Source organism: Lolium rigidum, unplaced genomic scaffold, assembly GCF_022539505.1.
Source record: "Lolium rigidum isolate FL_2022 unplaced genomic scaffold, APGP_CSIRO_Lrig_0.1 contig_1705_1, whole genome shotgun sequence".
In the NCBI taxonomy this organism is placed as follows: domain Eukaryota; kingdom Viridiplantae; phylum Streptophyta; class Magnoliopsida; order Poales; family Poaceae; genus Lolium; species Lolium rigidum.
The window spans coordinates 324,841-391,509 of record NW_025899900.1 but is presented as its reverse complement, the minus strand read 5'-3'; the positions used below and the strand labels follow the sequence as shown (position 1 = coordinate 391,509).

Here is a 66,669-nt window from a genome sequence, read left to right as displayed (position 1 = left end):
ACTCGGCCCATGGTCCTGATGGGCTCCCGGTTGTCTTCTTCCAGAAATTCTGGGAGAAAATCCAGGGGACTATCATGCCCATGTTTCAAGAGTTCTACGTTGGGACTCTGGATATGGGGCGCCTGAACTACGGTGTTATTACCCTGATCCCCAAGATAGTGGGGGCCACGGATATACGCCAGTTTAGGCCAATTACCGTCATCAACGTGATCCAACGGTTGTTCTCCAAGGTGTGCGCGGTCCGGTTGGCTCCGGTTATGGAGCGGATTACGCACCAAAACCACTTTGCCTTCGTCAAGGGTCGTCACATCCACGATGGAATTCTAGCGCTTCATGAGATTGTAGATGAGGTTAGGAGTCGACACCAGAGGGGTGTCTTCTTAAAACTAGACTTTCAAAAGGCGTACGACCGCTTGGACTGGTCCTTCCTCCGACAGGTCCTTCAGAGGAGGGGCTTTGATGATCGGATGATTGGGTGGATTATGCAGACGGTGATGACTGGCAGCACGGCCATTAACATTAATGGGGTAGTGAGTCCCTATTTTAGGCCGGCGTGTGGAGTGCGACAGGGTGACACCCTGTCCCCTATCCTCTTCAACGTTGCGGTTGACTCCCTGGCCGAGATCCTGGAGAGGGCTAGGATCTCTGGCCATATTATTGGAGTGGTCAGACACCTGATCCCTGGTGGAGGGGTGACCCACCTACAGTATGCGGACGATACCATGATTATGTTCGAGGGTTCGGACCTAGATATCCAGAACACCAAGTTCCTACTCCTATGTTTTGAGGCCATGTCGGGCCTCAAAATTAACTTTGACAAAAGTGAGGTTGTGGTCTTGGGGTACCCTCCGGAAACCCAGCAGCGGATCGCTGACAACCTCAACTGCAGGTTGTCATCTTTCCTTGTGAACTACCTGGGAGTACATGTTAGGGATTCAAAGATCCTTATTAGAGACCTCGCCCCCTTGGGGGGGGGGCGAGTCAGAGCGAAGGCTGAACCATGGTGCGGGAGGTTCACCTCCAAGGGTAGCAAGACGGTTCTCATTGATTCGTGCCTGTCTAGTCTTCCCATGTACATCCTTCCTGAAGGGGTACATGCTGCCTTTGACAAAGAGCTCTCACGCTTCTTTTGGCAAGACAGGACAGGTCGTCAAAAATATCACATGGTCAAATGGGTCGATGTGTGCGCCCCAAGGATCTTGGGGGCATAGGGATTATCTCCTCTCTCCACATGAATGTGGCCCTCATGCTGAAATGGGTTTGGAGGATCTTATCTGACGATGGGGGACTGTTGCTTAAGCTGATTAAGGCCAAATACCTACGGGGCTGGCCACTCCTTGCTTGCGACCGCCGGGAGGGATCTCAGTTTTGGAGAGCCCTCCAGGACATTAAGCATGAGATCAGAGTGGGACTATCCCTCTCCATAGGCGATGGTAGAGGGACCATGTTCTGGCTCGACCCATGGCTTGGTGACCGCCCCATTTTTCATGACTTCCCGGACCTCTTCGCCATTTGCGCAGACCCCCCATTCTTGTTGCCGACGCTGCCAGGGGGGCTGCGATATCCGCTTCCATCGCGCTCTAACCCAGGGAGAGGCCCTGAGTCTGGCCTTGTTGTGGAACCTCCTCCCGGATGCTATGCCGGGAGGATTAGACTCGCCTTCGTGGAGCTTAACGCCCTCTGGCTCGTTCTCCGTATGGACAGCCTATCGGGCTATGTTTAGGGGACCCCCGCTCCCCTGGACGACCACTCTTTTCAAAGCGCCCATCCCGCTTAAGACAAAGATTTTCTTAGAGCATCTCCAACAGACGCGCTAAACGTCCCGCGCGGCAAAAAAACCATCGTTTTGGCGCGCGCGGACGCTGCCGCGCTGCTCCAGCAGACGCGGGAAAACGACGCGCGCGCTAAAAAATTTACCGCCCGCGCGCTTTCGCGCTATCCCGCGCGGGAAATCTGCCGCGTGTGTTGCCGCGCGCGCTATTTAGACGACACGCGCGAAGCGGCCAACCGCCACTCCTCCCACGCGTCTTCCTCCCGTGCCCTCTCTCCCCGCCGCTCTCCCTCCCGCGCCGCTCTCCCTCCCGCGCCGCTCCACCTCCGGCCGTTCCACCTCGACGCGAAGATGCCGCCGCGCCGCCGCTCGTCCTCCGGCTACCGCGGCGTCCGCGCGCGGCCGAGCGGCCGATTCGACGCGGAGATCCGCTCCGGCGAGGAGCGGATCCGCCTCGGCACCTTCGACACGGCGCACGAGGCGGCGCGTGCCTACGACGCCGTCGCGTGGCGGCTGGGCCGCAGCCGCCGCGCGATGAACTTCCACGACGTGTTCACGCGCGAGCAGGCGGAGATGCTCGCGCCGCCGCCGCCGATGATCACGCGCGAGCAGCAGCGCCGACAGCGGGAGCTGGAGCAGCGCCTGGTCATCGCCGAGCGCGACGAGGCGTTCCGCCTCGAATGGGCGCGCCGCTTCCCGGAGGACGTCGCCGCCACGGCGGCCTTCTACGCGGAGAAAGAGGAGAAGGAGGAGGAGAAGGCGGCGGCGAAGGCGGCGGAGAAGGCGGCAAAGAAAGCTTCCCGCGAGAAGCGCCGCGCCGAGATCGCGAAGAGGAGGGCGGCGAGGGCCGCGAAGGCGGCGAGGAAGGCGGAGGAGAAGAAGAACGGCGCAGGGCCGTCGACGGTCGTCGTCTCCTCCTCCTCCTCCTTCGAGTGGACGACAACGCCGGTGTCGTCCACTACTCCGAGCAGCTCGGACTTCAACCGGGACTCCTCCGAGTAGAAGTTTATTATGTGTCGCATTGTATCGTCGAACTTTTATAATATATTCGTATTTTCGATCAAATTTTCATAGTTTGTTCGATTTAAATTTTCAAAAAACGGTCGGATTTAGCACTTTATACCGCGCGCGCGCTGCAAAATAGCGCCTCTGCCGGAGGTGCGTTTTCGCGCAGCAACGCGCGCTGGAAAATAGCGCCTCTGCCGCGGGCAAATTCGCTAACACGCGCGCTAACAGTATACAGCGCGCCGAATCGCGCGTTTAGAGCGCCAGATTTTAGAGCGTCTGTTGGAGATGCTCTTATGGCAGTTGCTTCGAGATCGCCTCCCCTCTGGGTGGAGGTGGCGAAGAGGCACGGGCCGGGCAACGGGCTTTTTCCATTGTGTGCGATCCCGAAGACGACGACGCACATCATGTTCTCTTGCCCCGCGGCCCGTTTCCTTTGGAGCTTCCTCCAGGAGGCGCTGGGGCCTGAGTGGCAGGCCTCAGCCCTCGGAGAGTTCATTGAGGCTCATGCGAACAACACCGGTAGGAGGAGGCGCCTGTTCTGGTTATTGTTCGCAGCCTTGACCTGGACTCTGTGGACTGTGCGCAATAAGATGGTCATTGAGCGTATCTTACCTCGACGCGCTTCTGACTCTGTCTACTCTTTCTTGGATTTGTTGCAGCAGTGGTACCCGCTATGTAGGCAGCGGGACAGGGAGCGCCTGGACGGCATGTTGGAGGATCTTCTTGCGGCAACCCGTCACATTTCTACATCGTCCAGCCTCTGAGTGGCCCTCTTCTGTGGGGTGTTGTATCGTTTTTCTCGTTCGTGTGGGCATGTTGTGTTGTTGCCCCAACAGACTGCTAGTGTGTGGCGTGTGATCGTTGTGTTGCATCTGAATTCTGTATGGATGTGATTGCTTTATTTATAAAGCGGGGCGAAAGGAGGAAAACAGAGAAGGTGAAATGGGATCACAAAATGAGACTGCATTTTACCCGCACCAACTCGGTTTCTGATTGGTCAAGTAATGTTAGTAGGGTCCATTACTGAGATGGAATTTTGCCTATCGTTGGTTAAAAGTAGAGCAGAATACATGCGTGTGGGCCCCACTTTGTAGAGAGAATGATTAAAAATAGGGAGTGGGGCCCAGTTGCATGCAGAGCCGGTTCCCCGGATGGTCTGTCGCCGCTCGGCTCCATGGTCGAGCTCGCCGTCGACGCCCATGTCCCCGTCGCGGGACGAGGTGATGAAGGGGGCCTCGCTACAGGGACGCCACAACGGCTTGCTCCAGCATGGATCTCCACAGCGGCAGGGACACCGCAACGGCGTGCTCTAGCATATGTTGGCTTAGTGGGCGAGGTCGAGGTGCTGTTGTGCCGCACCGCAGAGCCCGACGGGCCGAGCTGGCAGGAGGCAAGGGCGAGGTCGAGGAAGCAGGGGAGCACAGCGCGGCTGTCGAGGACGACCAGCTCGCCGTCGCACATGTCCACGGAGTCGTAGTCCGAGGAGCCGCAGTGCCGGCCTGGCTGGTCCTGGCCGAGCGCTGGCCGGACGCGTCCAGTGATGACCCGGCACACCAGCATGGCCCTGCTGCACGCGCCGGGCGACGACGACGCGGCGCCTCTGTAGGCGAAGGTGCGCACCGCGGAGCCCGACGTACGGACCGAGCTGGCAGTTGGCAATGCTGGCGCCGTGCGCGCGAGCGGCCGCCCTGGCGTCCTCGAACCGCGCCACGGCGCGCTCCGCGCTGTGCACCCAGAACATCGCCTCCATCTCCGGCGGGAGAGGACGAGAAGATGAGCTCCACCACCTGCCGCGACGAGTGGCCCTCCGGCAGCTCCGCCATTGTGAGGAACGACGAGCTCACCGGGGCGGCCGACGCGGGGGACGGCATGAACGCCTACTTCGGCTTCTTCTTGGGACGCGGCCTCCCGTCCCGTCGCTGCCTCTCCCGCTCCTGCCCGCCCCTCCCGTTGCGGCGGCTTCTCATGCTTCCAGCTGGCGTGCCGCGCGGGAGGCGCCACCGAGTCCCTCACGTCCGCCGTGGCAGCGCACGAGACGGGGAAGGTCTGTGACTTTTTGGTCGGGGTCGGGGACGGCGCGACGACGGCGTCCGCCTTGCCGTACGATCTGCAGCTGAGGGAACGGCACGACGACGAGTGGCCCTCCGGCAGCTGAGGGAACGACGTGATGACGAGCGGCCCTCCGGCAGCTCCACCATTGTCAGGAACACCGAGCTCGCCGGGGCACCCACGCCGTCGCCATTGTGACGGACAACACGCGCTCATGGGAGGCGCTCACCTTGCACTGCATCAGCTCCTCGTTTGCCCTGCTGAAACTTCGTCGCCGCTTGGATCTCGCTGGGAAGAATCGCCGGGGAAGAACTCTGTTAGTAATAATCTTGCCTTCGTACAGGCAAGTTAGTAATAATCCTAGACCTACGGAATTTTGTTTACGGAGCAGTTCTACGGACTGAGGTGGATGCACAGGGTTGGTCCGGTTGGTTTTGCTTTCCACGATTTCAGGGCCATGACCTGCAGAACTTGAAGCCACGTCTGTCCGTAGCATTACTCTCAGGTTAATTAGGTAAGTTTTTGGATCGGTTTGGCTTTGCCTTCCACGTAGGTGAGTCCTAGTTGTAGTAATCTAGCTAGCTAGTCTAAGGTAGTAGTAGTACTGTAGTATTCCGGTTAGGATTAGTACATGGTCCGTGTGTGTGTCTACGTGTTAGAGTAGGTTTAGGACGTGGTCAGGTCGGCTGTTCGTGTATATATATATACACAGCAGTACGTGGGTTTCTGTAATCGAGTTGTAACGTTAGAAAATCAGAAAAAAATAAAGAGAGGAAATCCACGGCGATAAATATTGTCTCCGTGTTTGTTCATCTAGTTTGATGTGATTGATCCGTGGGAGAATTCCAACAAACTCGATCTACCACCGAGCGATGGAAGTCAATTGGAAAATAAATTTGCGTTCTCTCTTTGTTCCCACTCAGTAGTGGGTCCCATCCTAAGAATTTATACATTGTATTGTTGATTGCATCCAAAACAATTGCAGGGAGCTGGTGGACCACCTATCTTTTCTAGCCAATAGCATGACGAGTTCCTCCAGGATCATATGCCGGCCGGTTCAACAATGCATTATCCATCACAAAATGGGCCGCGCTAGGCATCGAGCGACGGATCCCGCGCAGCAGATCGGTTGCTTCGGCCGCCATCCGATCTCAATCCTACGATCAGGGATGCACATGTCCGTCCATCGGATGTTCTTGCATGCATGTCGCTGTCATTCGCGTTATCGCACTGTAGAGCCCGGGCATGTGCTTTGGAGCCTGCGGTGCATGTCACTCATGGTGCATGCAACAAAATAATTCCCAAAAGTAATCTAGCTGAGGTATTTACAACAAAAGTAATCCAACTGAGGTGTTTACAACAATAGTTAATAATAATTTTTATAAAATAATAATTATCAGTAATGATTTCCCTACCACAAATGTATTTACAACAAATCAGTAAAGTATTTACAACAATAATTATCAGCAAATTTAACATTTCTTTTGTGTATTTACAATAAAATCAGTAAAGTATTTGTAAGAAATAATTATATACTATTACAACAAAATCTTCACAACAATTTTGAAAAAGTAATATTATAAATTGTGGTTAAATAACAATTATTTTCCTATAGGTTGGTTTACAACAAAAATTGACAGCAATTACAATAAAAAATCAAAAGCTATCACAACAAAAAACATATGTTCGTGGCTGTGAAAATTTGGTTAAAAATAACACATTTTATATATATCAAATTACAACAAAAATCACCAGCTATTTTTACCAAAAATTACTGGCGATTACAACAAAATAATTTATGGCAAACGTCCAGGTAAATATTACAACATCTCTGACATGCTTCCTCTATAACTTATACGCATTTGTTACAAAACTAACGAACATATACAACATCTCTACGAAAAAAGTGTCCATGACTAAAACAATTACACCAAAAAATCACAAATAATTACAACAAAAAAGTCATGCGTTTACAACATATCAAGAAACACACATTTTCGTAACATATCACTTAGAAAAATCTTACAAATTATGGCGTGTGAGTTTACAACAAAATTTTATCTAATTGTTACAAATCTGAAAATAACACTGTAGATTTCTTTAATAAAAAAAGGCAACACACCAATTTTAGGCTAAAAAACCAGGTCCATATAAGACCGCGGGAGCGAGCGGAAGACGACCGATCGGTGACGAGCGATCGGTAGCCGGATCGGTGGGTACCACTACCTAAGATTAACCTTCGCGAAGTGAAACGTCCTCCCGCGAAACATACTAGAAGCCAACACGTGTCAAACTAAAAAGAACTCCCGCGAGCGGTCCCGCGCGTACGCTCCGCGCCCAACGCTCTCCTGTCCCGCCTACGCCCTCTTCGGCCGGACGTTCCAACCGCGCGAGCACGCGCGAGCCTGCAGGCAAGTACGGACTGCACGGACTGCACGTTGGAGTGCTGCGTGTGTAAATCCACCACCTAGCTAGCTAGCTTAGCTAACATACTTGATGATAATTAGCTAGCTACCACGTGCAAAGTGCATATCAGTTTGTATTTTTTCTTTCAAAACATAGGTACATGTATAGCACGAGTACAAGTACAATCATATATATGAGCGAGTACAGTTGCATACACGAGCAAATACAGCCACACACACGAGCGAGTACGAGTACAAACCACACACACGAGCGAGTACAGTCGCGCGGACGAGCGAGTACAGTCGCGCAGATGAGCGAATACAGTCACGCACACGGGCAATTTGGACTTACGGTTCTCAAGATTTTTTAAAAAACGAAACTAGAAGAAAAAAGAAAAAACTGACACATCCCAGTCTTCTCTCTCCTCCTCCATCCCCACCTTGCTTCCCCTTGCGACACGTGGCGAGCAGAGAGACCACTTCCTAGGGATTTTCGGGCACCACATCGCGCCACTTGTCGCGTGTGGAGCGATTTGTCTTCCCTACGCGAAGGTTGGCCTTTTTTCTAGAGTTTTCGCGGATCGGCAGCGTTTTCCCAAAATTAACTTCTCATTCCGTATGTCGTTCAACACACGCGAAGAGTATTTATCGTCTCACTTCCTGACTGGTGGACCACAGGCGGCAACACCTTACTCTCTATGACACGTCGGTCCCACTCACCCTCAAGTCCACTGTGCCGAAGCCGGCGACAGGCGGGACCTCAGGGTCTTCTCCATGGTCCATGGAGATGGAGCTTCAAGTGGGTTGCAACGGTGGGATCCAGGGATGTGGTTTCCCTCCATTTTTTCTCAGCTTTTTCCTCCGTTTTCTGCCAGCAGGAAAAGATCAGGAGCTCCCATTCTTAAAAAGAAAAAAGTAGTTGTCGTGCTGTGGGCTCTGCATTCTGCGTCCAGACCGGTAATGCCCCATGAAATGGAGCAAGTCTAATCTGCAAATGGCTACAAAAGCACGCTCACACAGTTTTCTTTCAAGACGAGATTCACAAAGATTTCCCCTACAAAAAGATGCACAAACATAGTGTACTGCAAAATATGGCCTATATATATCCTATTTAAATATAGCTTGCATGCAGCTCAAAAGGGAAAAACAGCATTACAATACAAAAAAAACATATATCCTGACATCCTGCTGCACCCCATTGAAAAGACATATAGCTTTCAGTTTATTGTTTATAGAACCTCCAGTGAAAGCAAACCACTGAACATTGTAACAACACCAACAGATCTGATTTTATTCAGTAGTACTACTTTTACATTCTATCCACTAACGTTTCTGCACGAAATATACTCGATAAAAACTCCAGTGCACCATACTAGTCTAGAACTGAACATTTATTTAAGTACAGTACTGCTGTGACAGTGAACATCCATGAAGTAAACCTCCTGCCTAAAACAGAGGCGATTTGCTGTCACCCATTGCGTAAGAGATGATGTTCTTCTTCAGAGGTGATATGAACTGGGCACCATGGAATGCGGCGGCTCTCAGGACGTTGAGGGGCCCGAAGTCGACGGAGTACATCTTCTGGAAGCCATCTAGCACTGCTGCCATCGCAACGTTCGCAGCCTTCCTGTCCTTCTCGTACCGACTTAGCAAAGATAGCTGACAGGTGGGGAAAAGTCATGTCAGTTTGCTGTGGATCAGAAGCATGGTGGTGTTTACACTAGACTAGCTACGTTATGCCATATGAGAAACAATGCGCCAAATAAAGAAAGCAGGAGCCACAAAAAAAAGATGATTATGCTGCTGAATGACCAGCTCTACATCTATTGCTTGCACTTAACTAGTACCTACGCAATAGTAGTAACAGTTGCTCATGGAAGCTAGGATGCAGTGGTATCTGAAGAAACGTAACCACAACACAGCATTCTTAGGTACTTGGTTGATTCAAAAGATAATTGGGTACTTACGTCTCCAATATCAGCACCAACAGAAACACCTTCAGAAATAACGTTTGCTAAGGCAGCTGCGTCTCCAAAACCCAAGTTGACACCTTGCCCAGCCAAGGGGTGGACTGTATGGGCAGCATCACCAACTAGCGCTAGCCCCTTTGAAACATAATCGTGGGAATGCATCAGTGACAGTGGAAACGCCATTCTATCGGAGATCAACCCAATTGCTTTTGGTGGCACTTCAAAGCATTCTTGTGTAGATGCTGCAGTATCTCCAATGCCAGAAAACAACCTTTCCATGTAACGGTCAAGGCTACTAGAGTTGGGATGAGGACCATGACCAAAATCCAATGCATGGTTCACCGATTTCAGAAATTCTTCAGGGCTGGTGGACTTATGGTGTGATGCCTCCTCTGGGCTCATTGTCCACACTATATTGCTGAAGTTGTCACCTACTGGAAGTAGGGCAATTGGACCAGAAGGGAGAAACCTCTGCCATGCAGTGTCATTCTCTGCAATATGCTCCACTGTACATATAATCGCACTCTGAGGATAACTCCACCCAGATGTTTTTATGCCCGCAGTCTGCCTTACATTGGACTTGGAGCCATCAGCTCCTATCTGTGACCATAAGTTTACATAAGCGGTTGAAGGCAATGAAGAGATGCAAAAGTTTAAATGGACGGAGAAGCAGATATAGGAACTTACCACCAACTTTGAATATAAGTCTGCCCATCGCTTAGGTCAAGTTTAACCAAATTACTACGACGTAATGCCTCTGAAGTATGACTGGTGGAATCTGCCTCAGTTGATGGTGACTTCAGCCCTGCTGTTCCTTGTCTGCTCTTTGACGGGAAAGCAAGAGATAGCAATCGGGTAGGGTAGATCATCTTTTGAATGTCTTCCTTTTGCTCCTGATAAGGCAAACATCTTAAGCATCAAAATAACGTGACTATTTCAATTAAAAAGAAGTCAGCTTACAAGATAAACACATCAGCTGGCTGCAAAACACCAAACGAGTTGTGTTCTTTGAGACTTCTACGATATGTGAGATCATGTAATTCCTTATGAATAAGACTATTAACCTAACACAAAGTAGTAGAGTGTGCTTCATGAACAACAGTTCTAACAAAACGTATTGTCAGTAACTAATTATTGCGCACAGCTAATAAAATCTATGCACAGGAATTAGGTGGCATAAAAGCAAGCACAGTGGTCTGTTCTACAAAAGCTTCTCATACAAGACTTACTTTGCTCTCTTGAACACATTGACTGTAAGGTTGTGTACTTTTTCAGCAAGTTTCTAAACTAGGAAACAAACCATTTGCATGGAGTGGGCTAGTATTGGACGAGTTCAAACATCAGAACTAACATCTAGATCCGAATCAAAATAATCCAGAGATTAAAGAAAAAGACTAACCTGTAAACGTAACAAAAGTGAGTTGCAAAGCACCTTGTTCTCCACCACACATCTAAACAATGTAAAAAACAAAGCAAAATGTTATCAATCAACCCGAGAAAAGGCTGGATCAGTCAATTACAGCAGCTTCCCTTAAAACATACCCAAGATATTCTTTGCACACATCTCTTGCATTGTACCTTGTGTATCCTAGTCCAGTGTAATCCCATACCTGCAAGTAAGTAATAATTCGTCCAAACTACAATCAGTACTTGCGCTGAACACACTCTACCTAAGCAAGAAACTGTCGCTCTCATTGTGTGCCAACGCGGCAAATAAGATGGAAAAAACTGTTGCTCTTGTAATCTTGTTGCGTGGAAGTGAACGAATAATAAAGAAGAAACTGATTCTGTTATGGTGCTGCTAGAGGGATGGCGCGAGAGGGCTGGCCGGGGGGGATTTCCTTCTTAATTCTTGCTTGATTAGATTGATACGTCTCCTCTCCTTATATAGAGAGGTTTACTTGACCCCTAAGCAAGCGACCCTTATCTCTAATTAACCCTAAGACTAATGGGCTATAGCCAGGCCCATGACGTACTCTAACAGATTCTCTGATTGTTTGGAAGTGCAACAAATAAAAGAGAACATGACCAAAGGTAAAGGAGCCAAGTGATAATGCCTGCGCATATGGTTGGACAGTTTCCATAGAAGGATCACACAACAATAGCCTAATATGCATAAATTAAAACATATAAAAAGTAGTACCATTTGGGCTAGATAAAGGATGAAACCATATTATAAGTACCAGTTATGCTAAGCTTCAAGTGATCTATTCTATGCAACTGATGAAATGGGTTAGATAAAACGCATGCAGAATAAGGTACAAACACGGTGTCACTATCTTTTACGTCCCATACTTCCATTTGGGAATTGAGTGGGAATGCTTTGAAAGTGTGAAGTATAAATTGCATGTTAAATTTGTACAGCGGTTGTATCAATAGTTTATTCAACTCGGTTCACTGAGATTAATGCATGAATGAAGAAACCTACTACAAGAAACATCGGTGACTTGTTCAGAATCTGATCAAGCACAAGCAGTTGTACAGAAAAAGGTAATCACCATACATATGCCACAAATTGCATGTCATCACCTGCATTTTGCCAAAGAAAGCGTGTCTTTGCTGTAGAATATGCTCCCACGCACCAATATCTGCCAAATGACACAGTACAATTGTGAAAAATATGTCCTGTTATGCAATATTATCTCTAGTATCTAAACTAGAAGTAGCTCCAAACACATGATAATAATTGTAAACTTCAAATTACATGTTGTTAAGTTTCCTATTTTTACTCCCAGTATGGAAATAGTGCAGCAGATTTAATCAAACGTGTGAAAAGGACCCCAACTGGTGGCAACAGAAAAAGATTGCTGGCCATACATACATCAGCAGGGCTAGCTGTACCCACGAGGTTGTGCTTATTTGACATGAAGTTTCAGGTTATCACTGCATGGTCTGCACTAAATTTGACAAGAAATGCTGCTCAGCTAAATATTGCGTTATGATAGCACATATCGATTAGCTAACACTGCAAAGCAGAAGGTTATGAGTGAGGTGGTTTAAGGTTGTAGGAACAAGCTAGTGTAAGCATAAATTGTTCTTCAGATAACCTTAGAAACAAATGTCAAACCTAACAAAAGGGGCCGACCTTTCTGTATTATCACCATGGCATACTAAGCACCTTTAATTCCAAATATTGATACATGGCAGACACATCCAGAATTTTGACTTGAAACAAGTAAATGCCGTATCCATTTTTAGATTTACAAATCTTACCTCTGAAGAAGGAAATGGTTGCAGGTGTAACAGTGCTGACCCTTGAATCAGGTACACCATCTTTCTTCAGATAACCTCTCGACTTCAGCGCAGGATTGCTATCGATGATGGCGACCCGCAGATGTTTGGTCAATGGCATATTGGCTGCATGTACGGCAATTTAGGCATATGAGAAGCTTGAACATGTAAGTAGAAGTCGGTGCTTCCAATCAACTCGCCTGCACTACAAATAGAACCTCACATGGAACTAGCAAAGGGGCAGGGAGGATTCGTGAGAACATTCTTCCAGTGGTTTTCAGTTTGCTTTTATTACTAGTAGCTAATGTTGTGGCCTGGGATAGCTAGGCAAATACACCTCATCTCCCCACAATTCATATAAGAGAAACAGAGGTACACCAGGACAGCAATACCTACAGAGTGCACATGCAACAGCCAAGCCCACCATGCCTCCGCCGACGATGGCCACGTCGAGCTCGTGATCCCCAGGTTTCACGCCAGGAACGTTCGCCGGGGCGCCCTACATGTTCATGTACAGCCACCAGCAATTAGGAACGAACCATTGATCATTTTATCTGAACCCTAGGGAGGGGGGACGGAGAGAAGTGGTACCTGCGGCTCGGCTGCCCCTGCGGGCGCGCTGGAGAAGTCCCTCTCCGTCGGCCGGATCCGACTTGCCGTCGCGTAGCATCTGGTTTTGGGGGTGGGAGGTCACGGAACAGTTTAGTCAGGCCGGGGCACACCAACGGACCGAACCGTGGAGCGAGAGGAGGGGGGTGGAGTGGGGCGCACCTTGTTCTCCGTAGCAGGGAGTGGGCGGCGGCGGCGGAGGCGCGCGCCGGCGGCGGCGCCATCAGCGAACGGCGGAGGGAGAAGAGGTGTGGCCCTCCGAGGGTGCGAGCTCGGCAGGGGTTGTTGTGGGATTGCTATCGATGATGGCGACTCGCAGATGCTTGGTCAATGGTATATTGGCTGCATGTAGGGCAATTTAGGCATATGAGAAGCTTGAAGATGTAAGTAGAAGTCGGTGCTTCTGATCAACCCGCCTGCACTACCAATAGAACTTCACATGGAACTAGCAAAGGGGCAGGGTCCAGCGACTTTCAGTTTACTTTTGTTACTAGTAGCTAATGTTGTGGCCTAACGGCCTAAGCAAAACGCGCGCCACGATCCACCACAATCGTGCCATCCCACAATCAAACTGTGAAGCGCGTGGACTACTTCTAACTTGCTGATGAGCTGACCGTTTTTGCCATTCCATCCCATAGTTAGTCAAGCCGAAACAAGCGCTAATCCTAACTGAAGAATGCTGCTAACTGAAACTAAGCTAGCTGTTGTCGACAATGGACGAGCAACAGGAAACTGAATCCTAGAAAAGAACAGAGAACTGCACAAGGCAACACCAATCAATATTATATGCTGTTTAGCACTATGAAAGTTAGCTACCATTCATCCTATCTCTTGCAACTGGTAGAAAAACTAGTCCTCTAATGGTTTTGGGGGCATTATGAAGCTAATCCTGCCAAACAAAGGAAGATAGCAGAACCACCATCTGCTCTATTGTAGCCTCCTTCAAAGCACCAGTGTCAATGTTAGTTCTGATCTTACATGCTAGGGTAACTAGGCAAATACACCTCATCTCGCCACAATTCATGCAAGAGAAACAGAGGTACACCAAGACAGCAATACCTACAGAGTGCACAAGCAACGGCCAAGCCCACCATGCCTCCGCCGACGATGGCCACGTCGAGCTCGTCATCCCCAGGTTTCACGCCAGCAACGTTCGCCGGGGCACCCTGCGTGTTCATGCACAATCACCAGCAATTAGGAACGAGCCCTTGATCAATCTCGCAATTCGCAGCGCCCTGAACGCCATTTTATCTGAACCCTAGGGGGGAAACGAAGAGAAGTGGTACCTGCGGCTCGGCTGCCCCCGCAGGCGCGCTGGAGAAGTCCCTCGCGGCCGGCCGGATCCGATTTGCCGCCGCCGAGCATCTGGTTTTGGGGGGAGAGTGCGAGGACGCGGTCAGGCCGGGGCAGACCAGCGGAGCGAAGCGTGGAGCGAAAGGAGGGGGTGGAGTGGGCCGCACCTTGTTCTCCGTAGCAGGGCGTGGGCGGCGGCGGTGGCGCGCGCCGGCGTCGGCGCCATCAGCGAACGGCGGAGGGAGAAGAGGCGTGGCCTGAACCGACCTGGTGCGGTGCGGCCGTGTGACGGGACGAGCAAGTGTGGTTTGTGCAGTTTAGCCGACTAGCGACTTCTGTGTACTTGCTGAATTAATTGCTAGTATACTAAAAAAATAAAGGATTAGAAAGGTTTCTTTAGGATTTTAAAAAAAGTCTAAAACCATTTTAATTAGAGTCTTTGATAACCTTTGCAGAGGTTTCTCGAAATTTGAAAATAAATCAAAGCAATTTGATCAAGAATTATTTTGGTGTTAAATTAAACAAGGGAAGAGAGGTTTTGTAAAACTCTAGAATAACTTAGCACGAAATAATTTTAGGTTTCTCGAGTTAATAAAAGATGTAATGTTTTTGCATGTTTGTCAAAGTTATGCAATGTTTATGATGTCATAAGTTCCAAAACAAGCATAAAACAAAATGGACATACTTGGGATGTTACATCCGTACCGAATGCCAAGTGTGTGTGTTGAAGGTCGGCGAGATCCGTGATAGCCATAGGAGAAATCGCCGGAGAGAGGCGGAGGAAAGGAGGAGGTAATTAAAGGCCTCGAGAGAAATAATGGAACGGAGAAACAATCTCTACTAATAAGTTACAAATCGGTGGTGTTGGTAGGTCAAAAAAACCGATCTGAATCTTAGAATAGGACGTACGTAAAAAAAAACGAGTCATCTTTACTACTTGGCTATAGGTGCAATAGGTGACTGCCTGGTGTTACACTTGGGCCAGTTTTAATTTGAGCCAACGTCTGAATTGTCTTAGATGCCAGCCCAGCTCAACCAAGGCCTTACCGCACGTGGTCAGCCCAATCCGTGGCACCCGTGTTGGAGAAACGTAACCTACTCCAACTGCAGATTTTGAATAGATACCTAATCGTGCAAACGAACTCTGCGAGTTTCGTAGAACAGATGTCAGTGCAAGAGTTTGTCTCGGTCACCTCCAGGAGGCCACGTCCATGAATCCAACAGGTGCAGCTAACCAACAATGTACTGTTAGGTAGGAATTGCCCATGAGGCCACGTCCAGGACCATCAATCCAACAGGTGCAGCTAGCCACCAATGTATTGTTAGGAATTGCCCAGAAGGACACGTCCATGACCATGAATCCAACAGGTGCAGCTAGCCACCAATGTATTGCTAGGAATTGCAGTTGTAATTGTAATCTAATTCCTCTAGGAAACCGATCGACTAATCTCTGAAGTATCTATTCTTATGGTTATCAAGAAGAAAAAGATGTGATAAATATTCGCGAGGAGATCTAGAGACGCAGGACAACTTCGAGATCATCTGCCGACGAATAAAACACGCTCTCCCGACCACCTCTATCCCATCCTTCTCGGCCTGTACCGCCTGCCCTTAATTCTCGCCCGACCACCTCGATCTATCCCGTCTTTCTCGGCATGTACCCGCGCGGAATTCTCGCCCCTGCCTCGCCGCACCAAAAGCTTCTACAAGACGCCCAAGTCGGCGGCAGACTGGAGTGGTTCCGCGTCCGGGACAACGAGTACTTGGCGGGCGAAGGATTATCAGGCTTCTCCCTCCTTTCTCTGTACCCGCGCGGCGGGGAACTTCGACGGCCGGCCTTCTCCATGCCTTGTCTCTCTGTATCGGAGCGGCAGGAAACTTGGACGGCGACATGCGTCGGTGGCTGGGACCGGTACCATCCGATGAGCACTGGATGTGCAACGCAGAGGTGGAGCACCGGACGGAGTTGCTGATATTCGACGCGCTCCAGCGGCCAGCTCCGTTCGCGACTCCACAATACTAACAGTTCGGTACACCAAGTTGGCCTACTGAGTGCTGATCCCCATTAGTCATGTGCCCGGCCTGATCTAGATGGAAGAAGTTGTGGTGGCACAAGGTGCAGAGAAGAGGCCCTGGTCATGTTCGACTTTTGCGACGTCGCGTCGACATGCTTGACCATAGGCATGCTTGTGGTCATTGTTTTTGTTTTTATTTTTATTTTGCATTATATTCTCAGATCTCATTAACCTGATCTCATTGTCTCCATGTTGGTGGTTCTTGCCGGGCGATCGGTGCACTCCAACTTCAGACTGGACTTCAACTACAGACTGGGATAGACTGGTTTTGTAATGGCCAGATCACTGGCATGACCGCGGTTCTGCGTCATAAGCTCGATGCCCACTGATTATCGCTGGTTGGTTTGAAGATCATGTGAGAGATTTGTATGTGCTGCCTGAGAGCCTGGTCATGGTTGGTTGCATGATTAATGGAGTGGATTGTTCCTTGTTGCATGGGGCAGAATTAGAGGAGCACAATTGCCATGAGAAGCCTGATCAAGAAACGCAGATCAGCATGCGTGACAATGATCCATAACGGCGCGCAAAGGTTTCTGGTGCCTGAGACACTAACCTGCTGCTGTGTCATGGCGCCGTCTTCGGCTTGGGCTGACCAATCCATCTACACAACCTGAACTATTTCGTCGTCAGCAAAAATAAAGTCGGTTTTAGTTCTTCAAATTAGCATCAACGATTTCCTGGTCTTATATATGGCGATGGAACTAGATGATGTTAAAAGATTTTTCTTGTTTATGATGGTGGTGTTGTATATATGCACATCCAAGATTAACAATTCGACATTCATTCATTTATAACTTACTTTGCGCTTATGATGCAAATATAATTTCTCCAGTTGCAATGCATGGATATATTTCGTCCGCAGCAATGCGCGGGTATTGTGCTAGTAATAATAACAATTGGGAAACATAAGCCAAAATCTAAATCGGGCAATTGGGAAACATAAGCCGAAATCAAAATTCTTCTCTATGGCACGATCGCCACCCTTGCCGTGGCTAGCCAGGTGTTATTCTTCGACAACAGAATATTTGTTGATACAGATAATTTTGAAAATAAATATGGGGACAATGTAAATTTATTAACAAATAGAACTAAATTTAGATTGGACAAAAACCTGACAAGCCGCACCAAAGCCGGAAACCCCAAACCCGGAAACACCCAAGCACCACCCTTAATTTGCTCGCCGCAGATCCACCCCAGTTGCGGCGGTCCAACCCCTTGCTTCGCCCAGCCAGTCCCGTCGGAGACATGGCGTCAGTAGCGCGCCCACACACCGCAAGGCCACCGCCGCCGCTCGTTCCAAAATTTCAAATGGAGGCAGTAACTTGCTTCTTCCTTCTCCTCTTGGCTCCCTCCTTTTCGCTGTCATCCTCCCTCTTTCGCCTCCCTTCCTGCGCAAGCGCAACCGCCTCGTCATGGACGACCAGCAGGTGTTCCTCCCTCTTCCACCCGCGCCCCATGTCCTCATCCTTGCAGAGCATCTACCCCGCACGCCCGCCGGCGACTCCCACCTGTCCCGCGCCTCTCGCCCGCTGAACCTTCTGCTTTGGGCTCTCACCACCAACTCCTTGGGACTCGCCGTGAGGAAATTCGCGCTGCAGTTCGTCATGGAGTTTTTCTCCGATCCACGTAGATTGAAGAAGTGGCTGGAGGCGTACTTTGCGCGCAAGAGAGCCTCGTTCCTATGGTGCTCCATGATCGTCGGTAAGAGGGATCAAGTGACCTTGAAGCAGCTGATCGAGGGCCTTCTGTGAAGAACGACTGCGAAGGGCGTGGTCATCATCCTCGGGACGTTGATGCTGATCCATGTTGGATAAGCGAGGCACCAGGAGGAGGCGGAGCAAGATCTCCTCGAGGGTAGACTAGAGTGCGCCATGGCCTTTGAAGCATGGTCACACCCGAACCTCCAGCTTTGGTGATTTCTTCCCCACCAACGTCGAGACATGTCTGCGTCGCCCTCCTCTCTTCTAAATTTCTATTGTCGAGTCGGATTTTCTCAATGCTTAACTAATTTGCGACTTTCTGTTGTTTCTTCTCTACAATCGAACAACGAGACGAAGGAATCCCTTCGTATCGAGCGCACCATCAAGGCCCTGGCGCAAAAGGATTGACGTAGACTGATAGAAGGACCAGTCAAAATGAATTTGAAACCTGCGGCGAGTTACATAAATATAATTTACACTAAATTGTATGGTCATGTGTAACTTATTTTATTATTATACACCTTCCACATTACACATTTAGCAAAATCAATCGAATATGAAATGTTATTAATATTAATTATATCATTATATTTATTGCAATTTATTTTAATTATTAGAAACATGTTATTTTGTAACAAAACCATGTTATTTTATGCTATAAAAACACAGTGAAAGAATTGTACGCATCCTTACTTTTTGCATTTGCATTAATGTTCAAATACCTTAATTAGTTTGGTAGATATATCGGTTGGGTATTTCCTAAGAAATGTCTTAATAGAAAGCTTTCTAGTGTACAATTATGTAAGAACTTTTCTAGAAACTTTTTGAGTATAAAACCTTATGCTTGACTCTCTACCTTTCTTTGTTAGATGTATCTTACAATTTATAATGTTCTGAACAATAATCTCACAATGCATGTATCATACATACTAGATATTCAAAATTATAAATAGCAAATTATCATACAAGTATTATGGAATTCTCCAAATTTTGATTACAGACAACTTGACTTGCGAGGCCCATCAAGATACCTTTGTGTATACACAACTTTTCATCTCATCTTTTCGATAAAAATGTGCATAATATTTAAAATGTAAGTTTAGTTAACTTTACTTTCACTACATCTACGGTGGTTTCGTTTACAGATTTAGCTTAGGTTTTGGTTGGTCATTTCTTATAGGTTTTGGTTGGTCAAAATGAATTTGAAACCTACGGCTAGTTAAATAAATATAATTTACACTAAATTTTATGGTCATGTGTAACTTATTTTATTATTATAAACCTTCCACATTACACATTTAGCAAAATCAATCGAATATGAAATGTTATTAATATTAATTGTATCATTCTTTTTATTGAAACTTAATTTAATTATTAGAAACATGTTAGTTTGTAACAAAACCATGTAATTTTATGCTATAAAACCACAGTGACACAATTGTACGCATCCTTATTTTTTGCATTTGCATTAATCTTTAAATACCTTAATTAGTTTGGTAGATATATCGGTTGGGTATTTCCTAAGAAATATCTTAATAGAGAGCTTTCTAGTGTACAACTATGTAAGCGGCATGATCGCCGGTCAACCAACAAATTACATCATCAGGGAAGTTCATAGTCCAAATGACATGGTCTCCTTGAACTTCACCTAAACCTTTAGCCGCAAGTTCATGAGCCGGCTTGTTATAGGTTTTAGGCGCAAAAGCCACTCTAGCCTCAATAAAATTCATTTGAAGTCTAAACTTCATATCACTGATCAAAATACCGAGAGGGGAAAAGGAGTAGTCTGAGGTTTTCATTGCATTCTTCAGCTGAGAGATCGTCTATGGACTGCGGACAGACTGGCGAGGCGAGGGCTTCAGCACAACCCCCTGTGCCCGCTTTGCTGCCAGGAAGCAGAAACTATCGAGCACATTACGGTGCAATGCTCTTACTCCAGGGAAGTTTGGTATCACATGCTCCTTCCAAGGCGGTTGCATCGTTTCACCCCTCCGGCGACAGCGGAAATTAAGATATGGTGGCCGGCGATTTCAGCGGGGGTGCCTCATAAGCATAGGAAGGAGCTTAACGGTCTCATCATTCTGATCTCCAGGGAGCTTTGGCTTGAGCGAAATGCCAGTGTTTTTTATAAGTTTGCCACCATGCCGTTGGAGCTCTGCAAACGGATCAAAGGGGAATTTGCTCATTGGGGTACAGCTAGGCTTTGGGATGCCGGCGGTGGAGTGGACTCTAGGGTAGCGAGAATCACAAATTAGTGGTGTGTGGGTGTTAGGGAGGAGGTCGAATCGCTAGAGACTTGACCTTCCCCCCTTGCTTGTAAAAACCTCCTTTCTTCCTTAATGAATGAAGACACGCGATGCTCGCGCGTGTTTTTGAAAAGATTGAGGCAGTCTGTCTCAAAAATAACCCTGCCCATACCCAATCGATCAGCTATGTCGATGGCATGCGATAGTGCCATTGCTTTGCATCCTTGATCCATTTGGCATTCGATAGTGACTTGTGAGCAAAAGCAAAGGAAATATTGGCATCATTTTTTTGACGTGAAAATACTGGCATCATTCTTAAAGTGTACGAGAAATCCAGTGAATATAAAAATCTCGCCACGAGTTGTGCCACATTGCATTGGCATTCATGATTCATTGTCTTTCTTTGACAAGGATCGTCTCACATTTAAGCCTGTCCAGATGTCTTTGTGGGTATCGAGCATGTAGCTTTTTATGTGTTCGCTTCTCCGTGAAACCACGTGCCGTGGAAATCTTTCTGACCCCTCCTATTGTACACCAAGCTATTGTAAGTTTCTTTATGAGAACAAGTATAGTAGTTGGTACGAATTTAATGTAAAAAGATATTTCCTCCGTTTTAGGTAACAAGAAGTGCATATCCAATCACCATATTTTTTTTTTAATGAAAACTCGCACATATCCAACAATCACCTATTATTCCTTTTCCACAGTTTTTAGAAGTTAGATATACATTTTTTGTGTGCTATATCACACACCAGTTTAGAAAACTACGAATTATCTTTGAATACTACGATACAATACCAATCAAGGCTTTCATATAGCTAGTTTGGCCGACTAGCGAGTTCTATGTACTTGCTAAATTAGTTGCTACTATTGTTTTATGGTGAAATAGCTGCAACTAAATTTTGTGTGATAAATTACTCGCTAATAATTAATTAACATAGGAATATTGGGAACTGGCCTGTGTATGCTCAAATTTTACACATTGGTTGATCCCATCATCATCTACATCTAGATTTTTTATCAGATTTTTTTGATACTTTAAAATCCCTTTTTCAAATTTTGTAAAAAAAAAGAACTACATGTAGCTCGAGCTACAAAAATTCACTCTCCTACATATATAGAAATTTAGTAGACACACTATGATGCGGGAAAATGCATGTGCAGAGCCCTTTTATGGATGTAACCGTGTGGAAAACCAACCACTTAGCACTAATAAATTTCCACAACTCCCGCAAAAAAAAACCGCGAAAGCGATTTGAACATCATGGCCTCCCGCCATGCCTCCCACCCTGAAATGCAACGGGCTCGTCCCCGCCTCTCTACGACCGCACATCGTGGCAGGAACCAAGGACATAGCTGCCTTGAAGGAATTGGGGTCAGCTGACCCAATGAAAACTGGAAATTCTTCACTAATTAGTAGAAGTACTTAGTAATTCTTATTCATGGAGAGTGACCCAAGTGTGCCGGAGAAAAATATAGATGACACATTAACATTTTTTTCCCTAGCTTGGTCCTTGGCTGGAACACGAGGTCGCCCCACATCCCGGCTTCTCGTCAGGCCTTGGTTGTCGGTGGCTTTGTTTGGATGCTCTCAAAACACTCCAAAATGTTTAACGAATCAAGTCGCGAATAATCGGTTTTATTTAGGTAAACTGTAGAGTTGGACGTTGTAACCATTATGCATATACAACGAGACCAAAAGGGACTTGCTGTTCACGAAAATTAAACTTAAAGGCCTCAATGGTAACCAGCATTTTTGTTGATCAGCAAAAAAATTAATGTGTTCAATTTTTTTGAGATGAATTAATGTGTTCAATTTTTTTGAGATGAATGAATGTGTTCAACTGATTAAGTCCGGCTTTTGTTTTTTCTTTTGCAATAAACTCCTCCCCCGCGCGTGGGCCGAAACCTAAGTTTGCCGCCACCGCACGACCGTCGTGTGTCCAGGCTCGCCGGCGCTCCACCCCCTCCGCCCCGCGCTCCACCCTTTCCGCCCCGCGCGCGCTCCGACCCCTCTGCCCTCTGCCCCGTGCTCCGCCATCTAGCCCTTCAAGCCGACCCAAGACATGGGGCAGCAGGCAGGGCGCCCCACCACCCCATGGCGTCGCCGGCGCCGCGCCCGACCGCGCGCGTCACCGGCCGGTTGCTCCCTCCACCTCCAGCCGGGGTCTTCGTCATCTCTCCCGGATTCGCGGCGCGGAGAAGCAGCCGTCTGCGGCGGCCGGCGGCCGGCGGCCGGTGCGGTTGCGGGTGCGGGTGCGGCTGCAGCATCCGGGCTGTCCCACGTGCGAGGCTGACAGATGGGGCCGCAGCCAACCTGCTGGCCCCACCTGTCAGTGAAATACAATTCGAATTTTCGAAGCCCGCAGCCGCTTGGAGGGGCCCACCCTCCTCCTTCCTCCTTCTTCCTTTTACCTCCCCTTCCCCTCCCTCCCCTGCGCTGCGCACTGTCATTTGCTCCTGCCTTCCTTCCTCTTCCCTCCCTCCCCTACCATGGCAGAAGCAAATCGCTCCGCCCCTCTCCAACTCCCGGCGACGCTACCACCGCGTACCACCGTCCCCGTCCCGCCGGTCCCCGTCCGCGTCCCCGTCACCGTCCCCGTCACCCCCCCGACCCCCTTGATCGTCCGCGCCGCTACCGCCTCGGGGCCCGTCAGGTCTGGGCTCGGTAAGTTTCTCATCCAACTGGCGAAGCAGCTGTGGAGCGACCCGAAGCGGATGCAGCAGTGGTGGAAGCAGGCCACCATGGCTGGGCCACCGCGTCGTCTTCCCGTCCCTGAGTCTGAGGTTGAGGCTGAGACCGGCGAGGCAGCGGATGCGCTGTCCACACGCGCCGCGCTTCTCGGACTCGCGGTGGTGCTCTTCTCCATCATGATCATCCGTGCCGGCCGACCCAGGGGTGAGGAGGACGAGGAGGCCTTCCTCGACCAGAGACTTCCCGGCTTCGTGCGCGTGGGCGTGCGCCAAATCGTCCTGAATCCACCGGCTGCTCCGCTCATCCCCATTCTCGGGCTTGGTGATAGGTAGGTTATCATTGCTTGCTCGGCGTGTATTTGGTAGTTGCGCGGTCGAGTTTGTTTCTCATCTGCGTTTGTGTATCTGTATGTATGGATGCAGGGAGTTGAAGGTCATTGCCTCGCTGAAGCACCGGCAGGACAAGGCGCGCAAGGAAGCCCTGAAGAAGGCCACCACCACCACCAGGTTAATTATTCCGCCTTCTAACTCAGTTCTCGTTCATCATGTATCTACGGCTGGCTGCTGGATGGTCTGTGTGATTGATCTCGACGAGCAGGCGCACAGGATGGACTGAATGTTGTAGGATGAGAACCTGTTATAGGATGAGAATTGAATCAGGAGTTTGCTCTGAACATTATAGGATGAGAACCAGGAGTTAAGCTAGAGTGTTTGCTGTTTTTTCTGAATGTTGACAACCAGGAAACTTACGTACCGAGCCCAGACCTGTAGCGGCGCAGTGACTTGAAGGTAGGGTCATTTGCAAAAAGGGTAGCGAGTGCATCATAATATTTAGCTGGTCTTTCATCATATGCCTTCGTGTATGCATGTACCAGGGACTTGAAAGTAATGGCATCGCGCAGGCCACCACCAAGTCCTTCTCACTCAGACTCAATTCTCATGTACCATGTATCTACGGCTGGATTTCCAGTAGTTTAGTGTGGAAATTCTTGCTTATGTGTCTTAGAACGTTCGTTGCTCGTCCAAGTTTATGCCCCGATTTGATGGTGTGTTTTGCTCAGTGCCTTAACATAACCTTGTGGACTGAATCACAAACTTTTCTTGTTTGGTTAGCAGGCAGGAACAGGATGTGTTGGAAGTTCTAAGGAAGGCGGTCCAAGAGGTTCTGAACATTCATTTATGCAACTACTTTAGCTGATTATATATATAAACTGGGTTAACAGCATTGTATGCAATGCAGTGTAAATCGTCAGATTCAGGTGACAAGTGTTGCCAGGGAATGGCGGCCAACATAGAGGAGTTCGTAGGTATGACAATCCGGACCTGCTGCCATATTTCATATTGCAATATATACTCTCTGTGATAATATATTGAGATATGTACAATCTGGTCATGGTAGCCATGCCCTGCCTTGATAATTGTGTATGTATCCCTCTGCAGATGCTATGTCAAAGATGGATATCCGAGACGACAATTTGACTCCCAAGCATCAAATGAAAGGTACATGCAAACGACCTTTTTCTGACTGAAATTTCGTTTAAACACTGCTGAAGATCTTTGCCCTGACCAAAACTGTCATGCAGGGAAGGAGGCTACTCTGTCTTTCAAGACGATGAAGCAGGTATGTATACTGCTCTGCTTAACATACGTTTTGCTCCTTTAAGCATATAGCTTCCGCGAAAATCCATTTGTTCTCACCAGTTCGGTTAACACAGTCTTTTCTGTTTGGCATGCAGGGTGAGGACTCCTCAGTGGCCAGCAAGTGCCATGCCCCGTCTCCGGGCCCTGATGCCGAGCCCAGGAAGGACCGAGACTTGGAGTGATTCTGCTGCTCTTTCCCTGATAGTCCGGCTTAAGTTCCAGTACGTGTATAGTGGATGTGCCTGTTCTCGTATTTGCCACCAGCTGACGATCAAGAATAATGCAGCTCTGTCAAGATAGTCCGTCTTTAAGATAGACTCGCGTGTATGGTGGATGGCTTTGAATAGCTGAACTATTCCTACTATAAGACAGCGGCCACCAGCGCCACTACTAGCTTGCCCAACTTCTGGCAGATTGTTGTTTGACTTTACCATTTGCTTCTTTCTTCCTGATCATATTAATTTTCTAGCAACCTTACCCTGGATGAGCAGCATTAGTAAGAACACGGTACTGCATTAGAAGCACAACTTAACATAATGTTCACATGTGTATGTTTGAACAAAAATAAAAGAGTACGTTGCATCTAGTGCAAGTTTGATGAGCTGAATGACATCCTTGCCGCCAAAGGAATCTCAACTAGCAATACATCGTTGCAACGGTCAGGTACAAGTCGCAGCTAGCCTTTGCACGTTGACCATGGCGGCCACTTGCGGTCGACGCCGGCTCGGCCGTCCTGCCGCGTGCGCCCGCCGTTGTGGTCACCGGAGCAGTTCCACGGTAAGGCGGTGATGCTGATCGGGTGATGACATCACCAGGTGTTGTCTTACCGTGAAAAGCATGCAGGATTTGAAACGCCGGGTATATATACCCGTGGCCACTTTGCTAATTATCGTGGACACACGTGTCAATATTACTATATTAGCACACGCGCACACTTCGATGCATGCAGTCACTTAAACCAATATACTACTTCCTCCGATGAGTAAATTATGTAAATCTACCACAATTGAGAGCATTGGTTTCACGTTAGAGCAATTTCAATAGTGCAGCCGGGTGCTGGCTATAAGGCCAACTATAGTCAGCTTATAGTTAATTTGTACAATAGTTAGCTTTAAGGATTGATAACTTTATGTGTAAAAGGCCCACCACACATACTCACAAAGTGCCTAGGAGCACGTGCAAGAGCTGGCTCTTGCATGGGAGCCCATCTCTCTTCTCTCTCCACTTCTCTCTCATCCACCTAAGCAAAACAACACTATTTTAATTCTTATAGCCTGCTGAGTCAGTCTTATTGTACTTGCTCTTAGTACCATTCCTGTTAATTTTTGATAAAAAACTATCACTTCCGGGGCATGGCCAAAAGAGCAACAAATCGCGCAAATCTTGGGTAAACAACAGATTAGCATCACGGCCATAATGTCATAGCTGACCTGGCAATCAAAAAGGTACATATCTGATAACTTCCATTAGTAAAACCTGGCGTTGACCAAGGCCCTAGCTTTCCCCGTGCAGATCCAGCGGGAATAAATGGGCTAAAATAAAAGAAAACAACAACTGCCTCCATGACAGGGCACCGGTTTTGCAACATAAGCAACCCAGGGTCCTCCTGTTTGTGAGGACGAGAGGCGTGGAGGAGGACAAGGCGCGGGAATGGGGGCTGAACGGCTGAACCGGAGGCGCGATGGGAGGGTGGAGCTCGGGCCGCCGCTTTTCCTTCGAGAAATGGCAGCCAAGGGCAAGGAAGAGGTGGAGCTGTGTTGTGGCCGGCTTGCACGGAGAAGAGGAAAGAGATGTGCGCGAGCGAGGGGGTCCGGGTGAGGCGGCTAGGTTTTGAGGAGAATCCCGGGGCTCGGCGAGCTCGACGGCGGCGCCGCTCCCGCGAAGGGGGCTAGGAGGGAGCGTCGGGAGAGGAGAGGAAGGGCACGGGAGTAGGCAGGCGGCACGTTAGGGTTCCACGGACGCTAGCTAATCGAGGCAACGGGAGCTAGGTCGCGGCCTCTTTATTCCCTCAATAAAATCTTTTTTTCTTGCCAACATCACAACGCGTGGCCCAACCTGCGGAGAAGGATCGAGGCGAGCGCCCAACCCTTGCGCGCCTGGTGGCATATCGTGGATGGTCTCGGAAGGCTCCATGAGGTTGCACTGTTTATACCTTTAGATGCCTATATTTTAGAAAAGTCTAGCTAAGTAAAGTTTAAGCAAACTTTTAGAAAAAAATATATAAACCCATGATATTACGTAGATATCATATGCAAATATATTTCATGATGAAACTAACGGTATTAAGTTCGGTTGTACGTATTAACATATATATATTTCCTAGAAACTTGATCAAACTATATGTAGTGTAACTTTTAGAAAAAATATATAAGTCTTATTCATGAAACGGAGGTGTAGTATAAAAGTACATGCATCCATTATTTGCTCCGCTGAGAAGTGTAATCTAAATTTCTCATCAACGATGTGGCACGCAACTCACTTCGGGATCATACAACATAAGCATGCGTAACAAAAATCACCAGGAACAGCATGCTATGCGAACCTGGGTGAGACGATATTGGGCAGGAACCCGTGGTTTCTGCTGATATACGCGTTGTGCCTTGCAATGACGTGTCCAAGCTAGCAAAAACAAGGACAATGTCAGATTGACGTGTCCAAAATTAAACATAGCTGACCCCTTAATCAAAAAATAGAGCCTACATACCTCATGGGCAAGAACTGTGACAATCTCACCATCAGTCCTAACCGAAACCAGTCCAACAATCCAGTGTTGACTGCAATTTGGCCACTGGGCGCGTGATTCCTGCATTAGGATTGGGATCTCTGACAAGTGTCACTTCCCATTTGATCACATTCAAATGACTCGCGTGAGGCCGTCCCTTTCCCCATCTGCAACGCTTCTGGGTGACGCGGAGCATGAGGAGTCGTTGCTATCATAGAGGCCGAGGCCTCTTGGCGATGAGATGCACACGGGCGATTCTAGGGTCGCGGGGGCCGAGGGATTTGCTTCCTCCCACCACGTGGATCCAGGAGACCTTGTCCTCTTCTCATTCGACGGGCAGAGCGAGTTCTCCGTCAAGGTCTTCGCCAATAGTTACTATTTAGTGATACGCAGAGTTCCAGCTTGTGAGTTATCACGACTGTTGACGGTACTCCCCGTGGCGGTACATCTCTTTTTTGACCTTGTGGCGGTACATCTCTTGGTGGCTCCAAAATCAACCGTCGCTACATAGGAGTACCTATCTTTCAAATGCAGTACTTCATACTATGAGTCTTTCCATAAAAAGGTATGATAGAAACTCGAGGATCATCGAGCCATACATGTTGCTTGTGTCCTCGTGCAAGCCTAGCTAATTCGTGAGCTACAGAATTTGATTCACAAAAATTATGTTTGAACTGAATTTTCAGGAACTCTGATGTCACGTGATAAAATTCATCAATGGTAACTACTGAAACTCCGTTAGAGAAGCCTCTGTCAGTCATTGCTTGGATCACATTTGCATTATCAGATCAACAGATGACTCTACTGCATCCCATGATGAGCTAGCATCAGGCCTTACTTCAGAGCATGAATTCCACCGAACAAGATGTCATGGACAAACTCTATCTTGCTATTGTTGGCAGCAACAACATTACCATGACTGCCACAAATTATTGTACCCGTAGTGCCTCGAAGATCACCCACGTAGAACAAAGCATCAACATTAAGCTTGATGAAATTCTATAAGGGCTTCCAGCAGCCCCTTGTCCTTAGTTTTGCTTTGGGTGAATATGCAGCGATATAATTTGAATAGATGTCTCCTTTAGCTGTCGCTGTACCCGCTTGATCTTTCACCTTTTCATTGTGAGTGATTTGCCTTCTCTCCCACCATAGATACTAGCATGTAATCGCCACCAGCTCTGGCATCTGGGACTGACCTAGAATCAATGACAATTGGTTTTCGGTGCACATAAGGAATTCCAGGTCCGGTTGTTCTATTTTCTCGCTGATTGATGACTTCTTGATCAGTTCCTCCAAGCCGAGGTTTCTTCATACCATCTTATCACGATGACATTGTAAGATCATGCGTCTGGTGTACTATACTCCGATCTCGCATAGCGGACATTGGCCACTGACTTACATGTCTGTTTGCCAAAAACCCACGATATGGGATCGTTTCTTGCATGAGCCACCACAGATAATTTTTTTACTTTTGACGGAATTTTCATACTCTATAGCTTCTTCGACATTGGGTGTGGGTTTATGCTTCCAGCACCACCTCTATGGTCCAATCTAGGGCCATACTGACTCCCTCATTCAACATGATGGGCTGATTGTATGGAGAAAGTCCATGTCTTATGTAGACTCCCCCCAACAAAGTCATCCATGTCATGTGATGGAAGAGGAATATGTTTTATTCTATGGCATCAAATTCCAAAAATATTTGGTCGACTAAGTCCTATACCATGCATTTGTGATTGGCTCAATGAGTTCATTTACTCCAGTGTAGACGTTATGCCTCTTTTGTGTAAAAACCCTACGGGAGTGATCCCAAGCAATCCACTCATCCTTCCAAATGTTGCATTGATCTCCCTTTCCAACTTGCTAGATGTGTTCCTTTTTTGAAAGTTTGGAGATCCACTACTAGGAAAACCGTTATATATAGAAATGGATTCCATGGCGCATTTAAAAAGGTGTGCTTCACAAAAATATTTCTGTGGCGCATAAAAAAATATGCTCCACAGAATTCGCGCATATTGCTATATCTGCCGCAATTTATTTTTGAATTTTGAATTTTAAATATTTAGATTTTTTATTTTTTTTAGATTTATTAATTTTTAGAATATTTTCCAATTTTTGAACTTCTAGGATTTTTATTTTTTAAAATTAGTTTTTTGAAAATTCTAAATATTTAGTTTTTTAATATTTTGAATATTTTTACATTTTCTATATTCTTTTAATTTTTTAAATTTTACAATTTTTGTTTTTTAAATTTTACAATTTTTTTTAGATTCTATTCTAATTTTTGAACTTTAAGTATTTTTTGATATATTTCAAAATTTAGTAATTTTTAAAATTTCCAAAAAATTAGGATTTCTCGAAATTGTATTTTTTAAAATTATTTCATTTTCATTTTTTTTACATTTTCCTAAGATTTTCATTTTTATGGATTGTTTCGAATTTTTGAATTCCCTTTTGAAAATTTTGGCTTAAGAGGATTGATATGATACTAATATTAATTTTTCCAGATTATTCCATTTTTTTATTGTCTTTTAATTTTTAATTTTTTTTAATTGTTATTTTTGAGAATTTTGTGGCGCATATCGATATCGTGTGAATGCGCCATAGAAATGTGAGAATTCTATGGTGCATGTAGATATGTAGCATAGAAATAAAATTTAGTGGCGTGACTTCTCTGGCGCATGGGATAGAAAGTCAAAAACATGCGAAACAGAAATACAGTTTCCTACTACTGACCATACCATATAATCTGCAATGTAAAAGGGCTACCTTTCTTGAAAGTTGTATTAAGAAGATCCCTAGAGGGGAAATATTGGCCCGGAGAACTTTAGCGCATAATTAAGGAATCTGGTTCTTCCAAAAGCCTCCAAACTTGTTTAGCTAGCACTACCATGTTGAAACATTGAGTTTCTCTAAAGCCCATACCTCCATTTATCTTTGGTACAATAATTTCCTCCATGCTAACAATGCATCCTCTTACGATCATCATCGTCACCCGACCAAAAATTTGATATCCCTATAGTGATTCTTTACAGATTTGCTTTAGAATCTTGAAAACCAACATCACATAAGATGGTATTGCTTGGGATATCACTTCGAGTAGCACCTCCTTTCCACCAGAAGATCTTCTCCTTCAACCCATTTATTCTTTGACGCACCTGGTCTACAAAGAAATGGAACGAGTCAAACCGATCAGTCCCAACCATTGCCGATAGACCCAAGTATTTATCTATAAAGCTTCAGTCAGTATGTCCAATTTTCTGCATATAACCTCCCTTTCAGCTACCATGGTATTTGGACTGAACAATATTGTTGACTTTGATGTGCTAACCAATTGTCCTGAAGCTCGACCATAAGTATCTAGGATACGCTTGAGGCAATCAGCATTGGCCTCATTTTCTTGCACTAGGATTAAGGAATCGTTAGCAAATAATAAGTTTGATATTGTCGTGCCTCCTGACAAACTTTTACACCAATTAACTCCTCTTGTGCTTCATCTTTTGCCACGAGTCTAGTCATCCCTTCTGCGCATAGCAGAAAGAGATATGGGGATTGCCCTAGCGCAATCCCCTGGTTGGGGTGAAAATATCACTCTCCTCAGTTTTCACTCGCACCCTATAGCGGAAGTATTTACATAAGTCATGATAATTTAACCTAAGATGGATAAAAACCCATTTTTAGCATAATTTCCTCCAAAACCATCCAATCAACGCGGTCGTAGGCTTTATGCATATCCAATTTTACTACACATATGCCCTTCTTCCCATGCCTCCTCTTCTTTATTGCGTCGAACCATTTGTATGCCACACATATGTTATTAGTGATAAGCTTTCCAAGAACAAATGCATTTTGGGTCAGACTAATGATCTCGGGTAATAATCCCTTAAGTCTAGTTGCGAACATATTGGATATGACTTTATAGATAATATTGCAAAAACTGATCGGTCTCAGCTGAGTAACTTTCTCTGCCACCTTAATCTTCGGGATTAGGACTATTGTGGTATCATTCAGTCCATTTGGAATAGACACTAAGTTCAATGCAGCGAGAACCTCATGTACTAGATCATCTCCAAGCAAGTGCCAAAACCTCTTACAGAAAATTGTATGTAACCCGTCAGGACCGAGACTTTCAAGTCTCCTACTCCCTCCGGTTCATATTAATTGACTCTAATATGAATGTATCTAAAACTAAAATATGTCTAGATACATCCATATTGAAGTCAATTAATATGAATCGGAGGGAGTATATCAAAGAGTGATTTTTAAAAACTCATCGGCACTAATGGTGTCATTTAGTGACAAGGGGTAACCTTATCAATGCCCATAATGATGGACTTGGGTTTCAAGGAAGGAAAATATTGGCGAATTCAAAGACCGGTCAGCCAAACTAGGTTGGCGATGAAAAGTATGATCAAAGGTGAATCGTCAAGATTGTATTATCAAGAATTAGGGTTACAGAGTGTTGTGAGTTGTGTAATCTCGATCTACTCTAGGTGGATCCTCCTAGCCCTTATATAGTGAGCTAGATCTCAGAGTCCACCTTCGGGTCGGTTACATTGCTTATGTCGGTTTACCCGATATGGGCCTAGCCTACCTATTTTACATAGTCATTGGGTTTCGGATCCGTGCGATATTCTTCATGGGATTTCGCATATTCTTTCCTGGACTTTGCACCGGAGATGGTAATACTGAGTGCCCGATATGGTATACCCATGTCAACTAGTGCCTCGTTCATGGAAGTTGTGACTCTTGGATGTACCGCATCAAGCACCTACTAAACCTATCCCGTATCCTCTAATGTAAACATTTGGAAAAAGTAATCCACAACTTGGTGTTTCAGTTGTTCACCTTCCTTCTAGAAGCCTATATCATCAAGCAGACGCTTTAGCTGGTTTGTCTTCTTACAACCAGTGGAGTATTATGGTCCCCATGCAGAAGCCAATTTACCCTCCCACGCTGCAGCCAATGGATCTCCTCTTGTTATAGCAAGTTCTCGATGAGTACCTGGATCTCCTTTTGCCTTCCCCTCGGCTCTTTGCGTGATTGGTCCTTTCCTCTAGTGTTCAACCTCTCCTTCTTAAGCTTCTCAATGTGTTTCGGTGTGATCCCACTCATGTAAGCTTCTCAATACTGTCTCAAAGTTTTTTTTTTTGCGAAAGAGGGTGGATTTATATAAACACTGCGTTCTTACAGAAAGGTCCAAGAAAAACAAGGAAATTACAAAGAACTCCTTCTTCCTCCCAACCCCGACCTCGCCGGCGACCTTGACGAGAAGGCGTCGCGCCACTGCTGCCGTTCGTCGAACCTTGGATAGACGAAACCAGGCCCTGTGCAGATGGGAAGACTCCATTCATCGCCCCTGGAGGGGTAACGCCGAGATCCATCGGCTCCGCCGCGCATCTTCAAGCTCAAGATCCACGCCGGATCCGGAGCGGCAAGCAAAAGCTCGGGGGCCTCCGAGCACCTAGAGGCCAAAAGCACGACGCCATTGCTCCGAGGAACTGCGCCGCCAAAGGAGAAGTGCCTCAGCCACGCACACCACACCGACAGCCATGCCGCCACCTCCCAGCCTCCGACCGCCGCCAAAGACCTAGCTAACCCTACTATGTACAAGCCGGGAATCGAGGATCCCCCACCCTCCCGTCGCTCCCAAGCGACACTCACAACATCGTTTACCTACTCTTCTGCTAGCCATCGGGGCTCAAACTTTTTGTTGCCTCCTCTTCGATGGATTAGGCTTGCATCATAAGATCCGTGTTGACCATTATCGGTCGATGATCCAAGCGGACATGTGGTTCATTACTTACCGAAGCCAACATAAACAAGGTTTTCCACTCTAAATTGCAGACAGGTCGGTCAGGTCAAATGCTTGTTACTAGGGGAGCCAATTTTTATTGGATGTACTCCCTCCGTCCCATGAAACATGTATGAGATTTGTCTAAAGTTAGATGTATCTACGTACTAGATATTATATTATGTAGCTGCATTCAAACTTTAACAAATCTAAGATAATTTTCGTGGAAAGGATCATAGGCCACAGAATTCATCCAAGACGCTACATCTTAACATTTGGAAAGGTAGGGAGGGCCGGACACAGGAGGCTTGGAGGGGATATTATCTCCAATATGGTTACCGGAAATAACGGTCAGTAACTTTATCGATGGCAGTAACTTCTCTGTACAATTCCATTGCTTCCTCCATGGTTTTGGCTTCTGATAAAAGCTGCATTCGTTTCTTTGGATTAGGATGGTCCCAAGAAAATCTTTCAAAAGTTGCAATCTTCTCGAAGGACACGATGGCCCATTGTGGATGGAAACCAGCAGCACCGAGTAGCAGGATTCCAATATAATCCGCCTCTATCTCCATCCTACATACACATGCAACATTATCAGATATGCCTCTCGAATAACAATAATTAGCTGCATAGGTCTGATGTCAACAAACTAGACGAACTATGGAGCACACAAACTAATGCTGGAAAAGGAGCAGTCATTATTCTTAAAAAAGCAGTCCATTCTTTTATGGGAAAGTACTCCACAAACGGGGCAAATTGAAAGCTGCCGTTAAAATACTAGCTATAGTAATTGTAATCATAGTTTGAAAGAGCTCAGCAAGAGTTCCATGCATCCGTACTACAGATGGACCAAAACTAGGACTTTAGTGATCAGTCAATTGCTAGCTACTAGCTGCCCTAGAAATACATCTCAAATATATCTCACTAAAAAAATACATCTCACTAGAATTTAAAGAAATTTATGAAAATTTGTAGGGGCCATGCAACTCATTTCGGCATCACACACCACAAATTTTCATCTACCGCATGCGTAACATAAATCACCAGGAACAGCATGAAATGCGAACCTGCGTGAGACGATATTGGGCAGGAACCCGTGGTTTGTGTGTATATCTACGCTGTGCCTTGCGATGACGTGTCCAACCTAGCAAAAACAAGGACAATGTCAGATTGACGTGTCCAAAATTAAACATAGCTGGCCCCTCTGTCAAAAAATGGAGCCTGCTCCGTACCTCATGGGCAAGAACTGCGGCAATCTCGCCATCAGTCCTAAACCAGTCCAACAATCCAGTGTTGACTGTAATTTGGCCACTAGGCGTGACTCCTGCATTAGGATTAGGATCTCTAACAAGTGTTACTTCCCATTTGATCCCATTGAGATGACTCGCGTGAGGCTGCGCCTTTCCCCATCTGCGGCGCTTCTGGGTGACGCGGAGCATGGGGGCGTCGTTGGTGTCATAGAGGCCGAGGCCACGGTGGGCAGCGTGGACGATCCTCTCGACGATGAGACGCACACGGGCGATTCTGGGGTCGCGGGGGTCGACGATCATGTTCTTTTCGACAAGCTTAGCCTTATGCTCAGCGAAAAAAGACTCGGCGAAGTCGCGCTCTTCCTGATGGGAGTAAACGACTAAGTGGGAGCGATAGGTGCAGGGGACGATCTCCCGGTCGTAGCGGCTGCAAGCTGCCATCACCGTGGCGCTCAAGGTGATTGCCGTGGCCACCGCGACCTTCCCAGGGTAATGGTACCACCGTAGGACGAAACGCCGCGGGGACGAGGTGCCGTGCTGCTGATGGGGCGTTGCCACGGTGGTCGACGATGGCCGGACAGCATGCTTATTAACGCGGGTGAGTGCGGCGAAGTCCCGGACAGAAGAGCACAGGTCAATCCGCCGCCGCCGCCGCGGGGAGGTTGGGTAGCGGAGGATCTGGGAGAAGGAGACCCTCGAAGGATTCATGATCTATCTTGGGAATCTTTGCTCTTTTTGGTAATTTCTGGAGAGATATACGAGGTTCTCTAGTCGGCACTCGGCAGAGGCGCGCGACGATATTTTCTTTGTCGTGCACGATCGGACGCGATATTTCCGTGTAGAAAGAATTTCATGTGGTGGAGAATCGTGGTTGCAACAAAATCGTTATCTCCGGTTAAATAGTAACAGCCTTATCGGTGCAAATTAAGCAAACCATCTGAAATTAACTTTTTTATTTCTTTCTTTGGTAGAACAATCTTTTGTAACGAAGTAGCCAAAAAACATCCTTTTGTAACGTAATATCTCTAGATGAAGAAATATATCATCTCTTTATAGCATCCACTACGGAAACGCACGATATGCCGACGGCTAGAAACTGTGGAGACTGTTTTTTATCGGGGTCGTGGGCACAATACCTAGTCCTGGCAGTTCACCAACGGTACCGTCGATACAGACTCCTTTGTGCCGATGGCCACCGTCGGCATAGCTTCTTCGTGTGCCGAGAGTGACCGTCAGCCCAACAAATCCCGTCGGCACAAGAGGGTTCGCCGTGATAGAGAGATAAACGACGTTAGGACTAGGCCCTATGTTGACAGCTTTGCCGTCGGCACAAGCTCTTTTTTTGCTGCATGCACCCACCCCCACCCCCCCCCCCCAAATATAAAATAAAATGATAGAAAATTCATAAAATAAAATGGTTCGAGATGTTTTATGCCATCTAGTTTCAAGGAAAATAACAAACTTGAATTTCAATTTTATTTTGCAAAATTGCGTCATGTATCGGTAAAATGGGTTTTCAAGTTACATACGACCTCCGATGAAAACGTTTTTTATATGAAAATGTATCTTCTCCATATACTCAGCCTAACTTGTAGGCTTCCTACCAACCGGCCTACATACATAATGAATCCCATCAACCTAGAGATCCATGAACAAAAGTCAAAATAAGGATGAAAATGAAAGAAAGCTTACATCGCCCTAAGTCTGGGTCGATCCACCATGTCGTGAACGAGGTTGGCATAGCCTGAGTGTCGCTCGAGGTGGTATGGCGGATCCTTCTGAGAGTGGTGGTAGGCTTGGCCACCACATCAATTATCCTAATCCACCCATGGTTCCTACCACCCCTTGAGATCATCACCGCCGTCTGGTCTAGCAGCTTTCAAAGGGGCTCAGAATCCTCCCCATGCAACTTCTTGTACTTGATTGTGTACTACTGAGAGTCATAGGAGGTTGTGCCATAGTACGGGTTAGCGACAGTGTTGCAAACAATTAGTAGAAGTGTTGTAAGAATCATGTGATGGTGCTGCTTGCCATAGTTGGGATGCTGCCGACAGTGTGTCGGTGAGTAAATGACAATGTTGCAATAGTATATAATTTTTTGCTGCAAATGTCTGTTGTTTTTCTGATTTAGTACAAATTTTTTGCTACAATGTCTCTGGTGAGATCTCTGGCGAGGTCGTTTTAGCTTCAATACCACAAAGAGTCTCCGGCGTGTCTCCGGCGAGGTCTCCGGCCAATGAGTCTTTTCTGTTTTAGTTCTGGGTGAACCATTTCTTGCTTCAATAAAGCAAAAGCGGGGATTTTTTGCTACAACGAAGAAAATCCAAGAATTTGGTAGAAGTTGAACACATGTCAGTGGACTAGGAGGCTGGGAGGAAAACATCCTCCAAGGGATTACTAGCACTCCCCTTTTGGAAATCTAGCTTGGTGTTGACTATGCAATATTTGTTTATTGGTAGAATGTATAGGTGTACGAGACTTTCTAGTATTTCGGCGGAGCCTGAAAGTGTGGTTCATGAGGTGGTAAAATATTATGATTTAAGTTTTCAATATTTATGATTTGTGATTAGAAGAGAAAGTTAACAATAATGATTTGAAAAGTGACAAAGTAATTCAACGAATCTTTGGAAACATTTGAAAGTAATTCCAAATGGCAATATCAAACACCAAAAGAGTAGGCCAAACATTTGAGATAGGAGTAAATGTGTTCAAGTGGCAGAAGACACTAATAAAATATTTATTTTTCGGGTGTTACAACAACGTTCTTGAGCTTCTTGGTCATTTGCTCTAGCAGCAAGCCCGTAAGCGGTCTTAGAGCAAGAACAATAACATAGTTAGCTACTTGCTATATATAGTGACAGGTCACTTAAATCCTTTATAAACAAACATTCATACAATAAGCTGGCTATTATGTTGGCTCTATGAAATATTTAAGTATTAAATGCATGCAGTGCATTTGATGGCATGCAAGACACACGTAATGGAAGGAGCCAGCAATAGAGCCAGCAAGAGGCTGCATACTAGCTTGTAGCCAGCTGATTAGGATCTATTGTACTTGCTCTTAGGGAGATACTCGATATCCGTCACCAAGAGAGGCGCCGATACTCTTCATGTCATGGCCGTCGCCACGTCACGATGGAAACATCTACCAACTTCATGTCGCTGCGGTTTTTTCAATGGGCGCGGGTTTTCGTACAATTGGGGTCCTTAAAAGAACAGATATGCACTAGTGCATGAAATTCATCCAAGATGGCACCTCTTTTACATGGTATGGTACAATTGGCAAGGTAGGGGAGAGCCATACGGGGTGAGATATCTCCAATATGGTTACTGAAAATACCGGTCAGTTACTTTATCCATGGCAATAACTTCTCTATACAATTCCAGCGCTCCATTCATGGTCTTGGCTTCAGATAAAAGCTGCACTCGTTTCTTTGGATTAGGATAGTCGAAAGAAGTTGTTTCAGCCTTTGCTGCCTTCTCCAAGACTACAAGGGCCCATTGTGGATGGAAACCAGCAGCACCAAGTAGCAAAATTCCAATATAATCCGCCTCTATCTCCCTCCTACATACATAGGCAACATTATGTGAAATGTCTCTAATTAACATGAATCAGTTGCATATGTCCAATATGTTACTAAAGAAGTCGTACTATGGAGCGCACAAGCTAATGCTAGAAAATTGACAATCGTTTTTGTAAAGAGGCAGTCAAAAATTGAACGGCGCTGTTGGCGTACAAGCTAGAGTAATTAGAATTTGGCATAACTCAGCAAGTTCCATCTGTAGAAGGGAGCTGGCTCATTTGTTATTCCAGATGGACCAAAACTAGTACATTGTGATCAGTCAATTACTACTGGCCGGCCTAGAAATACATCTCACTGGAATTTTAGAAGAAAAGTTTATGCAAATAACGAAGGCCATGCATGCACTTAACCTTGCAGCCTTTTCTTTTTTATATAAATAAAAGAGCATGTACCCAATATTTGCATGGCTGAGAAGTGTAGTCTTAGTTTCACATAAATGATGCTACGTGTAAGCTGCTGGGGTCAGCTGACGCCTCAACTTTTACTGAAAATCCCTAGTTTGTATCCCAAAATAGGATGCTTATAATATTTTGATAAATTTTGAACTTCTCAAAGTTTGACCAACTATATAGAAAAAAGTGTAATTTTTTTTTCATATTATGTGCATTTACAATTTTAGATGTTGATATTCTTTTGTATGTGCTCAAACTTTAAAAAGTTTAACTTTAACTGTAAACTATAATCATCCTAATTTAGGAAGTAGGGAGTATTACGTCCTTAGTGTGTAAGTGATCCGACCCAACATGTTCCGGACCCTGCTCCTCGTCTAATGTGGCAGGCCACTCATTTTGTGATCATACAACATAAATTTTCATGTACCACATGCGTGGCATAAATAACCTGGATCAAGAAGAAATGAACACCTGCGTGAGAAGATATTGTGCAGTAACCAGTGGATGTCGTAGATATCCGCGCATTACCTTGCAATTATGTGTCCAACCTTGATTAAAAAAATAGACAATGTCACATTGACTCTACCTGAAAAGACCCAAAATTACACATAGCTAGCCCATTTTTGACGAAAATAACCCTTTCGACGAAGAAAAGCACGGAATGACTCTCTGGCTAAACTGTTTCACCGGTCTAATTAACCCTTTTGTGTGGCCCTCTTGTGAGCGGCGCCACACTTGTCTGTGTGGCACCCATGCGAACAGCACCACACATCATGTCTGAAGTGGCGCGGTCGATGCTGCGCGCCGTTGACTAGCCGACGTGGCAGGTCGTGTGGCGCCGTTCCCATGGAAGTGTGGCGCCGCTCTGAAGGGCGCCACACATCCACTTATGTGTGGCGGCCCGAGCCTCCCCAGCCCGACCACTCCTCATTTCCTACTCAGCTCTTCTTCCTCCTCCTCCGACCAGCCACCCCACCTCTCTCCCCCACCAAAATCACTCTCAAATCTTGGTGGATTTCGTTGAATCTATCCGTGGAGATCGTTCTCAACCCGTTCCTTGAGGTAATCTCCTCTGTTCCCCTTCTTTTCATCCAATAAATTGATGGATTTGGTTGGATCTAGATGTCAAACCCTAAGTTGATTTGGCAAGTGAAGTTGATGGATTTGGAATCTTACGGTTTGTTGAAGTAGGACAAGTGGTAGGGGTAGGTTGTATGGGTAGAAACCCTAGGTTGATTTGTTTTGACTATGGCTAACTAATGAACGCATGTATGTATGTGTTGTTCACATTATGATAGGGGGGTGGAAAGAATTGTTCATGCTCATCATGTGGACAAGGATGCTTTTTTGAAGGGAAACCTAGAGCCGGACCCGGAAGAGGTTGACTTGGTGTTTGACCGTAGCCCTAGATTTGCCGAGGTGGTAGCACAAGTGAGGATTGACTTGAATTGGAATGAGAGAAATGATGGTATTGAGCTAGAGGGAAGACATAATGTGGGGTTTGGAATGCACACCCGTTGGAAGACAATGCGTATCAACTCCGAGCAACGTTGGTCCGTTTACAAGGAGACGGTGGCGGAGTCACAAGAAAAGGCTCTGGAGTTGTTTGCAACCAAGACGGTTGATGCTCATTCCGAGCTTGACCTTAACCGGCGCTCCTCCCCCGTTGATGCTAGGAGTCCACCACCCATGAGCCAAGAAGAAGCCACCGAATCTCCCATTGTCCAATCTCCCATTTCCCAAGATGCACAGTTGGAGAAGGAGTATGACGAGCATGACGATGGTGATAATGATTTCGAGATGAATTACAACAATGTCGGTGATTTGGATGCATATTTGTCGCAAGAGGACACGGACCACTCCATTCCTTATTCTCGATGTTATGCCTCGGACTCAGATGATGATGGAACCGATGAAGAAGTTGATGAGGATGGCTTGGCGGCTAAGGAAGCAGAAAGAGCCGACATTTTCAAGAAGGTAACCGGACGGGATATTCGGATAACATTGTTTCGTGATATTAGTCATGTGGATGGAGCCGTGGTAGATGGTGGCAAAAGTTTACTTCTTGGAGCTAGGGCAATTTCCAAGAGAGATGTGGATGCAAGGAAGAATATGATATTTAAAGGGCTCACATTTGATACTGATGTGGGCATTACCCTTCGAGTAACCAACATTAGACTACCTCCTCCGGCCCAATCAGGGCCCATGAAGATTGCCCAACAACCAAAGTGGGCCTATACGTCGGTTCCAGTAAAGGAGACTTACCCGAAGAAGGATTCTTGACGAACAAGGCAAGAAGACGCTGAACAAGGAAACATTAGAATAGATCTCTGTGTAACCTAGTCGAGTCCGGACAGAACTCTCGGGACCTGGCCTACTATATAAAGGCCAGGAGAGGGTCTGCCGAGACACAACTTCAACACATAGATTCACCGCAAGTCAAGAACTAGAACCCTAGAATCTTAGCCTCTCGATGAGAAAACCACCACAGCCTATCTGCTACCCCATTTTAATCCGATATATTCGATAATCAAGATCAGACAAACAGGAAGTAAGGGTGGTTTTACCTCATCGAGGGTCCCGAACCTGGGTAAATCTCTCTTCCCGTTTGTTTGGTATCCGATGCCTCGTGTCAGCCTGCAGGATTCCGTCAACCCTAAGCCCCTCACGGTGGGCATTGCCGGGGAGCACCCTCGTTAATTTCTGACTGTATATATATGATGAGTTAACTAATGAAGTTTGGCGGGACAAAGCGAGGCCTTCCCATATAAGCCTCTCCGAAAAAGTGAGTTGAAGATGCCTCGCCATCAACAGAAACACCGCTTTTTTATTGAAAAATATTTCACATTTATAAGGCACCAAAGTAATAAATCTGGGTTTTTATCGCTGATGAGCTGAAGATGGCATTGTTCTCCACAGATCCAACCTCATATTGGTTCTCTTACATACCAAGCTCTAGGCACATCATGTTGTAAACACTACTATATTTTTTTAGTATAAAAGAAACTCTACAGTAAAATGGTATTGTTAGGCCATTTTGGGGCTGAGAGATCCAGCAACAAGCAAAAGCCCGAAGCCGTCTCCCAGACTCCCACCACTGTCCCACAACGAAACCCCTCTTTCTCTCCACACACACACACACACACACACACACACACACACACACACACACACACACACACACACACACACACACACACACACACACACGGGAACACAGGCACGCACAACGCACCACTGAATCCTCCATTTGCCCCGACCCTTTACAGCGCCCGCCGCTCTTCACTCTCGAAAGACGCCGCAGGGCAAAGTCCGCGTGCCCGACGGGGTGGTGGCGGGGTTATCTCTCATGCATGTTGCTTGGCCGCCACCATGATGATGCATTTGATCTTGGTGGGGTGGTTGCTCGGCCCGGCGGCGTGGGGCCTCCTCGACGGCGGCCGGTGGTCTTAACCATCCTTGGAGGCGATGGACGGGCCTTCACCGCCATTCCTTGGAGGCAACAACTACCTCTTGTTTCGATGTCGATGGGGTTATGGATGTCCTAGCCGTCGATGGAAGGGGTGTGATCTTGCTTGTTTCAGTCACTTCCAACATGATCTGGTTCGTCGATTGCTAGCGGCGAGGAAAGGGAGGCGCGACTGCCGGGAAGCGAGCTAACTTCGGTCATGGCGGATGATGACGATGCATTTGTGTTGTTACCTTCATGAAAGTGTCATCATTGCAGCTCTCGTCTCTTCACTCGGGCTGCTCAGGAGAAACCTTAAATCTATGTCTCCTGAATCTAACGACGCGTTTATCCTTCCCAGAGCATCATCTTCGAGCAGGTGCTAGAAGGATCAGACAGCGAAGCAGCGTGGCATTTAGCGCATATAAACTACAATCACTAGTAGAAAATGGCTCATCAATACCGGTTCCAGAGGGCCTTTTGTACCGGTTAAGCAACCGGTACAAAAGGTTCGGTACAAAAGGCCCCCCACTTTGGTACTGGTTTCTTACGAACCGGTATTAAAGGATCCTCCACGTGGTCACGCGGGAGAGCGCAGGGCGAGGGAGCTTTGGTACTGGTTTGTAATACGAACCGGTACCAAAGGTTGTCTGCCGCGGCAGAGAAAATGCAGAAATCTCTGCCGCGGCAGAGAATTCAGGGTTTAGGGTTTTAGGAGGGGTTTAGGGGTATCAGACCTTTTCATATCGCGTCGATGCGCCTGCTACGCGTTTGGGTTTAGGTAGTACATGAAGATAAAGGTGATGCATAGCAACTTTGTGCATATAATATAACACATGTAATTGCATAAACATCGCAAATTAAGTAGTACATGCATGAAGATCGATCTTCATGCATATATAGTGGTACTCTCCGAGGCATACTATCTATTACATGTAGCATAGTGGTACTCTCCGAGTCAAACTATATGTTACATGTACATCTTCATTCATAGTGGAACTCTCCGAATGGCGGTATGACGTCCCGAAGAAAAAATCCCGCCAATTCATCGCCAATTGCTTTGAATCGGTCCTCGATTGAGATCCTGTCCCACTTTCTTGCCAACTGTAAAAGAATGAGATACAAATGAATACATGAGTTATGTGTGTGTGCATATATATATCAAATCACAATCAAACAATTATTACTGAAACTAAGCACAACTTATGGTAACAAAATAAATTTGTGAATATTGTTTGCGTACCTCTTTATTTCTTTGATTATTCGTTCTCTCGCTGACAATTCTGTGGATGTACTCGCAAACGTAGTATCCACATAGATTAGTCCCCTCTGTTTGTTGCGGGCATTTTTGTACAAGAATATAATTCAATGAAACAATAATCAAGTATGATAAAGGTGTGTGGACCTAGGTAGTACTACTTACTTTGTTCGCACGCCATATCAGCTTCGGTTTCCATTCATGGGACCGATCTTCCTTGATGAACATTTCCCATACACTGCCCGACAAAAGAAAATGCATAAAAGAGTTATCAATTAGTTGATATCAGGAAATTAACGAAAAAAACCGATAAGAATTAAAATTACTTTTTGAGCATAAAAAAAGCCGTCTTGTATAGTATAGCCTTTTTGCTTTGTGAGTCAAAGACTTCAACCTCTCCTTCGTATATTTTAATGACGATAAGAATAAAGTGGAACCTGCACACGTTTAAATATGCAGTGTCATATATATAAGTCATTAGTTAAAATTTGAACATCTCGTGAGCAAAATAGAATGTGTTATAAGACAGTAACACTCACTTGAAGTTGTAAGGCCAAAGTATTATCCTTTTGTCACGTTGTCGCTTCAAAAACCTTAGCAAAGTCTCCGGTGTATCCCTGTTATAGATGGGATCCTCTATGGTTTTTTCATGCATTGTATTCGGGTCAATGAACCCAATGTGCTTGATTTCATCCCTTTTGCATTCGAGCATCTTCGATCTGCATAATATAGCGCACAAAAGATTATAATTTGCAGACAATGAACGAGCTGAGCTAAAGACTTCTCAAATTACATAAATAAATCACTTACAGACAATAGCAACTCATGATTGATTTGTCGAGGGCCCGGAGATTGTATAACTGAAAAAGTTCGTAGAAGTCAATGCTCACAGAGTATTCTTGGAAGTAGTGCTCTTCCTTAACTCGCACCATGATAGACTCGATCCCTCTCTTTGTGGCATTACTGTACCACGCATGCAAATTACGCATACTTGTTGGTAGCTTCCTGAGATTCTCGACCAAATCTTTCCTTGAACAAATTTATATTCTACTTCAGCGAAGGGGTAATCGATGTATTGTCGAGAACTTTGAATGGCCTTCTCGTCAAACACCATGAGAGGGTGGACCGATTGAACGGGTTGTTCTCCGAGCTAGTGCACTTGTTGTTTCCCTTTTTTCGCTGTGACACCCAATTGATTGTGTTTTTTCGCCTCCACCATCTCGGCATACGACCTTTCAATAGAACGCATATAGTCAGATGGCGGCAATGGTACATGGTCATATAGATTCTCAACGGTAGGCACAACTTTCACCGGATCTAGTGTCTTCTCAAAAGGTATCTCTGGCACTTTCTTAGCAATAAGGATTTCAGCTGGGAGTTACAGGTTTGCTCATTTTCCTCGATACTCATTTCCCAAGGTAACTTCTCAATAGGCGGCAGTGGTTTCTCCTTTCTAGACCTCTTCCTAGGCGGCGTACCGTTCCGCTTAAAGGACGTTGTCTTACGCGGAGGATCTCGAGGTGGTGGACTCACGCTGGGGTCCCTCTCAGGTAGATGTGGACTTTGCTGCTCCTGTGGACTGCTACCAGGAGGAGTCAATGGCCTTTGCTGCTCATGTGGACCGCTACCAAGAGGAGTCGGTGGCCTTTCCTGCTCATGTGGACTGCTACGAGGAGTCGGTGGCCTTTGCAAAAGGACGATGTATTTGTTCGGCCATAGGGTGAAACTGTGCTTGACATCGGTCATTGTCTTCTCATCGTCACCTGTAGGAAAATCAAGATCCACTGTTTCAAAACCCGGAACAACTTCATCCACCCCGACAGGAACACAGCCAGGTGGAGTGGGCATATGATGGTGCGTTGCTCCATCTTCATTTGGGTAAACATAGCTGACCGCCACCTTAACAGACGCGTTCCTGAATAACATATGTAGCTTGCAATCTGTCTTCTCCGTGACATAATCCACGGGGTAGCTTCCTCCACATCCGTCAAGATGCGTGGAACCCACACTGCTTCTTCGCTGAGATGGGGCGGCATCGGCTTGAGGATCCTGTAGAAACATCGGCTGATCATATGCCCTCTGATTTTTCTCAAGCGCCTCCACCCTATTTAACAATTTCGTTAACCCGTCTGACTCCTTCTTCTTAGTTTGCGAACGGGTTCTATAAGTGTCAGTGTACTCCGGCCACGCTTCCTTCAGGGTCTGACCTGGGCGAGCTCGAACCCGTCCAACGTGTTCAGGATTCCCCAAAGCGAGTGTCAGCTCGTCATTCTCTCTATCGGGAATGTACTCTCCCTTTCTAACCTTTTCAAATGCATCTAAAAGCTGCTTCGTGATTGCTTCAATTTTGTCCTTCCATTTCCCCAGCGCAACGATCTGCCCTGTCTTTGGGTCCAACCCTGCCCCATGCGCGAACAACCAGAACTTGGACCGGTCGGGCCAGTCCCATGTCTCTGGAGTGATTCCTGCATCCATCAGTTCATTTTCAAACGCTGTCCACTTCGGAATGGCAGTCTTGTAGCCACCTGACCCCAAATGATGGAAAAGTTTCTTCTTTGAAGCATTTTTCGTATTTGTGACCGATCGGGACACAGCAATAAACGATTGCTTATACCTCTTAAATGCGGGCCAGTGATCTTTTATCTTCACTAGATTATCATCGAATACTGGATCTTCATGCTTATATTTGTCCCATAAATTTTTCTTCCATGTCTGGAATTGTGTGGCCATCTTCTTGAGAGTCCATTCGTTGACTTTCTTCTTCTGGCCTTCCGTCATTTCTTCCGGTAGGCTGAAGCGTGTCAGTAGACTGTCCAAAAGAAATTTTTTGAGCGCGTCGTTGACATAACTAGCTCCAGTCCTCGAGTTCTTCGGGTTATGCCACTCTTGAATGCTGATCGGTACATGGTCCATACCAAGAACTCCAGCTTGATTTGCGGCAGTGCTCTTTGGGATGCACCGGTTCACCATTATATTAAATGCGGTGAGGGCTAACCTACCCTCGCCCTTTAGCAGTTGCGTTGGGCCTCATTTTGTTTTAACAGACTTGCTCGATGATCCAGAAGGCTAAAAGAAAAATGATTCGTTAATAAGTGCAATACAAATAAATGAATGCATCTACTGATGAACATAGACTTGATACATAAATATACACCTCACCGGAGTTTGTTATGGACACTTCGTTGTCTCTTCTAATTTCTTCAGACTCAAGTCCCTCACCGACATCGTTCAGAAATTGTGTGAACTCATAGTCATCTGTGTCGGGTTCCGGCCCACGGGCACTCTCAAATATCAATTTCTGCACCGCTTCTTCTTGATCCTCATCTCGGACGAAGGTGCCGTCCTCCATTGCTCAATGTCACTACAAAATTAAGAAAGCAATTATTTCATTCATCATGTCATGATCATAACAGATTGCTAGATGGATAAAAATTGAAATGAAGAAAGCAATAACCCTAACCCTAACACTCGTCGCTCCTCGTCGATGTCGCGGCGCCCTATTTCTCGACCCTAACTCTATGTCGCGGCGGCACCGCCACGGCTCGGCACCTCTACGGACCCTAACCCTAACACTCGGAGCTCCTCCTCTCGCTCTTCTCTCTTTTTCTCGACCCTAACGCTAACACCCGGCGCTCCTCCTCTCACTCTTCTCTCTTTTTCTCGACCCTAACCCTAACAATCGGCGTTCCTCCTCCTCTCGCTCTTCTCTCTTTTTCTTGACCCTAACTCTATGTCGCGGCGGAGGCAGCGCCCACCGCGTGTGGCGGTCATCTTCCCCGCTGCACGAACTTCTGCGGTTCCAAAGGCTGGAATCCCACTTCGCCTTGACTCGCCTTGTCGGCGGCAGCCTCCCGCTGCATGCTCGGCGGCGTTCTTCACGCTGCGTGCTCCTCGATGGTCTTTCTGCTGCGTGTTCGGCGGCGCTCTTCCCCACGTCGGCTCCGCGCTAGCCGACGAACACCTCGCGCGCGGTGGGGACCTTGGCGACGCTGGTGCAAATTAAGCGTGCGTACTGCGGTGACCCAGCGTACCACTGCATGGTGTAGTACACAAGTCGTTGACATAACACAAGTGAAACACCGTTCCACCCATATTACATCCCTCAGAGTGGTACAACAGAAACATATGCGAGTCCAAGGTATGTCTATAGAAGTACACACAAACTGTTTACATAAGATCCACACAGACCTCCTACTTTACAGTGAGGTAAAACTTCAAATAAAGCTTCAGAAGAACGACTCGTAGTCTATCTTACTGCTAACTCAAGTTTAAGAGCTAATTGGCTTGCTATATAGAACTCTAGCTACTTAGGTGCTAGGATTAGGGAAAGGTTCCCTTCTATTACTAGTCTAGGTTTCCATTATAGTTGATGCGGAAGTTGACTCCATTGACATCTTTGATTGGATTCTTCATCTTGTTGCAGTTGACTCCTTTGTCTTTGAGTTCCACGGTAGTTTCTCCTTTGGTGCCTTGCTCTAAGAAGGGGGTTCAAACGAGATAGAATGAGTACGAGCGTACTCGGCAAGTTCATATTAGGAAATATGTGTATCATGCACTAGCTACAGCCATAGACCGGAAAGTCATAGGCCAATGCAGGTTTTCATAATCATTTCTTCAAAAGGTTTATTTTATTCTGAAAACTATGCCCGTCTGTCTTCACAGAGTTGACCAGAACTTCGTGGAGTTCCTTTCCTGCCGCGTTCGCAGTTCCCTTCCCGAACAGGGAGTGACAGATCACAATTCGGTATCCTCTCGCAGAGGTGCGTTACTTTTCCCATAAGAGACCTTATCCTTGTTGCCAACCGGGCGTTAACTTTCCCGTCCACACTTCCTTTGGTGTGAGGCCAGGTGTAAGATCCAAGTCCACACCGCCTTCTCCGCGACCGCAAACCCACCCTTTTGTCCGACCCTACACCTCCGAGTAGACTTCCCCGATAATACGGCTTTACTCATGGTGTACTCCGGACAATCCTTCATAGATCGGAAGAGATTAACATCACCAATGGATGGGGATTTAAAAGGATTTCCCAACCTATTGCGGCAGTGCCTCCAGCACCCCACCGTCTCTCCGATCCGTTGGCGTGCAGAAAGGAAAAGATACAGCTGACTTCCCCAGAGCCATTATAGATCTTATGGTCAACGCGATATGTACGGCGCTAGAATCACTGGACGGCATTGGTAATTTAATCCTAGGGTGATATAACCCATTGCAATGGAACCTCCACCATATCAACACATACCATGGTTCCATTGCCCACCACATAGTCATATTCATAATTGTAAAATAATACTTTGCTTTTCAATGCATGAGTGATAAGTATAGTACTTTGCATATAATTTGATAAAAATAATCAAATGACATGAGCAAGCGATGAACTTGCCTTTCTTGACTGCAAGATTATGCAGGCAAAAGCTTCGATACGTGATAACTCCAAATTCTGAAATACCATCATCGTCCGGTAAGGACAATGTTTAAAGAACTGGCAAAGATGCTATAATGCATAGTATGAGATGCAATCGTCCCGAGCGTAACCTAACCTCGATGATTTAGGATTGAATGAGTTATAAAGATTTATTTAGGGTGTGTTGCACTTTTAGGATGGTTCTCAAACAAGGTTCTTATTAAGGTTTGCTTATATTAGCATCATAACCAGGTGATATAAGACATTATAACAATCTTACACATAAGGAATAGTGGTGGAATAATATATAAAGAACAGGTTGTCAATTTTAGGTTCTACAGAACATGGTTGATGATTACTTATACTATACTTCAAAAGAATAACTTTTGAAGAACATGTTGTTTAAGAATTAAGAAGTATTTCAAATAAGAACTATGGCTTCTATGGTTTGATTGAAATTTGTACTTCAAAAGAATAACTTTTGAAGAACAGAGTTAAATAAGAATATGAGCTACTATACATAGGAGCTATGGCTTTCTAGGTTTTTCTATTGGATTTATTTAGTACTATAATAGGAACTAGTTGGGTTCTTAACTTGGAATGGTTTCTATATAGCAAGTATTGGTAGGTTTATTGCTATGGTTTCTTCTAAGCATCATATCAAAGGATGGTTATCAAGATGGTTCTATAAATTGGCTTTTAGGGTTTACTATGGTTTCACGAGTTACTTACTAAGTAATCTCTAATTGCTTCTAAGCTAAGTGGCTTATCAATTACTAAGTAGGGTTGAGTGGAATAGGAGCATGTGATGTGATTTGCTACACAAGGTTGGTACTAGGGTTTATCATTATGGTTCTACTAGGGTTTAATGATTGAGGTTGATCTTAATGGTATGGTATATAGGAGTGGTGATTAATTATACTAATCCAATTAACAGGTTAGAGTTTATACCTAGGTGATACTAGTGAATCATATAGGTTTTAATTAAGAATAGGAACATGAAATGATAATCTCATGTGACTTGGTTTTATGCTAGTGGATCCTAAGCATGCATTCAATTGTTGCTAATTAGGGTTCTATATGTCAAGTAAATCTCCCATGATCATATGTGACACATATCTAGGGTTTTAGAGTTGGTTCTAAGGTGGAATGATCACATGAAATAATGGGATCCAGATTCTAACTTATAATAAAACTAGGGTTTCTAAATTATGGTACAACTCTTGAAATGATGATTGGTAATAGAGTTGTGGTTACTAATTATTTTGAATCAAAATTAGTAATGGTTTGACATTTTATTAATCTTCACAAGATTTAATAATTAGAGTACTCCTATTTTGGTTTAATTAAGAATCAGGGTTTAATAATTGTTATTAGGGTTTAAAATAATCATTTTGTTAACTAAAGATGTTTAAGTAAATAAGTTTTGATTTACCAAAATAACATTGGCTTATAATATTTTCTTGAGGTTTTACTATTTAAAGAAAATAGTAAATTGCAAATTAAGGTTTATGAATTACTACTAATAATTAAGTTAATGAAAATATGGTAAATAACATTAATCCTAACATTTTACTTAGTTACTGAATAGTTAAAATTTAATTTTTATAACTTCACTAATTATTGAATTCAAATTGCATGTTAAATAATTGAAATGGCATAATTAATAGGGTTAAAAATAAGTGAATTTTTATTTTGACACACATTTTTGTTTTATATTTTATTTGAATAGAGTTTATTTTTGTGAGCATTTTGATATATTATTTATAATTTTCTGATTAACAATGAATTTTATTTATTTTGGTAAAGTTTCAGTGATTTTCTGAGATTTAAATTAAAGACAGAAAACACTAAATGTACCCGGTCTAGTGCTACCCCAGTGACCGACTAGTGGGGCCAATGCCACGTTGGCAATGGACCGAGTCAACACTAGCAACGGGCCCCTCCACCACGTCACCTCGCCGGAGAGAGCACCGGCGATGCTCCGGTGAGCTACGGCAAGAACGGCAGAGACCCCTAGAGACTATAGAAATTAGTGGGCTCGACTCCTCTCACTATCCTGAGCAAAATGGTGTCCTCGACACCACCCAATGGTCACCGGAGTTGCTCCGGTGAACCCGTCTGCGGCGGCGCTGGCCGGCCAAAACTTGAAATCGACCTACAGCTAACCAAATGAGGCAATTAGGAGGTCTAGAGATGCGTAATGTTACCCTGATCTTGATGATGTGGTCGGCGAGGTAGATCGTGACCTATTGGCGTTGCAGCGCTGTCGTGCACGGAGACGAGGACGACGACGTGTTTTATTCTTGCACGATGTTTAAAGCTGGCGAAACGGTAAGTGGTTTTGGGCTGGGCTGGTGCTGGGCTTCAACGTGGGCTGCTTCGGCTGGTGTGGTGCTGGGCTGCGACGGTCCACCAGGGTAAGTCTTCCTCTCTTCTATTTTCTTTTCATTTTCTGTTTTTATTTTCTGTTTTGCATTTTGTTATTTGAATTCAAATCTGATTTCTATTTTGTTTTGCAGGTTCTAAAATATTTGATTGTCAATATAACTTGATGATAATGCCTACTGCATAGTCTTGTTGTTTAAACAAATATTTAGTTAGGACTTAATTGATATCTTGTGAGGCTTGAGTAAAGTATTAATGGTTTATTTATTTATTTGAATTCCCTTTTTAATTTAGGAACCAAATCCATTAAATGGTTTGAAATTTAGAACATGTGAATGGTAAGAATATTATTAGGTTAAACTAGTGTGCTTAACAATATTGATTGCTCATATCTATTTTTCATTATGGTTGAAGTTTCAATTAAATGATGTTGTGAATAGAATGAGTTTATGATTTCATGTGGGTTCTTAGGGTTTAAGAAGATGGTTTGGATATTGGTTTCACTTTACTCATCAAATGGCATTTAGTTCTAAAGTATGTATGACTTGGCTTATACTTGTGATCTATGATACACAAGTTAGGACTTATGATTGTATGTGGAATGGATCCCAAATGAAATGGTTTAGGGTTTTGGTGATGCTTCACTAATTGAAGTATTAAATAGGCATGAGGCATGGCAGGGTTCTAATTATAATCCAAATTAATCCATGGGTTAGAATTCAAATGTAGTTTAGGATTTAAGTGGTGATCACCAATGTGATACACAACTAGGATTAGAATATGAGCATAAGCTTTGGTTATGTTTCACTAATGGTACATGGTTCTCATCTACAAGATTAAAGGTTGGTTTGAACAAGTAGAATTTAATACTACTCTAATATTCTCTAGGATAGACATGGATATGGTTAGCATCTATAACCTCTCTCACTTCTCAATATCATGGAATATCCTAAGGTTCTACTCAAGAGATGATGATATGATCCTCTACATATATGGTTTCCCTAGGAATTCTACCTTGGTATCTTCTGTAACTTGTTCTTCAGGAAATCTGATAAACCTGCATCTTGTGGTATGCCTCCACCTCCTAGCTTCTTCATCTTGATCCTAGCTAGTTCATATGGAGTGGCTCTATGTGTTTGTGCCCATGTATGATGGTACTTGATGAGCAAATGGATGAAGGGTGTGGCTCTATTTATAGGCTTGGGCAAGCTCTAGTATCATGACACATAGGTGGTGACTCTTGTATTGGTTTGATGAGTAAGGTGCTTGGTTGTCATGCCCTCATCCATAGCAATCCTTTGAGCATGAGGTGGCAAAGCTTGGAAAGCAAGTCATGTAGATATTTTCATCCCACATGGCATAGAGATTATCCTCTCATATGATTTATTTTTGGATAGCCAAGTGGCATTTGCTACTAAATATCATGTGGATGGTTTTATTATTGTGGATGAGTCATCATATCATATTGGATTGTATTTACATTATAATATTGGTAAAAAGTTAAAGTTGAAGGTTATTCCTCAATTTTGGATAGTTGGGTTTGATTTCACCAAGGCATGGTCATATGAGTTTCAAAATACTCATAGTTAGTTTGATTCAAATAGTTTGAACTATAATTCGTAATGTAAATGGATTTAGTTTTATGATATTCCATGTATTTAATAAGTTATGATTTAAACAAGAATGTGTGGCTTTTATGCACTTTAGACCCTGTGGTTTAACTTATTTATAAGTGAATTAATTTACACACAAAGGTAGTTGCTAACTTTTAAGTGTTAATAAGTTAGGGTTTGATTCTCAAAGAATGTGTTGTTGTAAATCTAATTCCATTTGATCTAATCCATAGATCAAATCATCTCTATCCAAAACAAGGTTTTAGCAAAGATCACAGTGAAGTTTATAGCGCTTGACTTGATGATCTACTTCAATTCCAGCAAGTCAAGTGAAACTTCGATTCATCGTGGTAAGTTTTATTTGAAAGCGCGAAAATTCCCCGGATTTTCTATGCATGAATGCAATGCACACTTTGGTGTTCTCTCATTTTATTGCCTCTAAACCTGGGATATTACAGCCTCTCCCCCTTAAACTGAACTTCGTCCCGAAGTTCGAACGCTCTCATGTTTCGGAACGTGGAACTGACTTGAACAGATCACCATCCTTCAACTCCATGGTGATCATACTAGATATAGTGAAATATATCCCTTGTCCAGATCCTTCCGGATTCTTCTGATATCTGGCACTCATACTTTCTTCAATTCTATGATTTCTTCCAACACTCTAAGCTTATAGGCTTACTATCCAAAAATTCTTGGATTAAGACATCTTATTGTGTTAATGGACTTTCCTAATGGTTGTGGTGACATCTTCCTATTTGGGTACTCAAAGCTTGGTTCTACCAGCTGCGGTAATCCAGCTGCGGTGTAATATGGCACTACGATTTACCAGCTGCGATACTCAAACCTCGATTCTAAAGGATTCATTTAAAGTAGGGTATTGCTTTCCCTTACTACCATAATGAAAGTAATGGTACTTGGTAAGGTATTTACAATAGGCATGGTCCTGGTGGTTTAGTCCTACGAATGGATTAGACTCATTTAGTCCATCCAATCATGGCCTCTAGTTTATACTAGTTATCTTCCTTTTGGTTTCTTTAGGTTCCATGAAAGGAATCTTTCTAATAATTACTAGTTTTGGTATTGTCAAAGTCCTTTGTATAGTATCTTTTTAGGCTTTGATTGTCCTCCGATATCTTCTTCCTCCAACTTCATTAGCTTAGACTTACTTGAGCTCTTTTACTTCTGAGTAATTAGTAATTACCCACTCAAGTGAGGGTCTAACCCTTACTTCCTCGAGATATGAACCTCGGCTTCTGGTCTGACATCCTCCTGAGAGTACTTTTATATGGGTACTTCCCAACAATCTTATAAAAATAAGATCGGACTTCCTCTCAGTTCAGACCTTTTTCTTCGTCTTTCATACTCCAAATAATATCTTAATACTTCTCCTTCAGCCTTCCTCTCCCCCTTGGAGTTTACTAATGATCTTCAAACTTCCTTTCTTCTAACCATTAAACTCCAAGGTTAGAAGATTAGTCTTGGTCTGGCTTATAGTTTGTACATTTCTAAAGTCTCACGAAGAATTCTTTGTGGTGTACCCACTCAGTTGTGGGTATCCAATGCGAATCCTCCGACTAAATATTTATTAGCTATGGAATACCAGCTGTGAAATACTAGCTGCGGAATCCCCTTTTCTTTTAGGGTAAAGAAATGTTCAGGCTGTGGGCTATCTGGTACCAGCTGCAGACTACCTAGTACCAGATGTGGCTTATTGGATACCAGCTGTGGCTATGTTATGGTTCTAGTCAATATCTACTTACCAGCTGTGGCTACTTACATAGTTTTAGTTAAGATGTACCTCACTTCACATACTTTCTCTTCATGATTATCCTATATCAGCTGCGGTCTTATTATACCAGCTACGACTTCACTTGTCTATTTTCCTTCTTCTAGGGTTTGTTTTGCAAGATAACCACTTGTTGACACTATGAAAATAGTATTATAAGTGACTTCACTTGCATTCCCTTCTTCCATAGTGAATATGGCTCCACTTCTACTACTCCATATTCACTATTTTTCTCACTTTCATGATACTTCCATGTTGAAGTACTCCTTGATTGAGGATAAAAGTGAGTTTTGATAGGTCCTTCCTTCAGATTGTTGTGGTTGCTTCCCACAATTTTACTTCCTTCTTCAAGTGAACCTTCATCTTGTCTTCAAATCTTCAGAATTCGTCACTTCCTTACATGAATACCTTTACCCTCTAGACCTATAACATCAAGTAAGAGCTTGATATTGCAACATGCATTTGCATATCAAAGTCAAACTTCATGTATGGATCTAGTCAATCAATGAAAATCCAATAAAATCCAAGAAGATTCAGCTTTGTGTTCATAATACACATCCTTATATGCCTGAATATAAAAGTTGGGTAAGACATCCCTAAACATCAGGATCAGATGTGTAGTATATAACACCACATAAGATAGGTTTAGGTCGTGATACTTAGCACTTATACGTGAATTTCTTCTATTTGTCTCAACATTTATCTTAATTGCACATTTGCAATGAGACAAACTTGAAACAAAATGGCTTGGGATAGTTGAAGTTAACCTAGTTTTCTTTGGAAGTACTAACAAAATAGTATACCCTCTATGTGCTATTGAAGACTACCTCCTATAATACAATTATTTCTAATATGTCTACTCTAATCACATGATTGTTTAGAATATACCACCTATAACTCTAGGATTTGTCTATGTGATATGCTCTAAATAAGCCCTCTTTAAATTAAGGACTATGATTCTAACATACTTGGTACAGTTTCCAGGATTTTAAGGCCTAAGCTTTCGAACTATTCCCTAAATCCTTACTCCTTATCATTATTTTGTTATCGTACTTATGATGTTCTACTCCATCATACCATGATTCTCAAGTGAATCATATATGATTACCAACTTTATCATGAAAAGTAGACTTAAATACTCCTATCACTCTTCCTTACCTCCTATGATTGACTCATCATAGACATATACTACCTTATATAACTTATCTCCCTTACTTAACATCAGTCATTTGACATTTTTAATGACTCTTACTTAACTATAACTTGCATTGGTATACTTCTTCCAATAGGATATCTTCCTTATGGTTGTATCCTCTCTTTGGACTACCATGTATTGTATACCAACCGTGGTCTACTACCACCCATTATCTTAAGCTTCAATGGTGTTCTAATTATTTGGAATGAAGCAAGATAACTAACTAATTTTACTTAAGAAAGATAGATAAGAAAAATTGACTCAAGTGTGTCAGGATTATTCTCAAGTGAATACCCATCTCAAGTCAAAAGAATAGTTGGTTTAGCATAGTTGACTTAACTAATACACTTCCTATAGACACTACCAAACCTATAGGTCTCCTTTAAAGGGTTTTAATCCTAGGGTCAAAGCATTTGCTCTGATACCAGCTGCGGTGACCCAGCGTACCACTGCATGGTGTAGTACACAAGTCGTTGACATAACACAAGTGAAACACCGTTCCACCCATATTACATCCCTCAGAGTGGTACAACAGAAACATATGCGAGTCCAAGGTATGTCTATAGAAGTACACACAAACTGTTTACATAAGATCCACACAGCCTCCTACTTTACAGTGAGGTAAAACTTCAAATAAAGCTTCAGAAGAACGACTCGTAGTCTATCTTACTGCTAACTCAAGTTTAAGAGCTAATTGGCTTGCTATATAGAACTCTAGCTACTTAGGTGCTAGGATTAGGGAAAGGTTCCCTTCTATTACTAGTCTAGGTTTCCATTATAGTTGATGCGGAAGTTGACTCCATTGACATCTTTGATTGGATTCTTCATCTTGTTGCAGTTGACTCCTTTGTCTTTGAGTTCCACGGTAGTTTCTCCTTTGGTGCCTTGCTCTAAGAAGGGGGTTCAAACGAGATAGAATGAGTACGAGCGTACTCAGCAAGTTCATATTAGGAAATATGTGTATCATGCACTAGCTACAGCCATAGACCGGAAAGTCATAGGCCAATGCAGGTTTTCATAATCATTTCTTCAAAAGGTTTATTTTATTCTGAAAACTATGCCCGTCGGTCTTCACGGAGTTGACCAGAACTTCGTGGAGTTCCTTTCCGCCGCGTTCGCAGTTCCCTTCCCGGAACGAGGAGTGACAATCACAATTCGGTATCCTCTCGCAGAGGTGCGTTACTTTTCCCATAAGAGACCTTATCCTTGTTGCCAACCAGGCGTTAACTTTCCCGTCCACACTTCCTTTGGTGTGAGGCCAGGTGTAAGATCCAAGTCCACACCGCCTTCTCCGCGACTGCAAACCCACCCTTTTGTCCGACCCTACACCTCCAGTAGACTTCCCCCGATAATACGGCTTTACTCATGGTGTACTCCGGACAATCCTTCATAGATCGGAAGAGATTAACATCACCAATGGATGGGGATTTAAAAGGATTTCCCAACCTATTGCGGCAGTGCCTCCAGCACCCCACCGTCTCTCCGATCCGTTGGCGTGCAGAAGGGAAAAGATACAGCTGACTTCCCCACAGCCATTATAGATCTTATGGTCAACGCGATATGTACGGCGCTAGAATCACCGGACGGCATTGGTAATTTAATCCTAGGGTGATATAACCCATTGCAATGGAACCTCCACCATATCAACACATACCATGGTTCCATTGCCCACCACATAGTCATATTCATAATTGTAAAATAATACTTTGCTTTTCAATGCATGAGTGATAAGTATAGTACTTTGCATATAATTTGATAAAAATAATCAAATGACATGAGCAAGCGATGAACTTGCCTTTCTTGACTGCAAGATTATGCAGGCAAAAGCTTCGATACGTGATAACTCCAAATTCTGAAATACCATCATCGTCCGGTAAGGACAATGTTTAAAGAACCGGCAAAGATGCTATAATGCATAGTATGAGATGCAATCGTCCCGAGCGTAACCTAACCTCGATGATTTAGGATTGAATGAGTTATAAAGATTTATTTAGGGTGTGTTGCACTTTTAGGATGGTTCTCAAACAAGGTTCTTATTAAGGTTTGCTTATATTAGCATCATAACCAGGTGATATAAGACATTATAACAATCTTACACATAAGGAATAGTGGTGGAATAATATATAAAGAACAGTTGTCAATTTTAGGTTCTACAGAACATGGTTGATGATTACTTATACTATACTTCAAAAGAATAACTTTTGAAGAACATGTTGTTTAAGAATTAAGAAGTATTTCAAATAAGAACTATGGCTTCTATGGTTTGATTGAAATTTGTACTTCAAAAGAATAACTTTTGAAGAACAGGTTAAATAAGAATATGAGCTACTATACATAGGAGCTATGGCTTTCTAGGTTTTTCTATTGGATTTATTTAGTACTATAATAGGAACTAGTTGGGTTCTTAACTTGGAATGGTTTCTATATAGCAAGTATTGGTAGGTTTATTGCTATGGTTTCTTCTAAGCATCATATCAAAGGATGGTTATCAAGATGGTTCTATAAATTGGCTTTTAGGGTTTACTATGGTTTCACAGTTGCTTACTAAGTAATCTCTAATTGCTTCTAAGCTAAGTGGCTTATCAATTACTAAGTAGGGTTGAGTGGAATAGGAGCATGTGATGTGATTTGCTACACAAGGTTGGTACTAGGGTTTATCATTATGGTTCTACTAGGGTTTAATGATTGAGGTTGATCTTAATGGTATGGTATATAGGAGTGGTGATTAATTATACTAATCCAATTAACAGGTTAGAGTTTATACCTAGGTGATACTAGTGAATCATATAGGTTTTAATTAAGAATAGGAACATGAAATGATAATCTCATGTGACTTGGTTTTATGCTAGTGGATCCTAAGCATGCATTCAATTGTTGCTAATTAGGGTTCTATATGTCAAGTAAATCTCCCATGATCATATGTGACACATATCTAGGGTTTTAGAGTTGGTTCTAAGGTGGAATGATCACATGAAATAATGGGATCCAGATTCTAACTTATAATAAAACTAGGGTTTCTAAATTATGGTACAACTCTTGAAATGATGATTGGTAATAGAGTTGTGGTTACTAATTATTTTGAATCAAAATTAGTAATGGTTTGACATTTTATTAATCTTCACAAGATTTAATAATTAGAGTACTCCTATTTTGGTTTAATTAAGAATCAGTGGTTTAATAATTGTTATTAGGGTTTAAAATAATCATTTTGTTAACTAAAGATGTTTAAGTAAATAAGTTTTGATTTACCAAAATAACATTGGCTTATAATATTTTCTTGAGGTTTTACTATTTAAAGAAAATAGTAAATTGCAAATTAAGGTTTATGAATTACTACTAATAATTAAGTTAATGAAAATATGGTAAATAACATTAATCCTAACATTTTACTTAGTTACTGAATAGTTAAAATTTAATTTTTATAACTTCACTAATTATTGAATTCAAATTGCATGTTAAATAATTGAAATGGCATAATTAATAGGGTTAAAAATAAGTGAATTTTTATTTTGACACACATTTTTGTTTTATATTTTATTTGAATAGAGTTTATTTTTGTGAGCATTTTGATATATTATTTATAATTTTCTGATTAACAATGAATTTTATTTATTTTGGTAAAGTTTCAGTGATTTTCTGAGATTTAAATTAAAGACAGAAACACTAAATGTACCCGGTCTAGTGCTACCCCAGTGACCGACTAGTGGGGCCAATGCCACGTTGGCAATGGACCGAGTCAACACTAGCAACGGGCCCCTCCACCACGTCACCTCGCCGGAGAGAGCACCGGCGATGCTCCGGTGAGCTACGGCAAGAACGGCAGAGACCCCTAGAGACTATAGAAATTAGTGGGCTCGACTCCTCTCACTATCCCGAGCAAAATGGTGTCCTCGACACCACCCAATGGTCACCGGAGTTGCTCCGGTGAACCCGTCTCGCGGCGGCGCTGGCCGGCCAAAACTTGAAATCGACCTACAGCTAACCAAATGAGGCAATTAGGAGGTCTAGAGATGCGTAATGTTACCCTGATCTTGATGATGTGGTCGGCGAGGTAGATCGTGACCTATTGGCGTTGCAGCGCTGTCGTGCACGGAGACGAGGACGACGACGTGTTTTATTCTTGCACGATGTTTAAAGCTGGCGAAACGGTAAGTGGTTTTGGGCTGGGCTGGTGCTGGGCTTCAACGTGGGCTGCTTCGGCTGGTGTGGTGCTGGGCTGCGACGGTCCACCAGGGTAAGTCTTCCTCTCTTCTATTTTCTTTTCATTTTCTGTTTTTATTTTCTGTTTTGCATTTTGTTATTTGAATTCAAATCTGATTTCTATTTTGTTTTGCAGGTTCTAAAATATTTGATTGTCAATATAACTTGATGATAATGCCTACTGCATAGTCTTGTTGTTTAAACAAATATTTAGTTAGGACTTAATTGATATCTTGTGAGGCTTGAGTAAAGTATTAATGGTTTATTTATTTATTTGAATTCCCTTTTTAATTTAGGAACCAAATCCATTAAATGGTTTGAAATTTAGAACATGTGAATGGTAAGAATATTATTAGGTTAAACTAGTGTGCTTAACAATATTGATTGCTCATATCTATTTTTCATTATGGTTGAAGTTTCAATTAAATGATGTTGTGAATAGAATGAGTTTATGATTTCATGTGGGTTCTTAGGGTTTAAGAAGATGGTTTGGATATTGGTTTCACTTTACTCATCAAATGGCATTTAGTTCTAAAGTATGTATGACTTGGCTTATACTTGTGATCTATGATACACAAGTTAGGACTTATGATTGTATGTGGAATGGATCCCAAATGAAATGGTTTAGGGTTTTGGTGATGCTTCACTAATTGAAGTATTAAATAGGCATGAGGCATGGCAGGGTTCTAATTATAATCCAAATTAATCCATGGGTTAGAATTCAAATGTAGTTTAGGATTTAAGTGGTGATCACCAATGTGATACACAACTAGGATTAGAATATGAGCATAAGCTTTGGTTATGTTTCACTAATGGTACATGGTTCTCATCTACAAGATTAAAGGTTGGTTTGAACAAGTAGAATTTAATACTACTCTAATATTCTCTAGGATAGACATGGATATGGTTAGCATCTATAACCTCTCTCACTTCTCAATATCATGGAATATCCTAAGGTTCTACTCAAGAGATGATGATATGATCCTCTACATATATGGTTTCCCTAGGAATTCTACCTTGGTATCTTCTGTAACTTGTTCTTCAGGAAATCTGATAAACCTGCATCTTGTGGTATGCCTCCACCTCCTAGCTTCTTCATCTTGATCCTAGCTAGTTCATATGGAGTGGCTCTATGTGTTTGTGCCCATGTATGATGGTACTTGATGAGCAAATGGATGAAGGGTGTGGCTCTATTTATAGGCTTGGGCAAGCTCTAGTATCATGACACATAGGTGGTGACTCTTGTATTGGTTTGATGAGTAAGGTGCTTGGTTGTCATGCCCTCATCCATAGCAATCCTTTGAGCATGAGGTGGCAAAGCTTGGAAAGCAAGTCATGTAGATATTTTCATCCCACATGGCATAGAGATTATCCTCTCATATGATTTATTTTTGGATAGCCAAGTGGCATTTGCTACTAAATATCATGTGGATGGTTTTATTATTGTGGATGAGTCATCATATCATATTGGATTGTATTTACATTATAATATTGGTAAAAAGTTAAAGTTGAAGGTTATTCCTCAATTTTGGATAGTTGGGTTTGATTTCACCAAGGCATGGTCATATGAGTTTCAAAATACTCATAGTTAGTTTGATTCAAATAGTTTGAACTATAATTCGTAATGTAAATGGATTTAGTTTTATGATATTCCATGTATTTAATAAGTTATGATTTAAACAAGAATGTGTGGCTTTTATGCACTTTAGACCTCGTGGTTTAACTTATTTATAAGTGAATTAATTTACACACAAAGGTAGTTGCTAACTTTTAAGTGTTAATAAGTTAGGGTTTGATTCTCAAAGAATGTGTTGTTGTAAATCTAATTCCATTTGATCTAATCCATAGATCAAATCATCTCTATCCAAAACAAGGTTTTAGCAAAGATCACAGTGAAGTTTATAGCGCTTGACTTGATGATCTACTTCAATTCCAGCAAGTCAAGTGAAACTTCGATTATCGTGGTAAGTTTTATTTGAAAGCGCGAAAATTCCCCGGATTTTCTATGCATGAATGCAATGCACACTTTGGTGTTCTCTCATTTTATTGCCTCTAAACCTGGGATATTACACGTACCTACCAGCATCGACGACGTGACCAGGCGCCTCCGCTTTCTCTCCACGGCCGCCGCGTCACGCCCTCCGTGGGCCATGGTAGACCGTGTTTCCATGGCCTACAAATCGGAGCCACGACCTCCTCCTTGTCGCGTGCCTGGACGGCCGCGTCGCGTCTACCGTCATCGCAGAGCAGGAGGCAAGCAAGTGCGCTGCAGGGCCGTTGTCGCGTCACGTCTACTGGCCAGACATTTCAACGAACACGTCGCGCGCGGTGGCGACGAAGCGGTGGCGCCGGCCTTGGCGGCACGGCACAACGTGGCAAGGCGGCGTGGCACGGCGGCACGACGTGGTGAGGCGGCACGGCACGTCGGCGACATCGGCGCCGGCCGAATACTCTGCGCGTGTGCTTGCGGTCGGCGAGCGGGGAACGGCGATGAGGAGACGAGGACGTACCTGCTGGAGACGGCGAGCGGCGGACGGCGGCGGCGCGCGTGGCTACGGCGGACGACGGCGGCGCGCGGACGAGAAGCAGAGACGAAGAGCTAGCTAGCACGCGATGTGGCGTTTCGCGCGGACGCTAAGGAAGAAAACCTCTCCAGGGGACCTTTGGTACCGGTTTTGGGCACCAACCGGTACCAAAGGCCTTTGGTACCGGTTGCACCCACCAACCGGTACCAAAGGGTTTTTTTTCTTTTTTCTGTTTTTCTGTTTTGCTTTTTCTTTTCTGTCTCTTTTATTTTCTTTTCTGTTTCTTTTCTATTTCTATTTCTTTTTTGTTTCTTTTTTTCTTTTGCTTTTGCTTTTCCAGTTCTAGTTCTTTTTCTTTTCTTTTCTTTTTTTATGTTTTCTTTTCTATTTCTTTTGTATTTCTTTTTCTCCAACACTTGTGCACATGCACTTTTTTCAAAATATTGGCACATGCACTAATGGCATGACCCCCTCTATTTTTCACCCCTGCCCCTTGTCCTTTCTCTCTCTTTTTCTCTCTTTGTCTCTGGATGAGAGACAAGAGAGGGGACACTTCCCCCTCTCTTTTATTTTTCTCCTTTTCTCCCTTTCTCTTTTCTGTTTTGGGCCGTGGACACCACCACCCCCTCTTATCTTTGCCATGGCCCAACCCTAGCCCACACCTCTTAGTGCATCTGCGGGAATAAAATTTTATTACGATTGAACTCGAATTAAAATACATAGCTCAACTGAAAATTAAGATACACATGGCCAGATTCGAATGTTGGAGTCATTCAGTCATAGTCGTGCCTAGCCCTATAAACGTCGCCATTGTAGTCGTCGTAGTCGCCGATGTTGTCGTCGTTGGCATCGGGGTCGCGGTACTCGAACCTCGGCGGGTGAGCACGCGTGGGCTGGGACTGAGGGTAGCGCAGGCGGGGGCCACTGAAATAACATGGAGCCCCCATGTGTGGTTTTGGTAATTGATGACAATCCCTATGGACTAACGGTTGTATTGAGAATCTATCTTAGGTCGTGTCCATAGCCATGTGTTGGTCTCAAGGTTGCAAGATGGAGAAGATCGAGTACAATGAAGAAGACGGATGAAGATGGTGTCGAAGAGAGATGAAGACGGCGTATAAAATGGATGAAGACGGTGGCGTGTGATACGTCTCCAACGTATCTATAATTTCTTATGTTCCATGCTAGTTTTATGACAATACCTACATGTTTTATATGCATTATATATCATTATTATACATTTTCTGGGACTAACCTATTAACAAGATGCCACAGTGCCAGTTCCTGTTTTCTGCTGTTTTTGGTTCCAGGAAAGCTGTTCGGGCAATATTCTCGGAATTCGACGAAACAAAAGCCAAACCTCCTATTTTTCCGAGGGACACACGTAGCCAGAAGGGCAAGCCCGGGGAGGCCCACGGCCTCCTCCCCATGCAGCCGCGCGGCCGGGCCCACAGGCGCGCCGGCGTGTGGGGAGCCCACCTAGGGACTTCACCGACATCGCCCCTTTGCCTATTTGTTCCCCCACGACGCGAAAACCCGAGAGATATCTATGATACTCCAGAAAGACTCCCGGAGCGCCGCCGCCATCGCGAAACCTAGTTTCGGGGGTCAGAAGTTCCAGTTTCGGCACCCTGCCGGGACGGGGATTGACCCCCGGAGCCTTCTCCATCGACGCCACCGCCTACATCATGCTCCGTGAGTAGTTCCCCCATGGACTACGGTTTCTAGCAGTAGCTAGTTGGTACTCTCTCTCCCATGTACTTCAATACAATGATCTCATGAGCTGCCTTACATGATTGAGATCCACCTGATGTAATCGGTGTTGTGTTTGTTGGGATCCGATGAATTGTTACATTATGATCAGTCTATCTATAAAGTTTGTGAAGTTATTGTTGCTGCAATCTTGTTGTGTTTAATTCTTAGATTTAAGCTCTATAATTATTGCTTAGATTGTATCTACAAGTTGTTTGCACATGTCTATGTCCGGAACCCGAGGCCCCAAAGTGACAGCAACTGGGATAACTGGAGGGGATGGCTTAGATATGAGGATCACATGTTTTCACCAAGTGTTAATACTTTGCTCCGGTGCTCTATTAAAAGGAGTACCTTAATTACCAGTAGATTCCCTTGAGGCCCCGCTACAAATGGGCTGGTAGGACAAAAGATGTTATGCAAGTTTCTCATTGCGAGCACGTATGACTATATATGGAAAACATGCCTACATTATTAATAAACTGGATGTTCTGTCTTAATGCTATAATAATTATGTCAATTTCCCAACTGTAATTTGTTCACCCAACACTTGTTATTGGAGAGTTACCACTAGTGTAGATAGCTGGGAACCCCGGTCCATCTTTCATCATCAAATACTCACTCGGTCCTATATGCCATTAGAAGTAGTATCAACTATTTTCTGGTGCCATTGCCTCTGTGTTACTGTTGCTATTGCTCTCATATGACTGCTGCTTTCACATCACCCCTGTTACTAGTGCTTTTCCAGGTGCAGCTGAATTGACAACTCAGTTGTTAAGGCTTATAAGTATTCTTTGTCTCCCCTTGTGTCGAATCAATAAATTTGGGTTTTACTTACCTCGAAGACTGTTGCGATCCCCTATACTTGTGGGTTATCAGCGTGCGTACAAGATGGATGAAGACGGTGGCTTGTATATTGGAGGAAGACGGTGGCATGTACAAGGGTGAAGAGAGATGAAGACGGAGCTTGTCGACTCGAGAGGAACGCGCAAGGATAAGGTTTGTGCTCGATAGGATAGTGGGTCGCATCATCGGAGAGAGCTTAAACCTTGCATGCATTGCATTGTGTTTCTTGGTTGTTCTTGGTTCTTATCCATGAGATGGGTTAGAGCTTGTGTTCATTCTCATGACAAGCTCTAGTTCATCGGAAATGGATTTTGGGTGCATCGCATGTTGCGTGTTCGAGGGTGATGATTTTCCCGATATACCATATTGAGAGGTTACACCTCTATGACCATAAGAAAATTATAATCCACTCATTTGCATGTTTTCACCTTGTGAGTAGGTAGCTCTTGTCATCCTCTTTCCGGCAAAATTGGTTTCACCGCAATCGGAGTTTCCTAGCTTAAGATATGATTTTTATAGTTGCATTCTATTTGGAAAAAGAAAAGAAAACGTGTTTTGGGCCGGCCGGTACTACCGCTGGTGGTACCGGCCCAGTACCGCATCAGCCTCCCAAGCCCACTTGATTTGTCCGGTATCAAAGCGGGCCGGTGGTACCGTAACTGGACCGGTATCGGGCCGGTACCATGGCCGGTAGTATCGGCCCAGTCTTTCTTCCCCAGCCTCCACCATATCCTCTCTTGGGCCGCCGCCACCATCCGCCTTGGGCCGCTGCGCGCCAGGCTGCCTGCCTGCGCGTGGAAGTCGTGTGGCCGCTCGCTCGCCCCGACGCCGCTCGCTCGACGCACGGGACAAGTCCCGCGTTGACCTGCTCCCGCTGTCCTCGATCGGGAGAAGCTGGCCCCGCGCGGCCCCACGCATGCAGCTCCCGCCCGCGCCTCCTTTATTGCATGCTGCCGGCCTTGCTCTGCTCTGCTTCGCGCTGCTGCACTGCTACTTGATATGGGGGATCCAACTAGATCCTCCTAGGTTGATGCCCGATCTTTCACAGCGAGAACACGGGGTAGTAAATCCTCCCAACAACGCGATGAACGCAGCCTGGAGAAGAGGGAACGAATCCAGCAAGCAACGGATCGATGAACGGTACGCCTCAAACCTTGAGCTAGACAATCCTTGATGACACAAGAACCTTCGCAGCGGATATAATAGATAAACGGCAGCGCCGTACCCCCGGAGGGATGATACACGTGAACACACGCAACTAGGTATAACCAAAACTTTAGACTAAAACTTGTTCTCTCTAAACCCTAGCCATCCCTCCACCTTATATGAGGGGGGGGGAGGTGGCCGGCCAGCCCTTACTGGGCTGGGGTGCCCCACTATGGGCCTAACCCTAGTTTGACTCAGATAGGCCCAAGTCAAACATACACAACTTAAAACCCTAGATGGCCTACCACATGACCTGGCTACATTATTCCCTAATAATAACACTAAAATATAATAATGGTACAACCTTAGACTTAAAATTGCCATGTGAGAGGTTTGAGGAATTGATATGCAATAAAATTGCTAGATAGGCATAGTTGGGATGGATGAATCATGAGCATGATTTTATATACTTCCCAACATATGTGTTCACCTCAATTTACTCACATTTGCAATAAAGAGGTTTCATTAAAATATTTGCAAGAAGAATAATATTTGCAAATCAAGAGATTCATGCCAAGATGCAACCATACGGTTGGATGCTAGAAAAATATGCATGAGAAGATACTTGTTACTGAGATAGCATTGGTGTGGATGTAGTAGATATGAGTTCGTT

At 44.5% G+C, this 66,669-nt stretch overlaps 1 protein-coding gene and 1 pseudogene across 1 annotated transcript; both read right to left on the bottom strand.

Moving 5' to 3' along the window:
- Positions 1–3,829: 3,829 nt before the first annotated feature.
- LOC124680448 lies at positions 3,830–5,021 on the bottom strand (annotated as a pseudogene).
- Positions 5,022–8,436: 3,415 nt separating this feature from the next.
- Positions 8,437–14,562, bottom strand: LOC124680440 (ubiquinone biosynthesis monooxygenase COQ6, mitochondrial-like). The gene is given in 11 exon segments (XM_047215498.1): positions 8,437–8,892; positions 9,201–9,803; positions 9,891–9,907; positions 9,910–10,096; positions 10,603–10,654; positions 10,746–10,813; positions 11,733–11,791; positions 12,417–12,560; positions 14,107–14,209; positions 14,330–14,408; positions 14,504–14,562. Coding segments are annotated over 11 exon segments (1,584 nt in total). The 3' UTR covers positions 8,437–8,679.
- Between the last annotated feature and the right edge of the window lie 52,107 nt (positions 14,563–66,669).